We start from the raw sequence: 72089 nt of genomic DNA on the forward strand, positions 1-72089 counted from the left end.
AAATTTTCACAATCTACTCATCTGACAAAGGACTAACATCCAGAATCTACAAAGAACTCCAAAAAATTTACAAGGAAAAAAAAAATCAAAAAGTGAGTGAAGGATATGAACACATACTTCTCGAAAGAAGATACTTATGAAGCCAAAAGACACAAGAAAAAATGCTCACCATCACTGGCCATCAGAGAAATGCAAATCAAAACCACAATGAGATACCACCTCACACCAGTTAGAATGGTTATCATTAAAAAGCCAGGAAACAACAGGTGCTGGAGAGGATATGGAGAAATAGGAACAATTTTACACTGTTGGTGGGACTGTAATCGAATTCAACCATTGTGGAAGTCAGTGTGGGGATTCCTCAGGGATGTAGAACTAGAAATACCATTTGACCCAGCAATCCCATTACTGGGTACATACCCAAAGGATTATAAATCATGCTGCTATAAAGACATATGCACACGTATATTTATTGTGGCACTATTCACAATAGCAAAGACTTGGATCCAAGCTGAATGTCCAACAATGATAGACTGGATTAAGAAAATGTGGCACATATACATCATAGAATACTATGCAGCCATAAAAGATTATGAGTTCATATCGTTTGTAGGGACATGGTTGAAATTGGAAATCATCATTCTCAGTAAACTATCGCAAGGACAAAAAACCAAACTCTGCATGTTCTCACTCATAAGTGGTAATTGAACAACGAGAACACATGGACACAGGATGGGGAACATCAGACACTGGAGCGTGTTTTGGGGTAGGGGGCGTGGGGAGGGATAGCATTTGGAGATATACCTAATGTTAAATGATGAGTTAATGGGTGCAACACACCAGCATGGCACGTGTATACATATGTAACTGACCGGCATGTTGTGCCCATGTACCCTATAACTTAAAGTATAATAAAAGAAAATGCTTTTTGAGAATACTTACAAACTGTTTCATTTGCCATCCCTTTATATATTTTTATATATGCACATATGTGTGTGTGTGTGTGTGTGTGTATGTGTGTGTGTGTTTGTGTACGTATATGTATATATAAACATGAAAGGGAGGTTATAAGTACTTATGCACGTGATCACAGTAGGCTGCCTGCAAGCTGAGCAAAAAGGAGAGCAAGTCTGAGTCCCAAACCTGAAGAACTTGGAGTCCACTGTCCGAGAGAAAATGTATCCAGCATAGAAGAAAGACATATGCTTTGGAAGCTAGGCTCATCTCACTTTTTGACTTGTTTCTGTCTGTTTGATGTTTGCTAGAAGCTGATGAGATTGTGCCCACCAGATTAATGTAGATCTTCCCATTGACTCAAATGTTAATTTTTTGGGGGGAAACACCCAAGAAACGCTTCCAGGATTAATAATCTGTATCCCTCAATCCAATGAATTAGACACTCAGTATTAACCATCACAAATCCACCCCTTGTTAACTTGAATCGAAATGCATCTCCTGCTATAATACATAATCTTCAAATGCAGAACAAAAATGAGGTAATAATTACACCTAACATAATTCAATTATCCTCTTACAACCAGGAATGCAACAATCCCCAATCAAAACACTATTTCATGAAGTTTGCAATATGCAAATATTGACAAGAACTCAATAAATCTTATGTAGCATGATAAAGGAAAATAAAAAATATTTTCTGGGTACATGTGTATACATGCATAATTTTTTTTTTTTTTTTTTTTTTTTTTTTTTAGCAAAAGAAGGAGGAAACACTTAAGTCAATTAACGTCCTGATTTCTGCAGCTGGTCACGTGTTTATAGCAGGTATGGATGATTAAGTTCTTCTACTAGCCATTCTGTGTTCCTTTTGCCTTCAGCACGCTCCTCAGCAGGTTGCAGTTTTTATTGTTTTGTTGTTGTTTTTGTTGCTCTTTTTGTTGTTGTTACCCTGGTGAGTGACCAAAACCTTAATACCTGAAGGGTCTGATCCAACTGTAGCCCTGTCAGGATTGGGCTGTTGTAGTTTTCCACTGACATTAATCACACTTCATGGTAATTCTAAAACACATGTTAATGCATCTTCTGTATGTTATACCACACTCTTTCTTCCCTCCATCGTGGAGGAGTAGGCTGATTTCATCTTGATAGTTCAGGTCAATCAACCCAGTCAACACTGTAACTGCCTTTTTAGAATGTTGACATAAAGGGAGGAGGAGGCCCAAGTGTCCAGGTGGCAATCTTGACTTCCACTTTAATGTAATCATTATTGTTTCATCTGGTGGCAGCACATTTCCTCGGGAAGTTAAGACCTCTAGGCCAGCAGAACATAATATCATAAAAAACAGGAAACAAAAATGTTGCTAGTGAAACACCAGTAGTGATAGTGAGTGGCAACATTTCTACTTCCATCACTTGATTCCTGGACCAGTGAATTTTGGCCATGGAAGTAACAATACCATATATTGGATGCTGATTCAGAGAATACGTGGTCCTGTGGAGAACTTTGCAATAGCCCTGCAAAGTATTGTTACATAGTTGACATTGCAATTGTAACTTCAAAAGGCCACTTCAGAATCCTATTAATTTAGTTGTTTCAGAATAATGAGAAACAAGGTAAGACCAATAGATATAATGAGCAGGAGCCCATGGCCACATTTCTTTAGCTGTAAAGTTAGTGCACTGGTCAGAGGCAATGTTGTGTTGAATACCATAATGGTGAATAAGGCATTTTGTGAGACCATGAATGGTAGTCTTATCAGAAGTATTGCGTGAAGAGTGGGGAAACCCATATCCACAGTAAGTGGCTATTCCAGCGAGGACAAACTTCTGCCATTTCCTTGATGAAAGAGGTCCGATATAATTAATGTGTCACCATGTAGCTGGCTGATCACTCCAAGAAACTGGGCCATACTGAGGGCTCAGTTTTGGTCTCTGCTGCTGGCAAATTGGGCACTCAGCAGTGGCCATAGCCAGGTCAGCCTTTGTGAGTGGAAGTCCGTGTTTCTGAGCACATGTGTAACCTCAATTTCTGCCACCATGGCCACTTTGTTCATGGACCCATCAGGCAATGACAGGGGTGGCTGGGGAAAGAGACAGAGTGGTGTCCCCGGAACCAGTGTTTTTATCCACTTGATTATTAAACTCTCTATCCACTAAGGCCCCTTGTTGGCTAGAACTCACACGGAATACAAATATTTTGATGGCTTTTGACCACTCACAAAAGTCCGTCCACATACCTCCTCCCCAAACGTCTGTCTTTGTCATCAATGTTCTAATCATGCATCTACCAGGTGCCTGACACCCAGCCAAACCATTGGCTATGGACCATGAATCAGTATATAGTTGGGAATCTGGACATTTGGGCATTGACACAGGCTGAACGAAAGAAGGTTGCGTGGCTGCAGTGGAGAATGTGAGCATTTGAGCGACTTTCTCATACCTTAGTTGTGCCTCAGGACCTGCTCAGCCTGGGCACGTGTATACCACATCCATTTCATGATGAAATGCTGCTGTGCACAACCCACTTTAAGACTCGATGGGTCAGAAAGCACCAAGTTCATGACAAGCAGTGTAGTTCACATGGTGACTTGATGATCAACGTTCAAATATTCCACCAAAGTCCAGCAGTGGGCCAAGAGTTGTCTCTCCAAAGAATGCTAGTTATCTGCAGAAAATGGCAGGGCCTTTCTTCAAAATCCCAGATTCGTATTCTCTGATTCACCTGTGGGAACACTGCAAACTACTGTCACATCATTGGCATTGTAATTGTAACTTCAAAAAGCCATTTCACCGTTCTATTTATCCAGCTGCTTCAGGATAATGGGAAACATGGTAAGACAAGTAGATTTAATGAGCAGGACACTGCTGCCACAGTTCTTTAGCTGTGGGCTCCAAACAACATTCCTGTCTGCCATTGAAACTTCAAGCACCATTGACTCTCCTGGTTCATATGGCCCAAAGGGTAGAGGTGTTTGCAATGCAGCCTGAAGAAGTTGCAGAGTCCTTTCCTGTTTTGGATGCCCCTGAAAGCTGGCAGCCCTTGGGGTCACTAATAAGTGGGCTGGGGGACATATTCAAACGAAAAATGTGATGCTTCAAAAATCTGAAAAGGCCTAGTAGGTACTATGCCTCTTTCTTGGTTATAAGAGGGGCCTCACACAACAACTTGTTCTTCACCCTGGAAAAGATATTGTGACAAGCTTCCCGAGACTGGACCTCTAGGAACGTTATGGAGGTAGAAGGTCTCCGAATTTTAGTCATATTTATTTCACGTCCTCTGGTACATAAATGTCTCACCAATAATTCAAGTGTGCTTGCTACTTCTTGCTCACTCATCAAGTCAGCCTAATCTTATCAATGAGATGGACCATTGTGATATTTTACAGAAGTGGAAAGCAATCGAGGTCTCTCTGAATAAGATTATGACAGGAAGCCAGAGAGTTAATATATGCCTGAGCAAGGATAATAAATCAGTATTGCTGGCCTTGCCAGCTGAAGGCAAATTGCCTCTGGTGGTCCTTATAGACAGGAATAAAGAAAAGGGCACTGGCCAAGTGAATGGCTGTATACCATGTAACAGGAGATGTATTAATTTGCTCACACAATAAACCACGTCTAGTATATCAGCTGCAAGTTGATTCACAACTGTGTTAAGTTGCGATACTCCAATGTCATCATCCAAGGTCCACCTGTCTTTTGCACAGACCAAATGGGAGAGTTGAATTAGGCTGTGTTGGTAGTTACCAATCCAGCATCTCTGAAATTTTTGATGGTGGCACCCATCTCCATAATCTTTTCAGGGTTTTGATATCATTTCTTATTTACTATTTTTCTAGGTAGGGGAAGCTCCAGTGGCTTCCATTTTACCTTTCGTATTGTTGTAGCCCTCACCTTGCAAGTCATGGAAATGTGGGATTCTGCCAGCTGCTAAGTATATCCATGAGAGTTATGCAATTTAGCACTGGAAAAGTGACCAAAGGATGACTGCAGGGACTCACTGGGCACGCTGTAAATCTGACCTAATAAGCTAAAGCTCTATTAATTACCTGATCTCCCTGAGCTCCTACATTAACTGTAGGACCACAATAACATTTTGGGTCCCCTGGAACCCACATCAGCACAGAGCTAGTGGCCAGTAGTTTCTGCAAAGTCTGATTATTTCCCTTTCCCCAATACACAATTACCTTGGTAAAGCTTGGAGTTCTTGGGGAAAGATGGCGTAAAGATTCACTGCATAAATAGTCAGTTATGTTGTGGGTTTCTTGGTCAAGGGAACCCAGCCTCCACTTCATTCAATGGATTCTCAGTCTTTAAGCTGTCTCTAGCCTGGTAATTGATAGAGGGGCTGTATTTCTCTGTTTTCATCATCCAGAATTGTGTTTTGTCCTTTTGACTCAAAGATTTCTGTATGTATAACGTAAGTATGAATGCAGTAAGCGTTCCATCAGTTTGACTTCCATGAACACCGTGACTAATTAACCAATGAAAAGGCCCTACAGGAGTCGCATTATTTGACTGCCACTATCCCTTAGCTGTGCCCACATTGCCTTTGATGGTTGAGTGGTGCCACTTGACCCCTGTCACATCGGGGTCCAATTATTGTTAGTATTTAAATTTGGTAATTGAGTGACTGTGGTTTCCAGAGAACAGCAATTACAGGTCAATTGTGCCCACCAGATTAAGGGTGGATCTACCTTCTCCAGCCCACTGACCCTAGTGTTTATCTCTCTTAGGCAACACTCCCAAAGACACATGCCAAACTAATACTCTGTATCCCTCAATCCAGTTAAATTGACACTCAGTGTTAGCCATCACAGGCTCATGGCAGTAAATTTGCTGGTCCCCAGTGAGGCTCCATCTTCAAGCCAGTTACAGCCTGAAGTCTAGGTCCTAGGTCGATGGACAAGAATAGGAACCACCGGTTCTGTTTTGAAATGCACACATTGTGGCCAAATAATCCAATCAGCAAGCACTTTCTTTCCTTTGAAGCACATAATATTCCTGGACTCAGCTAGATTTGAGGACTATTCAAACTACCAGCTGTGGAGAGGAGCTACCTACCCAAGGGCCATCTCTCTCCTGAGAGCTTAAGAGATGTCAGGACTATCAGTGGTGGGCTGGAGCTACCCACCACAGTCTCTGCTGAAAGCTGGGTAGATAACGGGATGACCAGCTAGAGTGAGGAGCCACCCAATCGAGGGTCTTCTCTTTGCTGAAGGCTTAGCCAATCTTGGAACCACCAGGTGTGAAGTAGAACTACCCAACCCAGGGTCTTCTCTCTGTGGACAGCTTAATATCTCATAGTATGACCAGCTGGATGGTGAAGCTACCAAGTCCAGGGTTCCTTTCCTGCTGACAGCTGGACACTAATTCTTGACAGCTTGCCTGTAGAGATAAGCTGCCCACTCTAAAGCCATCTCTCTGCTGAGAGCTGGACCCTCATCTGAACATCCAGCCTGTGGAGAAGAACTACCCAATCAGGATCTCTTTCGAGTTCTGTCCCTCAGTAAATCTTATCTATAAATTTCTCACTCTCCATGTGTCCATCTACCTCATTCTTCCTGGATAAAGAAGAGTTATTTGAGAATCACTGAATGGCGGTGCTGAAAGAACTGTAACACAAACAGGGAAAAAAATGTCTCTTACTCATCACATTGTGAAAGACAAAAATAACAGGACAGCTGTTGCTCTTCAGGGTGCACAGACCTAGGGTATCTCAAAACCAGGGCTGTGACACCGTCTTTAGGGCTTTGCTGTTTCTGGCATCCTGAAACTTCTGGGCACCACTACATTCCCCAGTATCAGCTGTGGAAGCTGTTTGCAGTATTCCTGGTCCACCTGCTGCATCTCAGTGAGGTGGCACTTCTCTTGGCACCTAAATTTTCCTGCTTTGCAACAGCTGGCAGACCTGGCCGTGTATAGCGGCTGGACCCCACACTTGCCCAAACACCATTGCCACTCTACCTCACGTTTGCCCTTGGCAGGTGTTAAGTCCTGGGCCATAACACAAGCTGAGTGTAGCCTGTCAGGCAGAGTGGGTAGAGCAAGCTTAGCAGGCCTGAGAAAACTCAGGCAAAGGCACCACTGGCCACAGAGGTTTTCAATTGGCAAGGTGACCCTCCCAAAATCCCATGACAAAAGGAGCATAGCTAGCTGTGTTTAAATGCCTTTCTTCTATTGGACCTTGAAATACTTAAAATTCTGTCTCCTACAATTTGGAATGTTTAAACCTTATTTGAAAATCATTACATTTCAAAATCTTTTAGAAATTAAAGTTGAAAGATTGGTATTTCCACTGAACCACCCTATCCCTCTTACTTACACAGACATCTAGTCTCTGAGAATATACTTCTGTAATTCATGGCATTGGGCTTCAGGTCAGCACCTTCCACTGTATTATAAAGCTATCTAATGGAACAGAATTTCTGATTTTGACATTTTGTACTCATATAATTTCTTTATGTGAGGAGCTTCTGCTGTGCATTGTAGAATGATGAGCAGCATTTTGGGCCTCTTCCATTCAGTGCAATTGTAAACTCCTCTTTTTTTTTTTCCATGGAAGAAATACCCCAATATGTTTGTGTCTTGTGGAAGCAAAATTGACGACTATCTTTATCGTATAAGTTTATACCCATGAAAAAACTGATGGTAGTGAGCTAGTGCAGTCATAAGAATGTTTTTACATTGTTGTTTGGAATGTAAATCAGTACAGACAATGTGGAAAAATGTGTGGTGATTCACACTTTTAGTCTTTCAGAATGACAATACCACTGGACTCAGCTATTTCATTACTGGGTATACAGCCCCCGCAAAATAAGTCATTCTATTACAAGGATGCATGCATATGTATGTGTATTACAGCACTGTTCACAAAATCAATGTCATGGAATTAACCCAAATGCCCATGAGTGACAGACTGGATAAAGAAAGTGGGAAAACCACAGCTTCAGGACAAATAGCTAATTTATGAAGAGCTAAATACCTAGGTGATGGGATAATGGGTTCAGTGAACAACGGTGACACACGTTTACCTGTGAAATAAATCTGTATGTCCCGTGTATGTGTCATGAAACTTAATATAAATTTAAATTAAATTAAAATTAGAAGGCTTTCATTTTTGTAGCAGTTATAGTAACTTTGAAAACTGTGCCACATCTTATTTAAGATATTTTATAAATTAACTACAAATCAGTGTTTTGACAAACTGACAAACGTAAATAAGTAGTGTATTTCAATTCTTAGCTGATTGAAATTTTTTCTTTCATTTTGAGGATGGAATCTTACACAGTCTCTTCAGCTGGAGTGCAGTGGTGCAATCTTGGCATGCTGCAACCCTCTGCTTCCCAGCTTCAAGGGATTAATCTGCCTTAGCCTTTTGGTTAGCTGAGATTACACATGTGCACCAACACAGCTGATGGGGCTTCGCATGTTGGCCAGACTTTTCCCAAACTCCTGACGTCAAGTAATCTGCCTGCCTCATCATCTGAAAGTCCTGGGATTATAGGTGTGAGTCAGGATGTCTGGCTGTTGAATGAATTTCTAATTGAGAAACATATCCATCTTGCAAAACTTTATTTTCTGTATCATACTTTTATGAGTTTCTTCCTCTGTCTCATAAGTCAAGAAAAATAATATAATTTTAATGCATGCTCTTTTCATTAGAAATGAATGCATATCCGTTTATATGTAATTAAAAGAGTAAGTCTATTTAGAATGTCATTTTTCTGTTGTGTAAAACTCTCAGGTTTTAGAAATTTCTTTAACAATATAACTTTTGAAGCTAATTACATTTCTTGATATAAATGGTTGTTTTTTAAGGATCATTTTTTGGTAAGAACATTCAAAATTGTTTCAAGATACAATGAGATATTTAATGACATCAAATAAACTTAAAGGTATTTTGTTTGAGAAAACAGGTTTTTCTCAATTTAGGTTTTCTACAAATAATATTATGATTACTTTCTCATGCTAAAATTAATTTATGTTTTCATCTTCCCTGCATCAATAGTTCCCCTGCAATGTATAAGAAGTAAGAACTGCCAGCAGAACGGGCAGTTCCAGGATGTACGACACCCACTACCGTGTATCCTAGTTTGAGCTACTTGTCATGCCAGCTATTGACTGTGTAAAATATTCTAAAAAAGAGAGTAGGCTCTTTGACTGCAATATATGACACAGATAAAGCAATAACTAGTGAGTAGTTTAAATTATAAATCTGCTTTTATTCATTAATATTCACTTAGTATGGTTTAAAATGCTATATATATATATATATATATTTTTTTTTTTTTTTTTTGAGACGGAGTCTTGCTCTGTCACCCAGGCTGGAGTGATGGAGTGCAGTGGCGTGATCTCGGCTCACTGCGAGCTCCACCTCCCGGGTTCACGCCATTCTCCTGCCTCAGCCTCACCGAGTAGCTGTGATTACAGGTGCCCGCCACCGTGCCAGGCTAATTTTTTATATTTTTAGTAGAGATGGGGTTTCACCGTGGTCTCAATCTCCTGACCTCGTGATCTGCCCACCTCGGCCTCCCAAAGTGCTGGGATGACAAGGTTGAGCCACCGCACCCAGCCTATTTTTTTTTCATTTAGAAAAAGAAGTAACTCATTTTTTTGTTTTGTTTTTGGTCAACTAGCCCAACATTTTGTAGTCATCAGATATGTAAGTAGAAGTTTAGTGAGAGAATACAATTGTTTTGCAGAAGACGCCTTTCTGTAATGGTTTCCTATAGATGGTTTTGGTAACTTAACACATGAGTTGTTTTTATCATATGTGAAAAAATATGGAAATGTTACCTTAACAAGGGGCCAAACTTAATGCTATAAAATGTTATATTTAAAATGTGCGCACTGAAGTTGCTTAATGTTATTTTAGTTAAATTCTAAAAGAGGAATGGTTTTGAAAATCATGATATTAGAAGCAAACATTTGAGTGCATTTTATTACTTCTAAAGGTCCAAATAAGTTCCACAAAAAGGTTAGCGATGTTTAAACTTACACAGAACTGAAACACAAAGTGGGAGGTAATGTAAGCAAATTAACATATAGTGACATAAAACTTAGTGTAAGACATAAAACTAAGTCTTACATTAACAAACGTATTCAGTATAGGCTTTTAATTAGTAAATATGAGGTTACACATATATATATTTCCATGTGAGTATTTTTTTAGCACATCATAGGAGTTTCCAGCTAACTCACTGTTTAAAAGATCAGATCTTTATTTGCATTGTGAGATCTATGTAGAGGGAAAAATTTGCTTTTAATAAACACTTTTTTGTTAATTTATTTAATGTTTGTATTGACATAGTAAATATATATTTGCAAATGAGATTTTTATAAACAAACACTGCTGTCATTAAACACTTTAGTTAACCGTTTTACATAGTTAATATATATGTATATATTCACTATGTGGGATGACATGTACTAACAAGTATTGGATAACCGATATCCAATTTTATATTCCTTTTGCAGAGATTATCTCTGTGCCTGCGGTAAGCCATACATATAACTATTTATTTTTTTTTTTTACACAAATTAATATATACAATAGTCTATATTGTTAACTTTGTTTTGAACTTTGTCACCCATCTGTCAGTATATGAAGATCCATTTAATTTTGTCTGTAGCTACACAACTTTCAGTTCAATGTGCTCTAATTTATGCAGTCCACCTCTGAGATGGATTGACGTGTAAGTGGTATTCAGTTTTACACTAAATAAAGAAGAATTTGTACTTCCACCATAGCTTTAAACACACCATCTCATTGACTTCAACTCACAACAAAATTCTGAGTGTAGGCAAAGTGATTATCACTATTTGCTGAGGAAAGAAGCAGATATTTACATGAAGGTTATAGCTTTATGGGTCAGAACAATAACTTAAAGGAAGTGCTCAATTAAACCTGGGAAAGCTCTTATTTTTTTTTTTATGTAAAGTTTTAATGGCAATGAATTGAATAAAATCATTTTAAATACAAAAATTTTTAATGAGTAAACTCATAATGATCAAAGCTAAGCCTGTGTTTAACACACGAAAATTTAATACTACGCCATCTTCTATAACTCTTTCAAACAAAGCATTTTTCTTTTCTTATCTCAGCTTGTGAAACATTTACTGAGTGGGAATATCTGCCCCCATTGGACCCCACCCAACAAAAGGATTTGTGGAACTCAAAGATGCTGGTGCTACTTATCAAATACATTCTGTGATCCAGTAGCTATACCTGATCCCTGTCATCGGCAAGAGTATTTCTACCATTGAAAACACAGGTAGCATCATAGATGATGATTGTGGGGCTGGGAAATGTTGAAAACACAGGTAGCGTCATAGATGATGATTGTGGGGCTGGGAAATGAGGGTTTTCATCCTCCAGACTTCAGAATGGTTGGTCCATTGACAGCTTGGTGGTGTGCCCAGAAAAGCCCATAAACACTCAAAGCCGGATCGTGAAGGCAGTAGGGAGGAAGGCTGTACCCCATAAAGCCTCATAGGGGGATCTGCTCAAGACCATGGAAACCCACTTCTTGCATCAGCATGACCTGGATATGAGATATTAAGTTAAAGAAGATCATCTGGGAGCCTTACATTTTTAGTGCCTCATCGAATTTCAGATGTACTTAGGGCCTGTAATCCCTTTATTCTGGTCAGTTTCTTATACCTGGAATGCCTGTATTTTCCCAATGCTAGTACCCCCATTGTATCTAGGATGTAACTAACTTGCTTTAATTTTTGCAGGTTTATATGCAGGAAAAACTTGCTTTGTCTCAGATAAAATATCAGATTTTGGACTATTGAGTTAATGCTTGAATGAGTTAAGACATTGCAGTACTATTGGGAAAGCATGACTGGTTTTGAAATGTGAGGATTTGAGATTTTCGAGAGGCCAGGTTTGGAATGATATGATTTGACTGTGTCCTCATCGAGATTTTATCTTGCATTTTTACACGTGGTGGAGGGGGATGACATAGAGAGTAACCATATTATGGGGGCAGGTGTTTTTTTGTGCTGTTCTTGTGATAGTGAGTAAGTCTGATCAGATCTGATGGTTTTAAACATCAGCATTTCCCTGAACAAGCACTCTCTTTGCTTGCTGCCATCCATATAAGATGTGACTTGCTTCTCTTTGCTTTGCCAGATACATAAATCTCTAAGTTCATAAACCACTCTTCCTTTCATAAATTGCCCAGTCTAGCATATGTCTTTATAAGTGTATGAAAATGTACTAATATAGTACAAATGTCATATTGACTAATAAAGCTCTGAAACTTTAGTTTCACAGTCAAGTCAAGAAGTAAATAAAATGCAACTATACATAGGTCTCTGAAAATGTATATCAAACACTTTTTAGTTCAGTAACATTTTATTAACATCTTTTAATAAAAACAATGCAGAAAGAGTTGTGAAGTCAAGTTATTATAATGCACTCTATACTTTTATAATTTATACTAACTTAAGACTAAAGCCATTTTGCTTTTTTTAAGAGACAATTTTCTAGTGCTCCAGTAGGAGTGAATACAATGGTGCCATCGTCACTAACTGCAGCTTCTCACCCTTGGACTTATGTCATCCTGCTTCCTCAGCCTCCCAATTAGCTGCATCTAGAAGAAAAGGCCAGTAGGCTCAGCTAATTATTTAATTTATGTATTTATTTTAATTTTTTCTTAGAGTCAGAATCGTGCAGTGTTACTCAGGCTGGCCTCAAATTCTAGGCCTAAAGTGATCCACCCATCTTGGCCTCATTAAGTGCTAATATTACCAGTGTTAAGCCACCACATCTAATTTTTAAAAACTTTTTGTAAAGATGGTGCTTCAGGATTTTGCCAAACTCTGTTCCAAATTCCTGACCTCATCTGTCCTTTTTTCCTTGCCCTTCCAAATTATTGGAATTATCAATATGAGAAACAAAATCTGATGTAAAATATGATCCACTTTTTAAATTATAAGTAAAGATTTTGTTTAGAATAGACAAACTTAATACTGAATGGTAAAGTAGAATAAGCTGTGATACAGAGCCAATTTTTAAATAAAAAATGCATTTTTAGATGAGAGAATTTTATGTTTTCCAAGAATTCTCACACAATTACTGCAAAAATGTTTTTCATGTATTTCAAAATTGAAATAATAATTTTACTGTTAGGAAATATAGAGCAGTATAATAGGCAACAAAACTAATTATAATAGGATTATGAATGAAATCCAAAGCCATGTACCAGTCACTGGCAGGAACACCAATATTTTTTGGTGTAAAATTCTGTGGTAATGATGAATATAGAGGCAACTTGTATACTAATCATAGTAAATTCTTTTCCTTCATGCAGAAAATAATTCTACTGTTCAGAAAAATTCTATAGAGTCAAAAAATTTGTATTTTGTAGCTGTTAATAAAATATTTGTTAGTTAAGCTAAATCTTGGTGATTATCTCACCACTTCACTAACTCATATTTCAAACTGCTTGAGTAAAAAATAGTAATTAATATAATAAATAAATGGTCTTCCATGTCTCCATATATTAAAAACCAATATTCTAAGGTGAAGATATCTTAAATATTTTGCCTTGAAATAACTAAACCAAAAAGGCAACACATTCATATAAATTAGATCTAATGATTTCACAAAAAAAGGAACAAGGAGACTGAGGAAAAGGATTAAACAATTTTGATACCTTGTAAAAATTCCTACAAGCCAAACACAAATTACTTATCATAAGAAGCAAATCGGAATCGTTACACCGAGTACAGTTTAGGTTTTGAGAAATTTGTGTTTGCAGAATCTGTGGGTGTAAGAAGTCACTTATTTGTTGTAAATTAGAAAACATTACTGACGCAGACACTGATGCTTATGCGGCTCCATATAGCCACTACCATCTGACTGTTACTGTTCTGATGTTTTCTTTCATGCTATTAAGCATAATTTGGTGTGAGTAAATTGAAGATACACGATAAACAATAATAATAGCAGCTGATATTTATAGCGCTTAAAGAAAAGGTAATACCCTAAGAGACACACAGAAACAAATGAGTTTAATTCTCACAGTTTTTTTTTTTCTTTTCTTTTTTGTTTTCTTTTTTTTTTTTTTTTTTCGAGATAGGGTTTTACCCTCTTCCACTAGGCTGCAGTGCAATGACAGGATCTCTGCTCACTGTAACATGTGCCTCCCAGATTCAAGAAATTCACCTGTCTCAGCCTCCCCAGTAGCTAATTTTATGGGCATCTGCCATGACACCTGGCTAATTTTCACATTTTTGGTGGAGATGGGGTTTCACCCTTTTGACCAGGCCGGTCTCACTGTCTTATAAAAAAAAGTTAAGACCTGGCCGGGTGTGGTGGCCTGTAATCCCACGCCTGTAATCCCAACACATTGGGAAGCCAAGGTGGGGAGATCACAAAGTCAGGCGATCCAGACCTTCCTGGCTAACAAGGTGCAACCCCCGTCTTCTACTAAAAATACAAAAACAATAAGCCAGGAGTGGTGGCTGGTGCCTGTAGTCCCAGCTAGTCTGGTGACTGAGGCAGGAGAATGGCATGAACCTGGAAGGTGGAGTTGCAGTGAGCCTAGAACGAGCCACTGCACTCCAGCCTGGGTGACAGAGTGAGACTCTATCTCAAAAAAAATAAAAAAATAAAAAATTAAAAAATAAATAAATAAATAAATAGGTAGATAAATAAAAGTAAATAAAATAAAATAAAATACAACGTTAAGAACTATATATAGTTATTTTAAGAGGTTTGCATTAAGAGTGAGAGAAAGGGTGAAAAGAAATTGTTTCACTTCTCTGAGATGTGACTAGCAGGCAGTATGATGTTACAAATGAACCACAATCTAAATGACAGCTAAGTTCACAACAATGCAGACAGCTTGGAGGTGAGAAGTTATGAAGGTCAAGAAAGACATCCATGTTATTTAACTTACAACATTTTCAAAGATAGTTCTTCATTCCATCCCCCAGACAAGTTCCCATGAGATAAAATGGGCTGGTCAGGCTAAAGAATGAAATCTGTTTCTGAAACTACACGTGGTTGTTTTAGGTATCTGTAATAGAAAAAGAATAACGATTTCTTCGGTCAACTCTTCGATATTCAATCATTAAATTGCACTTTATCTTAGAGGACAGATGAAAAGAATCTGTGAGATCTTCTACATCCAAAATTATTCATTTAAAAAGAATCATTTTTCTTCAAGTCAGTCTCTATGTTTTGTCAATATTATTTTCCTTTACACCAGTTATCATCTTAACTACCTGTGTGATACCACTAAAACAGTAAAGAGAAACCAAAAGTTAATTTTGTGGATGAGCACAAACAACTCTAATTTCTTTTTTTTTTTTTTTTTCAAAACTGAAAAACACATGCACTTTATCCCATTTTACAACAATGTGGATTTGCCCCTTCCATTGGATATACTGTTCCAAAGAATCAAGAAGACTTTGATGACTGTTAATGTCCGCATTTCAAGTGTTAAAAGATTTTTCACATTTGTACCAAAAGATATTATTAAAGAAACAAATTATAAACATGTATTCTTTATGTTTTTGTTTGGTTTGGTTTGGTTTGGTTTTCCAATGAAGACAATAGAAAATTGTCTTTCACAAAACGATCCCTTGTGCCAATTGCTTGTAAACAATCACACAGAGATGCATGCACACATAAATTATTAGACTTTAGATTATCTAAATATATAAAATACATATAACATATATTTCTATCATATACATTATATATTTATATATCATATAGAATATAAATATATATGTGTATATAGGTGTATGTGTGTGTGTGTGTGTGTATATATATATGTATAGCTGGAGCTGAAAAGTTAAACAACTGTCACTAAAATTTACTACAGCCTGGCCCAGTGGCTCACACCTGCAATCTTAACACTTCGGTAGGCCAAGTCAGTTAGATCATGAGGTCAAGTGATGAAGATAATCCTGGCCAATATGGTGAAACCTTGTCTTTACTAAAAATACAAAAATTAGCAAGGTGTGGTGGCATGAACCTGTAGTCCCAGACACTTGAGGGGCTGAGGCAGGACAATTGTTTGAATTCAGGGGGCCGAGGTTGCAGTCAGCTGAGGTTGCTTCACTGAACTCCACCCTGGTGACAGAGCAAAACTCAATTAAAAAAAAAAATCTCTACAGAGATTTAAAAGGACACTTGAGCAAATTGAAGAATAAAATATCAGCAGATTTAAGAAAAAAGCAGTTGAAATTGTTAAGTCAAGAAGTGAGTAAATGAATAAATAAATAAATAAATAAATAAATAAATATCTGAGAAAACCACCTAGAAATCAGTGGGACACCATCAAGCAGTCCTCCTAAATGAGACTAAAACAGTAGTGGTCAAGAAGTTCACAAATTTGAGGAAATAAATAAACACCAAAGAAGTTCAACAAACTCCAATCAGCATAAACTCAAACATATTCAATCTTACTTGATAATTAACCTGTTGAAAACAAAAACAACTTGAAAGCAGCAAGAGAAGTGACTGGTCATGTAAAAAGAACCCTCATGAGTAATCAGTGGATTTCTTTTCTGAAAATTCGGAGGTCAGAAAGTAGTAGACTAATATATTCCAAATGCTGTAAGAAAAAAACCTTTTAAGAGAAAACTTGTGTTTACACTAAATGCCCATCAAAAGTGATAGAGATATTATAAAATTCCCACCTAAAAGCTGCAGTCTTTACCAGTAGACTACTCTTTAAGAAATGCTTTTGGAGTATTTTAGGATAAAATGAACAGACATGAAACAGCAGTGTGAATAAGTAAAGATTAAGGTGAAGATAAATATTTAAACAACATAAAAGTTAAAAAAAATCAATGTGCACCTCCACAATTGGTTTTCCACATAATTAAACCACTATTATATATTTTAAAAACTCACTAGCTTGTATTTTTGGCATACAGCACCTAAAGGCATAATTATGTTAACTCAATAAGTGAAATAGAAGGGGCCGTGCTGTAAAGGAGTAGTGGTTTTTTTATGGTTACGAGAGCAAACTAACATGAATGTAGAAGTGTTTCAACTTTAGAATGTTTAATATAATCATTAGAAGAGCCACAAAGGATAAGTACCAGGCAGGTAGAAGCTTTCTGCACTACACCAGCAAATTAAGAGTAGAGGATTCAGCTGCTCTTACCTGAGACTACATAGCTGGCCATCTTGGCACCCTAAAGGGATGCGTGCGCTGTCCAACCATGGAGTAAATGTAGAGAGCCTAATGGAAATAGCATAGTTGCTTCTTCACACAACACTTTCTACACCACAGGCCACAAAGTGAGACTCATCCGTACCCAAGGTCTGCTGAAGCACTAGAGGCAGAATGCAGTGACTATGTAGGGTCTCAACTGAAAGAAAGATGACACAGCAGCTGCTCCAATACCATCTCTTTCTTTCTAGCTTCCCAAAAGGATCAGGTTTAAAATATTGTTGACAAAGGACAAGACAAACATGGGAAGACAGTATTTCATTTATTGGAAAGGCTATGACAAACAGGATGATACATGGCAACCAGAACAGAACCTTGTAAATTGTAAGAAATATTATGACTTTAACAGAGGACAGAAAAACAGAGACAAAGGACACGGGACTGGGTTTGATGGCTGACACATATAATCACAGAACATTTGGAGATTGAGGCAGACAGATTATGCAGTCTTGAGTTCCAGACCAGCCTGAACAACATGGTGAAACCACATCTCTACTAAAAATACAAAAATTAGCTTAGCATGCTGGCATGCATCTGTAATCCCAGCTACTCAGGAGGCTGAGGCAGGAGAATCCATTGAATTCAGGAAGGGGAGATTGCAGTGAGCTATTGTGCCACTGAACTCCAGCATGAGTGAGAGAGTTGGACCCCATCTTAAAAAAAAAAAAAAAAAAAAAAAAGACAGGGACTGGAATGAGTAGAAGTTTTTCTAACACTGCCAGAAAAGGAAAGTCCATATCTACCTACACCAACTTTTCTAAGAACGTTTCTAAAATACTAATGACTCACAAACAATACAAATCCAAACACAGCCAGATGTATGCTGCTGGCCACAACGTTAGGATAAATGCAGCTTTACCTTTCTTTGACCAAAAAGATGAAGCTAGGAAGTTAACCCCTCAAGACACTTGCACTTCAGAGCCCATTTATCAGCAAGAACTCAGTGAGTGGCTTTCAGGAACTTGAGAAACTGGACTCTATTGTGTCACATCACCTGGACAGGGTGGTGCACAAATGGCAGCAGAGAAGCCCATCAGAGATTTATCAGGTTCCAGTGCAAAAGAGGCTGGAAGAAAGGATAGGCCCCAGATACACCCACTAATGTCTCTGTTGTCTGGCTCCATTACCACTTCCATGGTTATAGGCTCAGCTAACAAGGAAGGTACATTGGTATTAACGAATCCATTAACAGCCAATGGAACAAAAAACCTTCATATAGCTGTTTGAAGAGTGAGAGATGGGAAAAGAAGGATGAATGATGATTGAACAAAACAGCCTTTTATCAAAAGGATGTACTTTACCCTATGGTTAACAGAAAATGCCAGCAGATTCAGAGACATTGTTGTGAGGAAAGAGAGTGTCATTACCCAGAAATTATCATCAACTAAATTGACAGAGACTACCTCACTAATTACAGAGGGAATGAAAGAAATCGAGAATGCCCTGAATAGGGCTGCTGTGGATGACAGCAAATTTGTGCTCCCTGCTCAGTGCAGCTGGCAATGTCCTTTGTTGTGGTCTTGATTTTGTGTGCATTTAAGAAATGACAGAAAGAGAGCAAGCATTGAAATGGTGGACACCACAAAGACCTGGCACGCAGTTTTATTCAGTTTAAGAAACCTATTTTTGCATCAGGCAATAGCGCAGTAATTTGACTAGGTGCATCCATATTGCCTCTTTCTGATTTGCTTTGGGACTAACAGACAGGCTTGACTTGAAACCTCTTTTACAACATTTGGACAGAGTTCATTCGCTTGTTCTACCATTACCTTTCCCAAGATGATGGGTGAAGCATCAGCCAGTGAAATGTGGTTTGGTGGGAGAAAGCTGACAGCACTGGACTCATGTGCCAAGGGCCTGGTCTCTTATGTGTCTTGGACTGAAACTTTCACTCGAGAGGTTGTGATCCAAATTAAAGAGCTTTCCTCTTGTAATCCAGTTGTTCTGGAGAAATGTAAGGGTTTTGTTGGCTGTAAAATTAAAATGATATTGGAACAGGTGAAGGAGAGTATGTGAAATGCTGAAAAAAATTCTGGGGCTCAGCACAAGGGATAGAATCCATGGTCAAATGTGTACAAAGAAAAATTGATGAGTTCTAATAGTCAGTCTGCTCAGAACACAAGAACTGAGCTAAGCAGAATACATCGTTAGCTGCAAGATGCCCTAATCCATGTCCATAGCCTAAAACAATTTCACCCATAGATAAGGCTTGAAAGGAGACTGAAAATATCCAAGGTACTTATTTAATATTACCAATTCACTTCAAGAACTGTAACTGTAAGATAAATGATGAAACAGCTTTTTTGTCCAAATGTCATTACTTTATGCACAAGCCCAAATATAACAGCAGGTAGGTGAGCATTAGACCGCTCGTGCAAGCTCAATGTTTTTTTTTCTTTTTCTGAGACAGAATCTCACCTGTCACCCAAGCTAGAATGCAGTGGCATGGTCTCCGCTATCTGCAACCTCCGACTCTCGGGTTCACACCATTCTCTTTCCTTAGATTCCCGAGTAGCTGGGACAACCGGCGCTTGCCACCATGCCTGGCTTTTTTTTTTTTCTATTCTCAGCAGAGACGACATTTCAACATGTTAGCTAAAATGATCTCGATCTCCTGACCTCGTGATTCACCTGCCTCGGCCCCCCAATGTGCTGGGATTACAGGTGTTGCCACCGCACCTGGAAGAGCTCTAATTTTATCTACTCCTACTACTATATAAAAGGCCAGAATTTTTTTTGTAAGATTTGGATGACTGAAAGTCTGTAATAGTGTTTTTTATTATTCTTTTATTTTAAGTATCCTAGAATGCAGAGTCTAATGGTGTATGAGGCAGTTTCTGCTGCCCTCCCCTAAACAGAGACACGAAAACAACTGAGATGATGATTTGAATTCACCAAGTCACAGATATCTCAGAGACACAAAATTCTAAACTGAGCATATGGTTAGAATTTTTGCTGAGATATCAATTGATTTGTATTTTGTTTTTTGCATAAGGCTCTAGAACTTATACTGTTAACATGAATAAACCGCTACCTCTTTAAAGTAAACCTTGAGCAGGATTAGTCCATCATGGAATCATTTAGGTAGAAATATCTAAGTTTTAATGGTCATAAAGTGTGCTTTTTAGATTAACTTAGATTATATTCTATTTAATGAGCTAAAATTCTGGACATGATTAAATGCAGAAACTTCCTTCAAAACAAAGGAAAAACACGTACATATTCTTAGACTTTTAAAATTATTAATGTCTGGTTTTATGTGCACAAAATTTTCTAGGATACTCTATAAGTTCAGATTTCCAGAAGCTCTCTGAAGCCTGTCATTTTGGGTTGTTATGCAGGCTCCATTACATGGGCATGATTGAATAACCTACTGGTCCTTGATGATCACAGTGACTTTTGTGGTAGGATCTATAGACTCTGCCTTTCCCAGCCAAAAACCTCAGTGGACGGTAGCACCTTTGCCAAAATTTCTCTTGGGCCTGCTGGGCTAAATTTGCCACTCATTTTGGCAGGTTGCACTCATCTCAAACTATGTGCTCAGATTCTCTTTTTACTATGGGTGAGACAGGCCCAGGACAGAGAGAGAAGCCAGAGTGAGTGATTGTTGTGTCCAGCCACTTCACACAGCTGAGTATGTTGGCTATGATAAGGTGAGAAAGCCCAGGTGATGCCAGCTCCCTCCAAGCCTTGGGCTGAATCAGCATAGTAGAAGCCTTTTTTCCCTCACCACTCAGAAATAAATTGGCTTCCAGAAGCTTAAACATGCCAGAAACTACAAAGCCCCCAAAATGGCATCACAGCCCTGGCCTTGAAAAGGTTTAAGTCTGGGCTCCTTTAAGGACTGAACCTCTTCTATCCTTTTTTATTTTTTAAATCCCAGTAATCAAAAATGTGACAAGTGAGGGTTTGTGTGTTTCAGACCCACTTTTGTTACTAATCTTATTAGTGTTGCCCTTAAGTGGGTTCTGTGTTCTTCTCCCATGCCTAGGAAGGATAAGGCTTGTGGTCAACTGGAGAATAATTGAGGTAAATAGAAGCTTTATTGAGTGAAGGTACAGCTCTCAGGAGACAGAAAGGAGGTAACTCCATTTCACAAACAGGACATACCTGCAACCACGCAACACTCAGTTAAGAGAAGACCTAGAGTGACCAAGTGCAGTTGGCTGACAGGTTGCTACAATATCTCTGAAGCCATTGGTGGAGAGGAGATTCAGAGTGGGTAGTCTCTATGTGCAGGAAGGTTGTTGAGATGTGTCCTCAGCTTTAAGTTGAGAGAAGACAAATCTGTCTGCCAACGTGCAATACCAATAAGTGTACAACTCTCAGCGAGGAGAAGCTACTCAGGAGGCTGATGCAGGAGAATCACTTGAACATGGGAGGTGGAGGTTGAAGTGAGCTGGGTTCACACCACTGCACTTCGGGCTCATTACAGAGTGAGATTCCATCTCAAAAGTAATAATAATTATTATTTTAACTAGTTTAGAGGAAAACATAAATGTCCTGATGGAGCTAAAAAACACAGGGCAAGAACTTTGCACAGCATACCCAAGGATCAATAGCTGAATTGATGAAGCAGAAGGTAGGATATCACAGATTGAAGATAAACTTAATGAAACAAAGCATGAAGACAAGATTAGAGAAAAAAGAATGAAAAGGAAGAAACAAAGCCTCCCAGAAATATGGGATTATGTGAGAAGCCCAAACCTGTGATGATTTGTATACCCAAAAGTAATGAGGACAATTGAACCAACTTGAAAAACAAACTTCAGGATGTTATGCAGAAGAACTTCTGCAACCTACAAAGACAGTCCAATGTACAAATTCAGGAAATATAGACAACATCACTGAGATACTCCATGAGAAGACAGCCTCAAAGACACACAACTGGCAGATTCTCCAAGGTAGAAAAAAAGGAAAAAAAAATGTTTAGAGCAGCCAGAGAGAAAGATCAGGTTACCTACATAGGGAAGCCCATTAGATTAACAGAAGTTATTTCTGCAGAAACCCTACAAGCCACAAGAGAGAGGCGGCAAATATTCACTGATTTTAAAGGAAATAATTTTTGAACCAGAATTTTATATCCATCCAAACTAAGCTTTATGACCAAAGGAGAAATAAAATAATTTTCAGAGAAGGAAATGTAGAAACATTTTGCCAACCCCATGAATGCCTTACAAGAGCTCCTAAAGGAAACACTAAATATGGAACGGGACATCTGGTACCAGCTACTGCAAAAAATAACAAATATAAAGTCCAACAACACTGAAGAAACTGCATCAAGGATATGCAAAATAACCAGCCAGCATCACCATGCAAGGATCAAATTGACACATAACAATAATAACCTTAAATATAATTAAAGTAAGTGTGCTTTATTCAGGAGACATATCTGATGTGCAAAGGCAGACAGGCTCAAAATAAAACGATGGAAGAATATTTGTTTTTCTTTTTTAAATTGTACTTTACGTTTTACGGCACATGTGCAAAACGTGCAGGTTTGTTACATATGTATACATGTGACCTGTTTGTATGCTGCACCCAGTAACTCGTCATTTACATTAGGTATGTCTGCTAATGCTATCCCTCCCCCCACCCTACAACAGGCCCCAGTATGTGATGTTGCCCTTCCTGTGTCCATGTGTTCTCATTGTTCAATTCCCACCTATGAGTGAGAACATTCAGTGTTTGTTTTTTTGTCCTTGAGATAGTTTGCTGAGAATGATGGTTTACAGCTTCATCTATGTCCCTACAAAGGACATGAACTCACCCTTTTTTATGGCTGCATAGCATTCCATGGTATATATGTGCCACATTTTCTTAATCCAATCTATCTTTGTTGGACGTTTGTGTTGGTTGCAAGTCTTGGCGATTGCAACTGCTGCCACAATAAACGTACATGTGAATGTGTGTTTATAGCAGCATGATTTATAATCCTTTGGGTATATACCCAGTAATGGGATGGCTGGGTCAAATGGTATTTTTAGTTCTAGATCCCTGAGGAATCACCACAGTGACATCCACAATGGTTGAACTGGTTTACAGTCCCACCAACAGTTTAAATGTGTGCCTATTTCTCCATATCTTCTCCAGCACCTGTTTTTTCCTGAATTTTTAATGATCACCATTCTAGCAGGTGTGAGATGGTATCTCATTGTGGTTCTCATTTGCATTTCTCTTTTGGCCAGTGATGATGAGCATTTTTTCATGTGTCTTTTGGCTGCATAAATGTCTTCTTTTGAGAAATGTCTGTTCATATCCTTCGCCCACATTTTTGATGGTGTTGTTTGTTTTTTTCTTGTAAATTTGTTGGAGTTCTTTGTAGATTCTGGGTATTAGCCCTTTGTCAGATGAGTAGGTTGGAAAAACTTTCTCCCATTCTGCAGGTTGCTTGTTCACTCTGATGTTAGATTCTTTTGCTGTGCCGAAGCTCTTTGGTTGCTTTTTCACTCTTGAATTTCAGAGCCTGTTATTTGTCTGTTCAGAGATTCAACTTCTTCCTGGTTTAGTCTTGGAAGGATATATGTGTTGAGGAATTTATCCATTTCTTCTAGATTTTCTACTTTATTTGTGTAGAGGTGTTTATCATATTCTCTGATGGTAGTTTGTGTTTCTGTGGGATCGGTGGTGATATCCCTTTTGTCATTTTTTATTGCGTCTATTTGATTCTTCCCTTTTCTTCTTCAATAGTCTTGCTAGCAGTCTATCAATTTTGTTGATCTTTTCAAAACACCAGCTCCTGGAATCCTTGATATTTTGAAGGGGTTTTTGTGTCTCTATTTCCTTCAGTTCTGCTCTGATCTCAATTATTTCTTGCCTTCTGCTGGCTTTTGAATGTGTTTGGTCTTGCTTCTCTAGTTCTTTTAATTGTCATGTCAGGTTGTCAAATTTGGATCTTTCCTGCTTTCTCCTGTGGGCATTTAGTGCTATAAATTTCCCTGTACACACTGCTTTGAACCTGTCCCAGAGATTTGGGTATATGGTATCTTTGTGCTCATTGGTTTCAAGGAACATCTTTATTTCTGCCTTCATTTCTTTATGTATCCAGTAGTCATTCAGGAGCAGGTTGTTCAGTTTCCATGTAGTTGAGCAGTTTTGAGTGAGTTTCTTAATCCTGAATTCTAGTGTGATTGCACTGCGGCCTCAGAGACAGTTTGTTGTAATTTCTGTTCTTTTACATTTGCTGAGCAGTGCTTCACTTCCAACTATGTGGTCAATTTTGGAATAGACGTGGTGTGATGCTGAAAAGAACGTATATTCTTTTGATTTGGGGTGGAGAGTTCTGTAGATATTTATTAGGTCTGCTTGGTGCAGAGCTGAGTTCAATTCCTGGATGTCCTTGAGAACTTTCTGTCTCGTTGATCTGTCTAATGTTGACAGTGGGGTGTTAAAATCTCCCATTATTATTGTGTGGGAGTCTAAGTCTCTTTGTAGGTCTCTAAAGACTTGCTTTATGAATCTGTGTACTCCTGTATTGAGTACATATATATTTAGGATAGTTAGCTCTTCTTGTTGATTTGATCCCTTTACCATTATGTAATGGCCTTGTCTCTTTTGATCTTTGCTGGTTTAAAGTCTGTTTTATCGGAGACTAGGATTGCAACCCCTGCCTTTTTTGTCTTCCATTTGCTTGGTAGATCTTCCTCCATCCCTTTATTCTGAGCCTATACGTGTCTCTGCACATGAGATGGGTTTCCAGAATAGAGCACACTGATGGGTCTTGACTCTTTATCCAATTTGTCCATCTGTGTCTTTTAATTGGAGCATTTAGCCCATCTACCTTTAAAGTTCATATTGTTATGTGTGAATTTGATCCTGTCATTATGATGTTAGCTGGTTATTTTGCTCATTAGTTGATGCAGTTTCTTCCTAGCCTTGATGGTCTTCACAATTTGGCATGCCTTTGCAGGCTAGCTGTTTTTCCTTTCCATGTTTAGCACTTCCTTCAGGAGCTCTTTTAGAGCAGGCCTGGTGATGACAAAGTCTCTCAGCATTTGTTTGTCTGTAAAGGATTTTATTTGTCCTTCAATTATGAAGCTTAGTTTGGCTGGATATGAAATTCTTGGTTGAAAATTCTTTTCTTTAATAATATTGAATATTGGCCCTCACTCTCTTCTGGCTTGTAGAGTTTCTCCAAGATGTCCGCTGTTAGTCTGATGCACTTCCCTTTGTGGGAGACCCAATCTTCTCTCTGGCTAAACTTAACATTTTTTACTTCATTTCACCTTTGGTGAATCTGACAGTTACGTGTCTTGGAGTTGCTCTTCTCGAGGTGTATTTTTGTGGTATTCTCTGTATTTCCTGAATTTGAATGTTGGACTGCCTTGCTAGATTTGAGAAGTTCTCCTGGAAAATAGTTCCAGTCTCCCCATCACTTTCAGGTACACCAATCAGATGTAGATTTGGTCTTCTCACATAGTCCCATATATTTTGGAGGCTTTGTTCATTTCTTTTTATTCTTTTTTCTCTAAACTTCCCTTCTCACTTAATTCCATTAATTTGATCTTCCATCACTGAAACCCTATCTTCCAGTTGATCAAATTGGCTACTGGGGCTTGTGCATTCATCATGTAGTTCTCATGCCATGGTTGTCAGCTCCATCAGGTCCTTTAAGGACTTCTCTGCATTGGTTATTCTAGTTAGCCATTTATCTATATTTTTTCAAGGTTTTTAACTTCTTTGCCGTGGTTTCAAACTTCCTCCTTTAGCTCGGACTAGTTTGATCATCTGAAGCCTTCTTCTCTCAAGTCGTCAGAGTCATTCTCCATCCAGCTTTGTTCCATTGCTGATGAGGAGCTGTGTTCCTTGGAGGAGGAGAGGTGCTCTGATTTTTAGAGTTTCCAGCTTTTCTGCTGTTTTTTCCCAATCTTTGTGGTTTTATCTAAATTTGGTCTTTGATGATGGTGACGTACAGTTGGGGTTTTGGTATAGATGTCCTTTCTGTTTGTTAGTTTTCCTTCTAACAGTCAGGATCCTCAGCTGCAGGTCTGTTGGAGTTTGCTGGAGGTCCACTCCAGACTGTTTCCCTGGGTATCAGCAGTGGAGGCTGCAGAACAGCAGATATTGGTGAACAGTAAATGTTGCTGCCTGATCGTTCCTCTGAAAGTTTTGACTCAGAGGAGTACCCAGCCATGTGAGGTGTCAGTCTGCACTTACGGGGTTTGCTTCCCAGTTAGGCTATGTGGGTTCAGGGACCCACAGTTAGGCTATGCGGGCTTCAGGGCCCACTTGAGGAGGCTGTCTGTCATTCTCAGATCTCAAGCTGCATGCTGGGAGAACCATCATTCTCTTCAAAGCTGTCAGACAGGGACATTTCAGTCTGCATTGGTTTCTTCTGCCTTTTGTTTGGCTATGCCCTACCCCCAGAGGTGGAGTCTACAGAGGCAGGCACGCCTCCTTGAGCTGCAGTGGGCTCCACCCAGTTCGAGCTTCCTGGCCACTTTCTTTACTTACTGAAGCCTCAGCAATGATGGGCGCCCCTCCCCCAGCCTCGCTGTTGCCTTGCAGTTTGATCTCAGACTGCTGTGCTAGCAATGAGAGAGGCTCCATGGATGTAGGCCCTCCAAGCCAGGTGCGTAATATAATCTCCTGGTGTGCCATTTGTTAAGACCATTGGAAATGTGTGGTATTAGTGTGGGAGTGACCTGATTTTCCAGGTGCCATCTGTCACCCTTTTCTTTGAATAGGAAAGGGAATTCTCTGACCCCTTGTGCTCCCTGGGTGAGGCGATGCCTCTCTATGCTTTGGCTCATGCTCAGTGCACTGCACCCACTGTTCTGCACCCACTGTCTGACACACCCCAGTGAGATGAATTTGGTACCTGAGTTGGAAATGCAGAAATCCCCTCTCTTCCCTGTGGCTCACGCTGGGAGCTGTAGACTGGAGCTGTTCCTATTCAGACATCTTGGCTTCACCCCCCTTCTCTAACTTTTGACAGAAAAGTGTTTGGAATCAGAGTTTTTATCTAATTTTTCAGATCCTACAGTGTCACCTAGTAAGATAGGATTTTTCTCTGTGTAGAGCCTTGTCAGCCTTTTGCCCAAAATGTCCAGTTTCTAACTTTCTCTTCCTCCCATGTCCCACTAATAATTATAAGACTCTGTGTCCCATCTGTAAGCAGAGAATCTCCACTTTCAACTGTCAACAAGATGCTGCTCTTGAGAGACAAATTCCAACCTCATTGCTGAAGTTTTTATAAAAGAAGGAAAGGAATGGAATCTTTTTTTTTTTATTTTTGAGGCAACTGTTCTGCATCCAGCTACATTGCTATCTAAATAAGAAGAGAATGTTAAATTTCCAAGTCAATTCGTCTTATTTATGATGATGTCAATGTTTTGCTAGGACCATAGTAAGGGAAGCCAGGGATAATATAAAGACTCAAACTCTACTAAAGACTCTTGCTGCAATCTAACTACTGCATAATCTCTCTTTGGCTTCCGACATACCTGGAAGTTTTTGGGTTGAATGGGCCTAGGAGACAAACCAGGTATTTTAAATATATATATATATATATATATATATATATATACACACACAGATATATATATATATAAAATTTTATATATCTATAAGGAATTAGGAATTATATGTTACACAAACCTATACACACTTACACACATATATGTGTATACAAATATGTATGTAAACTATGTACGTGTGTGTGTATATATATACACACATTTATAGACAGAGCATGCATATATACATATATATACACACTCATATATATGTGTGTATACGTGTGTGTATATATACACATGTGTTATATATACACAGACATATGTGTGGGTATGTGTATACGTATATACGTACATACACAGATACCATCTATATACACATACCAGAGTGTATAGGTATACATCCATAAACCCTAGGTATTACATATGTGCGTATTACATATGTGCATATTACATACATATATATACACACATACATATGTGTGTGTATGTGTATATGTATATATATACATATATATACACATATATACATATACATATCTATGAACACAAGTGTAAAGCTTCAGCAAAATTTTAGTATCTAAAAACAGACCGTTTTGCTAGCAAATTGCTGCAAGATTTGAGAGCTATTAATGCACAGATTAAATCAATGGGTGCATTACAGCAAGGTCTGCCATTCCTGGCAGCCCTTCCAAGTAATTGACCTCCCATAGTAGTAGATCTTAAGGATTATTTCCTTACTATACCCTTACATGAGAAGGATAAGCAAACTTTTACCCTAAAGCATGCTCACCGGTCCTACGCTATTTCAGCGTTTTGTAGGACAGTCCTTAAAGACGCCTGGTAATATATTTCCTACTGCCTACCTCATTCATTATATAGATGAAATCCTTTTGGCTGCTCCAATGGAAGAGTTATTACCCCAATTGTTGAGAGAAGCAAAACAGGGGGAGATCTCAAAATAGTTCAAGAAAATGGAGAAACAACGTCCTTATACCAATACATAGGCATTATTGTTATTGAAACAAATGTTCGACCTCAGAAAGTAGTCCTCCGTATGGACAGATTACAAACCTTCAATGATTTCCAAGAACTTTTAGGAGATATAAATCGGCTGTGCCCAATCCTAGGTATTGCTACTCATCAACTGAAACACTCAGACACTCCATGGAAATTCTTCATTAGGGGCAATGGGCTTAGGAGATAAACCAGCTGCTCCAGCAACTTACTAAGGAAACAGAAGCTGAGTTACAGCTTGTGGAGCTGATTTGTCAGCAATCACAGCTTGTGGAGCTGATTTGTCAGCAATCACATGCCTCCCAGCTACAGCCACAAAAGCCCTTGTTTCCCTTTATTCTTTCTACCCCCCATTCTCAAACAGGACTTTTAGGCCAGATCATAGAAAAATATGTAATTGTAATAGAATGGCTTTTTTTGAAATTCAATCAGAGAGTAAAGTCTCTACAAGTTTATCTTTCTTTAACTACTCAATGTAAAACAAGGGGTAGGGATAGATCAAAATTGCTTAATAGATATCATCCAGACAAAATTACTGTTCTCCTTTTAGAGTCAGTCTAAAAGCATGAGGAGAAATATTGGATTCCCAACAACAGGCTGCAGCGTGGTAAATGTTGACTGTGTGGCAAATTGTTCTTTCAGATTGTGTAGCAATAATACATACACATTGTCCATCAGACAAAATTTTGCAATTTTAAAAGTTCAACCTTTCATCTTCCCCGTGATTATTCATCACAAGCTCATTTCTGTCAGCCAGACCTACTTACTGATGGCTCTTACAAATGTCGCAAAGCTACTTATGGTAGTAACCATGCTCAAACAACAAAAAAACCCAGAGTTTCAGCTCAACGCTCAGAACTAATGGCAGTTATTCAGGCTTTAGAGCTCTCAGCTTCATCTCTTATTAACACTCTCTGAGATTCAGCCTATGTTGTAAATGTAGCCGGTCATATTGGGACTGCCACTATTAAAAGTACCCTAGAACCAGAGCTGTTTAACTTGTTTTGAAGACTTCAACAAGCTGTTTGCTCTTGTGCTGCTTTTTATATTTCTCATATTTGCTCTCCCACACAACTCCTTACAGCATTTCTAGGTAATAATAGAGCCAATAAACTGATTTTTCCTGCACTTCAACAAGCTCAACCTTCTCATGTATTACTGCATCAAAACTCTGCCTTTACTCATATGTTTCATTTGCCTAACAGCCAGGCTGCAGCCTATGCAAGCCTGTCCTCCTTGTCAGCATGTCACTGGAGTCACACCCATAGAAGGCTGTAACCCATGAGACTTAGCTTCAAATGAAATCTGACAGATGGATCTTACTCACAAAGCTGCCATTGGCAAGTTCTCCTTTGTTCGTGTGACTCCAGACACTTATTCTCATATGCAGCATGCTATACGCAAAGCAGGTGAGACAGCTGGTTATGTATAATGATGTTGTCTGTCATCATTTGCTTGTATGGGGGGTCCCTAAACAATTAAAAACTGACAATGGACACGCTTATGTTAGTCACGCTTTTTAAATTTTTTACAGCTATGGTCAATCACTCATAAAACAGGAATTCCTTACAACCCCCAAGGACAAGGAATTATAGAGCGGGCAAATCAAACATCACAAGGTGTGCTGAAAAAGACAGAAAGGGGAAACAAGAGATCAGTTACCCCCTCAAACAAAATACATTTACTTTTACTTTAATTTTTTTTTTACTTATTTACTTTAAATTTTTTGACTCCTGGCACAGATAGTAAGACTACGGCAGAACGACACTGGTAAATATTATAGGGAAAAAGGAAAGTATACCCAAAAATATTATGAAAATCCCCCTAAGGACGATGGAAAGTCTCAGTAGATTTACTGATGTAAGGACGAGGGCATGCTTGTGTTTTTACAGGAGGTGGATCATCTATGTGGGTGCCTTCAATATGTTTGTGACCATGTAAAGGGAGACTGGAGAGAGCCATGGATCCCAACTATGGATCCGACTCTTTCATTACAAGCCATGAGTCAGTTGAAATTGCTGGAGCGCCAGGGTCAGGCAAACACACCTGACCTCACGTTTATGGCCACGCTACCTGTAACATCCTGTGCAGTAGGTTTTCCTTGTGAAGAGACAAACGCATATTGGGCATATATTCCCAATCCCCCAGTATTATCAACTGTAATTTGGAGTGACATTCCCCCTGACATCTATCGTGATCAGGAAGCACGGGTACCAGCACCCCTAACACCCCATGACAAAGAGTAACTAGACTCTCAGAACAATGATTATCAATTATGCGGCTCCATTGGAGGGACTTCCTTTATGTGTCACCCAGGGTACATCACTCAACTGCAGTGGCCTTGCAAATTAATCCCAAGAATGGCTGAGTTACCATGGAAAAAATGATGTACCTATTAGGCCTTAGCTCTGTTAACATTACTGGTGTAGCTACTAATCACTCCCAGCCCCATCCCCCAAATTGTATTAATTATACAGAATGAGCTCCCTTTGATAATTCTTACCCCCCTCTTTGAACCCAGTGTCTTGGCCCCCAACTAGACAACAGTACATGCTAATGGGAGACATTATTTTCTGGATCCCTGTGGACATTTAGATGGGAGAGATGAGAATCCGACCTCGTGGCATAAACTTTGCTGACACTGGTCAGCATCTCTTCACTATATTGCACTGGGATTCAATCCCAATCTGCAGCAAGTTTCACTTGGCCTGAAACAGGCTTTAGCCCACCTTTGCCTCAATGGCATTACCAAGGAAAGAGAGGTCCAATTCAGGATTCGATAGGGAAGGCAGCACTCTATGAATGGCAGCATTTGTGTCAGAACACTGTCTAATTATAGTAATTCTGCTGAACACAGTTTTAATCTTACCCTTGTAGAAAACATTACCACTCAATTACAATTTGTGTTTTTAAACTTATGTTTTTCTGGCAGCAAAAAGACCAACTCCAGGTAAATGATGCCCAATTGACTTGTGATTCCTGCCAACTGTTTTATTCCCTTAATCATAGCACAGTACAAACATACAGCATAACCACCCTAGTAATTCTAGGTCACAATCCTGGATTATGGATTCCCGTAAATCTATCTGAGCCTTGGGTGGCCACCTCTCATTTCCATTTTGTAAACTTTTTTTCTTACTCAGCTTATTCTTTGTGCTTGTAGAGCTTAAGGCATGAAAATTTTTGTAATTCTCCTTAGGTAAATTAATAACTTCTGTTGTGGTGTCCTTAGTAGCAATGTGCAGCTCCATTCAAACAGCTCAACATGTAGAAAATTGGATGTGTACAGCTGACCACGCATGGATGTTTAAAAATAAAACTAACACTGAGATACACACGGAATTAGCAATGTTAAAGACTACAGTTCTGTGGCTAGGAAACCAAGAACAAACTTGTAGTTGTGGCAGCAATTGCATTGTCATTTTAAGCATACTCATATTTGTGTAATCAATTTGGAATAAAACCAAAGGGAATAGCCATGGAAACTTGATTTACAAAGTAAAATTCTTAACTTGAATAAGCATACTCAAGTATTTCAGCCATCTCTGAGAACTCGGGCATAATTCCTGCAAGGTTTAGAGAACCTTAACCTTTGGTCCCCCTCCAAACATCACCTCAATGTCTTTTTTGTGATTATCAGAGTAATGTTATTATGTCTCTGTTTTATGTTCATTGTCTGTAAAAGCAGCTGGACTACGAAACAGAAGTTGAGAGCTGCACAGCCTGCAATTATCTTTACTCAATTAATGCAAAAACAAACAGGAGAAGACGTTGGAGGCCAAAAGAATGAGGGTTGTGACCAACTCAGTAATGACTGGAGGGTCTATGAACAGAGAGGGAACTGTTCTCATGAAAGCAGCATGTTGGCAACCTGACACACCATGTCTGGTGCCAGAAGGAATGCTGAGGGCAGTCATGCCCCAAGCATAGTATTTCTTGTGGTAATATATAGGAACATCTGAAGCCTGTAGTATAAAGAAAGCAATTATGTGACGTTGTGATAAATCAAGAAGCTGACCAACAATTACCTTTCCTCCCTGTTGATTCTGCCTAATAAATATCAAGGCCTGTAGAAGCACAGGGACTTTGGTGACTAGAATAAATGAGCCCCCTGTCCCCTCTTTTAAAACAGATCTTTTTTGTCTTTGTCTACATTTCTACATTGAACCCCCTTCGTTTCATCCCATAGTAACTGACTGCCACGCTGTCTCTAATAAAAATAGAAAAAAATAGAAAAAGAAAAGAAAAAGGTGAACTTGTTGGCAGGCACATGTAATCCAAGCTACTCAGGAAACTGAGGCAGAAGAATCCCTTCAACATAATAGACAAAAGTTGCAGTGGGCCAAACTCACTCCTTTGCACACCAGACTGGGTGACAAGGTGTGACTCCATCTCAAAAAAAGCAAAAGAACAAAACAAAACAAAACAAAACTATGTCTGATTAAGAGAACCCCCCCCCCAAAAAAAAAGCTACACACTGAGAAAAATTTAGGAAACACATCTGAAAAGTGACTTTTATGCAAAACATACAAAGAAATAAGATGACCCAATTAATAAGTAGAGGCCTGAATAGATACATCACGAAAAAAGACATGGAAATGGAAAACCTGGCACACAAAATGCTCCTTGCTGAGCCTCTGTTACTGCTTCTGAAGGTTGAGGCTCCAAGCCATTTCCTGAGGAGCAGCAGTGGCTGCCAGAGTGGCAGTGGCTCCAAAGATCATCCCCAACTATGCCAGCTCTACCCTTCCTCCAGATTCCAAGGATTTCCCAGCCATTGAACATGCTCAACAGGAAAGAGCCAGAAGCTGGATATTTTATTTCACAACTTTTCTTAAAATTCTGGATGCCAACAAGTATCCTTTGGTTGGAAGTTTTATATTTATCCTAACAATCTTGAGGCACTGACAAGTATAAGGAAAGATGATTTTCGACCTACATTTGATTCCATAAAGAACTAAAAGAATTGGTGTGGCCAGGCATGGTGGTTCACACTGGTAATCCCAGCAGTTTGGGAGGCTGAGCCAGGTGGATTTCCTTAGGTCAGGTGTCTGAGATCATCCTGGTCAACATGGTGAAACAAGCTCTCTACTAAAAATGTAAAAAATTAGCCAGTAGTGGTGGCTGGGTCCATAAACCCTGATCCTCAGGAAACTAAGACAAGAGAATTTCATGAACCCGGGAAGCTGAGGTTACCAAAGCCGAGATCATGTCATTGCACCCCAGCCATTTGAACAGACCAAGACTCCATCTCAAAACAAACAAAAAAGCAATACAGAACAAAACAAAAGAAAACAAAAAGGATTCAATTACATTTTTAGGCACTTATTTTAGAATGCTTGGTACAATGCATTATTATTTTGGTATTCTCAAGACAGAAAACACAGTAACAGTAGTAAGTAAAAGCCAAATAGCAAGTCATTACAAATTCATGGGATTAATTTCATCTGTCATTCCTTCTGGATTTTATTTAAAATGTGTAATTCTGAAATAATTACTTGTGATATGTAAATGCAAAAAGAAACAGCAGTTAGTGAACCATTATTAAATGAATCTCAGTCTTCAAATTTGATTCTGATGCAGTGGAATGTTTTGTGAAAGATGAAAAACTAACAGACCAAACACATGTGATTTCAAATTTTGGCCTACTTTTGTAGAAGCAGATTTAAGAGCCAAAACCTTCATAGTTCTAATTTTTATCAGTGATTCAGCATTGCAAGATATGTAGTGAAGCTGACATCAGAGCTTTTTTTCAATTCCAACAGAAACTAGTTTGTACTCTGGACATTCGTGTTTCTCCCTTGTAATCCATAAAGAAATCACTTGATTGAAAGGGACTTTTACACAGGGAAAAATCATGCTCATACACCACATTGTCTTATTACCTACAGTTCACTATTTTATTGTAGTCACCAGAAGATTAGAAAAAATAGCAGATAAATGACTATGTGCACTAGAATAATTTTATCATTTTTTACTAAGTACAGCTGGCAGTACATTTTTAAAAATTTGTTTTCTGTAGCACAACACATGTATGCTTTTTGGCAGCAATCATAGATTAATGAACAAACAATAACAACAAAATCATGCTCAACAATACCTGCCATTCGGGGAAGGCAAATTAAAATAAAAGTGAGAGCGCTAAACAGCTATATTATGTCTAAATTTCTTTTTAAATATAATCAAAACTGCAACAGAAAATCTCATCCGTTGTTGAGCTGAAGGAATGCATAATTGTACAGCAACTTTAACATATGGTTGTTTTCTTCTGCCACAGTTTGGCAGTTTTTTCCAAAGGTAAACATGGTCTCATCATATAGGCTAACAATTGCACACTTAGGTATCTAGACAACTGATTTGGAAACTCACATCTAAACAACAACCACATGCGTTTGTGTATAGCTGCTCTCTTGACAGTGGCCAAATATTTTAAGGAATCAGGATGCCCTTCAATATTAAACAAGCCGGGTAAATTCATAAAATGAAATACTATTCATCAAAAGAAAAGGAGTGATTTATGAAGTCATGCAAAGCCATGGATGAATCAGGCATAAATAAAGCTAAGTGATAAGAGCCACTCTGAAGAGATGACATATTGTATGATTTCATTTCTATTATATTACAGAGAAGAAATATTTCTAGAGACAGTAAGCAGACTTGTAAATTACAGTTGCTTTTAGTGGGCAGGTAGTGAGTTGAAAAGGAGAATGCAATGATGGAAAGAAGCACAAATGGGCCAGTTGAGAAGGGACTCATTCTGCTTGATGAGATCATGCTGAGTGTGTGGAAGAGCCAGGAGTCTGTATACTTGTGTGAATAAATAAATAGTCTTCTACTCATGATAGGAGAGGAACGTCTTCTTTTATCACACGTGCAACTAATTTAGGACAATTTCTGAGGAAGCTTTTGTTGTAAGTGGAAAAACATACATAAACAAATGTACCACTTCAAACATTTTTGAGTGTATAATTTGGAAGCATTAACTGTGCTCAAATTGTGCAACCATCACCACCATTTCACAATGTACAAGGGTTCCAATTTCTCCACATACTCTCAAACTTTTCTTCAAAAAAAAAGAAAAATTCCAATGGTGATAAAGCAGTAATCTCATTGTGGTTTAGATATTCATGTATTAAGTGGTTAGCGATTTTGAACATCTTTTCATGTGCTTATTGGCTATGGATTTGTAAATGATTTCTTGGCTATATCACTGAATGAACACAAAACATAAGAAAAAATAGATCAGTTGAGCTTCGTCAAAACTAAACAGTTTCGTGCATTAAAGGTCACTGTCAGTATAGTGGAAAGAAAACCAATAGCATGGGAGAAAATATTTGCAAGTCATATATGGCAAATATTCAAATCAACCACTTGGATCTCTTCCAAATGCACTCTTCATTTTTTCTTACTCTAAAACATTTTAAATAAGCATCCACTTTTTCTGTGAAACCTTTCTCAGTCTCCTTTGCTACTTTGTTCCCCTCAGTCGAATTCTTTCTTCTGAGGAGGCAAGATTTGACGTTACTGCAGACCGTGATATATTTGATGCCAGTAACTCAGATAAGTTCCACTGGTAACAGGTCGAGGAGCTGCTGGACAGGGTGGCAGGAGTTCATGTCTAGTGTGTGGCTGCCCTGGCTGCAGGCAGTTCTGGACTGTGGAGGGACCAGAACCCCATGCTACAAACACTCTGTGGAAAGAGAGCTCACATTGCTGAGGGAATGCTGAGGAAGAAATTTTGTCTTTTTAGTGAGGTCAAATTCCTTCACATAATATACAATTAACTGTTGCTTAATGAATTCCTTAGTGATCCTTAGTATGTGCATATGTGTGTGCAACTACCGCATCTTAGTTCCAATTATTCCTAATTACTTTCATTATTCCAAAAGGAAATACCCTATTTATTAAGAAGCTCGTACCCAATATCTCCTCTTCCTGACACCAGCAACCAATAATCTGCATTTTGTCTCTGTGGATTTACCTATTTTAATATTTATATAAATAAAATCAGACACTATGTGACTTTTGCGTTCAGCTTCTTGAGCCAAAATTTACATTTCTTCACATTGCAGCGTTAGAGTTGTAATACTTTTCACAGCTGAATAGTATGCCGCTGTATGGACATACTACATTTTGTTTCTTATTTTCTGTTGGTGGACATTTATTTGGTGTGTTTGCAGATTTTAGTTATTGTGAATGCTGCTATGAACATATGTATACATGTTTTTGTTTGAATGCTTCTTTTACACTTTTTGTGTATGTAGCTTGGAGTTGATTTTGGGGGTTGTATGGTAATTTTATATTTAGCTTTTGCAGAACCACCAAACTATTTTCCTCGGCAGCTGCAGCATTTTTCTTTCACATATTCCCACTTCCATTTCAACAATTGTTAGTTTTTTTTTTTTTTTTGCAATTATAATGGGTGTGAAGAGGTATCTTACTGTAGTTTTGACTTGCATTTCCCCTAGTTTAAAATGTGCAGGGGGCGTAAGTGTTGGAGGAGAAAGAGGTAGGCTGAGAACAGCCATGTGGAGAGGATAGGCAAGTTCCAGGGGAGACAGTGGCTGTGGCAAATCTGCCCGGTCTCAGCTCCAGCAGTGAATGGAAAGCGAGCCCGTGATTGTAGTGTGGATTTTCTCACAATCTAGATGTTTCAGCAAGGAGAGTGTGTGATTCGGGGTACTGTGCCCCATCTTCTCCTAGGTCCCCTATAATTCAGTCCTCACTAGGCCCTTGCCTGGAGCCAACCTGGTCTCTGCTCCCAGACAAAGGAGACCCTCATGCCCTGGGAACCTGATTCTGGTGGCCACTAATGGACACAGGCCTGGAGGGAGGAGCACAGCCCATATGTGCTACAACAAAGACTGTAAAGTACAGAACTGGACACTACATTTAGCCCAGTCACCCCAGGCCACATGAACCAGGCTCACCACTCATGGGCCTCAGCCTCCCTCTTTGAGAAATGAACTGCCACAACCATCAATCTCAACAGCTTTTCCATGATTCAATAGGAAAAGCAACTTGGAATTCTGCTGATTTTAAATGCTGCTGTCATTCCAGGTCTCACACAACCCTAGCGCCAGAGACTGAAGTCAGAGTCTGCAGGTTGCCTTCTCCTGCTGCTGTGGGAGAGTGTGTCAACTCAATCTCCACTTGTGGCTGGTACACAGAGTGCTTGACCACCAACATTTAATTATTTCCACTTTTACCTCTAAGTTTTAACAAAGTGTGTCTGTGGTGTAAGCCGTCACTAACTTCCCTTCCTTTGGACCTTCCAGAGACTACCTCAAAACACCTCCCACTCTCAAACACAAGCCACTGTGGATTTGGTTAGCTCTGTGTTGACGTTTAGAAAAGCTGTGGCCTCAGAAGGCAACTTCCTCTGGCTCCAAATCTACGAGGCTGTACAATGAGCATTAAGATGGTCCTGAGCTTAGACCCACAAAAGTTCTGGGTGCAAGGCTCAGTCCTCCCTTCTGCAAAAAAGAGTGATGACCTAATACACTAGCCAGCTGCCCCATGCCTTCTGTAACCCTAAACTTTGACATAACATTAACCATAACCCTAAGCCAAAAGGACAAAGCTGGAGGCATCACACTACCTGATGTCAAACTATACTACAAGGCTACAGTAACCAAAACAGCATGGTACTGGTACCAAAACAGAGATATAGATCAATGGAACAGAACAGAGTCATCAGAAATAATGCCACAAATCTACAACTATCTGGCATTTGACAAACCTTACAAAAACAAGAAATGGGGAAAGGATTCCCTATTTAATAAATGGTGCTGGGAAAATTGGCTAGCCATATGTAGAAAGCTAAAATTGGATCCCTTCCTTACACCTTATACAAAAATCAATTCAAGATGGATTAAAGACTTAAATGTTAGACCTAAAACCATAAAAACCCTAGAAGAAAACCCAGGCATTACCATTCAGCACATAGGCATGGGCAAGGACTTCATGTCTAAAACACCAAAAGCAATGGCAACAAAAGCCAAAATTGACAAATGGGATCTAATTAAACTAAAGAGTTTCTGCACAGCAAAGGAAACTACCATCAGAGTGAACAGGCAACCTACAAAATGGGAGAAAATTTTCACAACCTACTCATCTGACAAAGGGCTAATATCCAGAATCTACAATGAACTTCAACAAATCTACAAGAAAAAAACAAACAACCCCATCAAAAAGTGGGCGAAGTACATGAACAGACACTTCTCAAAAGAAGACATTTATGCAGCCAAAAAACACATGAAAAAATGCTCACCATCACTGGCCATCAGAGAAATGCAAATCAAACCACAATGAGATACCATCTCACACCAGTTAGAATGGCAATCATTGAAAAGTGAGGAAACAACAGGTGCTGGAGAGGATGTGGAGAAATAGGAACACTTTTCCACTGTTGGTGGGACTGTAAACTAGTTCAACCATTGTGGAAGTCAGTGTGGCGATTCCTCAGGGATCTAGAACTAGAAATTCCATTCGACCCAGCCATCCCATTACTGGGTATATACCCAAAGGACTATAAATCATGCTGCTATAAAGACACATGCACACGTATGTTCATTGTGGCATTATTCACAATAGAAAAGACTTGGAACCAACCCAAATATCCAACAATGATAGACTGGATTAAGAAAATGTGGCACATATACACCATGGAATATTATGCAGCCATAAAAAATGATGAGTTCATGTCCTTTGTAGGGACATGGATGAAATTGGAAATCATCATTCACAGTAAACTATCTTAAGAACAAAAAACCAAACACCACATATTCTCACTCATAGGTGGGAATTGAACAATGAGAACACATGGACACAGGAAGGGGAACATCACACTTTGGGGAGTGTTGTGGGGTGGGGGGAGGGGGGAAGGATAGCATTGGGAGATATACCTAATGCTAGATGACGAGTTAGTGGGTGCAGCGCACCAGCATGGCACATGTATACATATGTAACTTACTTTCTCATTGCGCACATGTACCATAAAACCTAAAGTATAATAATAATAAAATAAAATAAAATAAAATATAAAAAAAGAAAAAATAAAGAATATATATTCTGCAAAAAAAAAAAACTCAAATACTGATTTGACGTCAATAAATCTAATGTCACATAATAAAGAAAAAGAAAAAATGAAGGTACTATTACATGTGTATACATACGCAAACTTTTTTTTAACAAAAAGAGAAAGTCTTTAGAACAATTAAAATCCTCATTTCTGCAGCTGGTCACCTGGCTGTATCTGGTGTTGATGTGTACCTTGTACCAAAATTTATGTGTTGCTTTTGCATTCAACAAGCAGCTCAGCTGAGATCCCTTAATCCCCTTTCTTCCTTCCTTCCTTCCTTCTTTTCTTTCTTCCTTCCCTCCTCCCTCTCTCTCTTTTCTTCTTTCTTGCTTTCTTGCTTTCTTCCTTTCTTTTCTGTTGGAGTAACCCAAACCTTAATTCCTGAAGGTTCTGGATCATTCACAGTCCTGCCAAAATTAGGCTGTCATAATTTTCCATTGACCTTAATCTCACAGCATTTAAATACTATCAGGCATCCTAATGGATCTCCCGTGTTCCATGTATATTCTTCTGTACCTCTGTTGTAAAATAGTAGACTGATTTTATCTTGCTAATTCAAGTCAATCACCACGGCCAACACTGTCCCTCCTTTAGCCTGTTGACTGAAAGGTAGGAGTAGCCCAAAATGCCAAGGGGGCAATCTTCACTGTCAGTTTAATGGAATTGTCATTCTGTCTCCTGGTGGCAGAATTTCTCCCTCTGGAACTAAGACCTGTAAGCCCGCAGAACATAATGTAAAGGAAACAGAAAGCAAACATTTTGCTAGTGGATCACTAGGGGTGATGGTGAGCGGGGACATTTTCACTTCCACCTGTTGATTTCTGTACCCATTAATTCTGGCTATGGGAAAAGCACTCTATGTTCAACACAGTTTCAGAACATACATTACCTTCTGGAGAACTTTGCCCCAGGTTGGCAAAGTCTTGCCCATAGTTGTTATCGTAACTGTAACTTTAAAAGGCCATTTCACCATTCAATTAATCCAGCTGCCCTAGAATGATGGGAAACATGGTAAGACCAGTGAATTCCATATGCAGGAGCCCACTGTCACACTTCTTTAGCCATAAGGGGAGTGTCTTTGTCAGAAGGAATGCTGTGTGGAACGCTATGTTGGTGGATGAGGTATTTAGTGTGTCCACAGTTGGTAGTCTTGGCAGAAGCATTGGATGCAGAATAGCCAAATGCATATCCAGTATAAGCACCCTGAGAAATGGTGCCATGTGGAAGGATCAGTGTTGGACTCTGTTGCTTGCAAATTGGGCGCTCAATAGTGGCCATAGCCAGGTTAGCTTTGGTGAGTAAATATCCATTTTGCTCAACCCGTGCAAAATCTCCATCCCTGCAATCATGACCACTTTGTTTATGGGCCCTCTGGGTGATTACAGCAGAAGCACAGGAGAGAGGTTGAGTGGTTTCCACAGGATGGTTTATTCTATCCATTTGCTTACAAAATTTTTCCTCTTCTGAGGTCCCTGTTGTTGAATATTCACATAAAATATAATTATCCTCACAGTTTTTGACCACTCAGGGAGCCTCATCTAATAACTCTCCCTCAAATTACATTGCCGCCTATTTACTGATAATGCTTCTTCCAAGTTCCTGATCATCCAGCCAAAACATTGGTTATGGCCCATGAACCCTTATATAACCACACATCTGGCTATCTCTCCTTGGCCTTCTGTCTGCTGGGAAGAGGTCCCTTCACCACTGTTCTTCGTGGATATCCCAGGAAAATGCTGTACTGCTGCAGCTGTTCATTTTTGGGTGGTGGCTTCATATATTGTGCAGAACCATCTGGAGCCAGGCCATAGTCTTCTCCTATTCTGTCAACTGATCATAGGGAACTATCCATGACACCATCAGTGCAGGTTGGAGGGAAGAAGGCATGGTGGCAAGACAGGAGACCATGAGCATTTGAGCCACTTATGCATGTAACTTACTTGTGCCTTCAGCACTGGCTTGAGACTGGGCACGTACATACCACTACCATTTGATGATGAAATTCTGCTATGGACAACCCACTTTATGACTAGAAGGATCAGAAAACACCCAGTTCATGATAGGCATTTCAGTTCACTTGGAGATTTCATGACTTATAGACAAGCATTCAGTTTCCACCAAACCCAGTAACAGGCCAAGAGCTGTCTCTCAATAGGAGGGTGGTTATCTGTAGAAGATTGCAGGGCCTTATTTCAAAATCCTGGAGACCTGTTCTGTGATTCACCTCTGAGATCCTGTCATTAGGCTCCAAACAGCACCGGTATGTACCATTGACACCACCATCACCATTATATCTTCTGGGTCATATGGCCAAAGTGGAAGAAAAGCTAGCCTGAATCTTCTACAGAGCTTTCTCCTGTTGCAGACACTACTCACAACTGGCAGCCTTTTAAGTCACTCAGTAAATGGGGGAGAGTAACAACCTCACATAAGGAATATGTTTTCTCCAATATCCAAAGAAACCCGCTACATGTTGTCCCCCATTTTTTTGTTTGTATGAGGGGCCAAATCCAGTGAATTGTTCTTTACCTTAGAAGGAATATGTCAACAGGTCTTACCCCACTGGACCCATAGAAATTTTACTGAGGTAGAAGTTCCCTGAATTTTAGTCAGATTTATTTCCTATAATATGGTGTGAACATGCCTCACTAATAAGTCCAGTTTGTTTGCTACTTCTCGCTCACTGGATCAAATCAGTATAATGTCATCAGTGTCACAGACAAGTGTGATATCTTGCAGCAGCCAAAAAAATCAAGGTCTCTCTGAATAAGATTAAGACACAAAGGTAGAGAGTTGGTATACCCCTGAGGTAGGAGAATAAAGGTGTATTGCTGGCATTGTCGTTTGAAGGCAAATTGCCTCTGGTGGGTCTTATGGACAGGAATGAAGGAAAAGGCATTTGCCCAGGCAATGGCTGCATACCAGATGCCAGGAGATATATTTATTTGCTCAAGCAATAAAACCACATTTGGTACAGCAGCTGCCATTTGAGTCACCACATGGTTAAGCTTACAAAAATCTCCTGTCATTCTCCAAGATCCACTTGTGTTCTTCACAGGTTAAATGGGAGAGGTGCACTTAGATGTGCTGGTAATGACCAATTCTGTGTCTTTCAGGCCCTTAATGGTGGTACTAATCTTCACAATCTCTCCGGGGTTGTGATACTGTTTTTGATTTACTATATTTCCAGGTAGAGGCAGCTCAAATGGCTTCCATTTGCCTTTTCCCATTTTAGTAGTCCTCACCCTACAGGTCAGGAAGTAAATGTAGGGTTCTACCAGCAGCTAAGTGTGTCTATGTCAATAATGCCTTCTGGCACTGGGAAAATAACCTTAAGATGAGTCTAGGTACACACTAGACACACTGTAAGTCTGACTGAAGCTAAAACTTTATTAATTGACTGACCTTCATGAGGTTCTAATTTAACTGTAAAATGACAATGATGTTGTGTGTCTCCTGGATTCAGTTTCAGCTCAGATCCAGGGTCCAGTAGCTCGAAAATTCTGATCATTTCCCTTTCTTCAATGCACAGTTACCCTGACAAAAGTCCGGAAGTTACTTAAGGAACGATGGGAGAAAGATTCACTGCAGAAATTGTTGGTAATGGAGGGGGGGGTCTTTCCTCAAGGGGACTCAGCCTCCCCTTCATTCAAGGGGTTCTGTGTCTCTAAATTGGCTCTGGTATGGGAATAACTTCAGAAGCTGTGGTTTTGTTTTTATAATTTAGAATAGTTCTTCATCTATTTGACACCAAAGTTTCTGTTTCTATAACTTAAGTAGGAACACAGTAGGCTTTCTATCAATTTCACTCCCAGGGACATCTTGATTAATTAGCCAGTGCCAGGGCTCTACAGGGGTCAGATTCTTCTGATTGCTGCTTCGTGACAGCTGTCCATTATGGTACCTACACCCACCTTGCCTTTGACGGTAAAGTGTTGACACTTAGTTCCTGCCACCTTGGGTTTCAATTATCCCTAGCGTATTTAAATTTTATAATTAGTGGCTGCAGTTCCCACCCTTAGATCTGACACACAGAGAAGAGTAATTACAGAGCTTTTCAAAGACGCAGGTGCTGCTCTACTTCTCAAGGCATTGATCAAGGGTATATCTTCTAGACTCTCTCAGCTACGATGAGTAGGTCTAAAGTGAACTAATCCACTAAACCATTCCAATCTCCAAAGGCCTTTGGATTTCATCCTTTACATTAAACCAATGGAGGGTAGACATTTACAGAGCTCAGTCACAGAAGGCCATCTTTGAATCCATATTTTAGCTAACCAAGCAGATAAACTGTTAGAAATTTTTAGCTCCCTGTGATGCATCTTTAATTGCAGAGTCCCTACTAATTCAGCCCTCGTCAATAAATTTAGCCGAATACAACCCTGTGTTCCTTCTGCTATTATCCCATACACGTAACATCCATTCGCTTCTGTGTTCTCTAGCCTGCTGTTCATATATGTTATAGAACTCAAACAGTTGTCTTTCAGTTTACCACACCTTCTCATGGGTTGCACTCTCAATATCACCTCAAAGAGCCTGCCAGTACTTTAGTTTAGTTACAAACTTAGAACCAAACAGAGATGTTGGGGGTGGCCTCTGAAAAGAATCAACATTATCATACATGTCAGCTGACTCAGGGGAGGCCATCACTGTGGCCTCAGCCAGCACATGATTTATCTCTACAGGTAGAGGTGGAAAGACAGAAGGCAGCATGTGCCTCTTTCTTCCGGGATGCAGAACAATAATTGGAGATCAGCTAAATATCAGGGCTGAGTGACCTGTAATACAACTATGGATAAAACATGCCACCTTGCTTATTGTATTGTGGAACACAAAAATAAGAAGACAGCTGTGGCCCTTCAGGGTGCACAGACCTAGAGGCTCTCAGTGCCATGACTGTGACACCCTCTTAGGGGCTTTGCATTTTCTGCCATCTCCAAGCTTCTGGGCTCCACTACGTTTGCCAATATCACCTGCGGATGCTGCCTGCAGTATGCCTGGCCCAGTTGCTACTTCTCAGTGAGATGGAACTCCTGTTGGCACTTGAAATTTCTTGCTTTGACACAGCTGGCATGCCTGGATGAGTTTAGTGGTTGGAGCCCAGGTTTGCTCACACAAGAATCGCCACACCGCCGTGATTGCCTTTAGCAGGCAATAAATTCTGGCTCTTAATGCCAGCTGAGTGCAGTCTTTCAGGCAGGGTTGGTAGAACACATGTAGCAGGACTGGGAAAAACTCCAGCAAAGGCACCACTGGCCACAGTGGTTTTCGTCTGGCAAAGTGACTCCCCTAAAATTTTGTAACAAAAGAAGCATAGCTAATTGAGTTTAAATGCCTTACTTCTCTTAAATCCTGAGACACTGATAATTCAGTGTCCATACCCTGAATATTTTCATATTTTTATCTTTATTTGGAAAGTATTATATTTCAACATTATTTAGAAATAAAATTTGAATATTTGGTATTCGTGTTGAACCACCTGAATCCGAAGAATATATTTGCATGGAATCAGCTGATTCTCACAAATAAATTTCTGAAATATAGGCATTGGGCTTCAGATTAGCATTCTTATAGCAGATTATGAAGCTTGCCAATGGAACACAAATTCTAATGCCCGGATTTTGACATTACGTACTCATATACTTTTTTTTTTTTTTTTTTTTTTTTTTTTGTGGAGGCACTTTTGCTGTGTATTGTAAGAGGATGAGCAGCACTTCTGACCTTTTCCACTAAGTACAATGGTAACATCCTTTTTCTGTGGTTGAAATGTCTAAATATCTTAGTGTCTTCTGGAAGCTAAATTGTTGACACTGACTATTCTAAATAGTTATGAAGAATGAATAAAAAAACACTTTTAACAATTTTGCAGAGGCTGTGCAGGGTGGTTCACAGCTGTAATCCCAGCACTTTGGGAGGTCAAATTGGGTGAATCACGCTAGCTCAGGAGTTCGAGACCAGTCTGGCCAACATGGTGTAACCCTGCCTCTACTAAAAATACAATAAGTAAATTAACAAATAAAATTAGCAGATAAGCTGGGCATGGTGACAGTCACCTGTAATCCCAGCTACTTGGGAGGTTGAGGCAGGAGAATCGATTGAACCCAGGAGGTGAGAATGAACTGAGATCATGCCATTGCACTCCAGCCTGGATCAAAATAGTGAAACTCTGTGTTAAAAAAAATATATATATATATAAAATAAAAAAAAACTAATATGCAAATTTTTATGAGATCTTATTTTTATCTAACTTTCTGCTGTTCTAATATCCTGTCACTTATGCAGTGAACCAGCATGTCCTGCATGTACCCTGGAACTTAATATAAAACAAAATTAAATAAAACTAGAAAGGTTTCTTTTCTTATAAGTGGCGTTATAGTAACTGAAATGTGTGCCACACTTTATTTAAGACATTTTCTAATTACAAATCAGAGTTGTGACAAACTGCATTGAAAAGTAAGTAAGCAGTATATCTCAATTCTTAGTTGATTGAATTTATTTTCTTTTATTTTTAGAACGGAATCCACACTGTCTCTTTCGATAGAGTGCAGTGGTGCAATCTTAGCTCACTGCAGCACCCTGCCTCCCAAGTTCAAGTGTTTATTCTTCCTCAGCTTCTTGAATAGCTGAGATTAGAAGTGTGCACCAAAATACTCAAAGGGTTTTCACCATATTGGCCACGCTTGTCCCAAACTCCTAGCTTCAAGTACTCTGCCTGTTTTGGCCTCTAGAGGTGCTGGAATTACAGGCATGAGCCACCAAGCCTTGCCAGCTGGCCCTCGACTAAATTTCCAATTGAGAAAAAAAAAAAAAAAAAAAAAAAGCATTGATCTTACAAACCTTATTTTTTATATCATATTTTTGATGAGTTTCTTTTTATGTCTCATAATTCAAAAAGATAATTTAAGTGCATTGCTTTTTATAGGAAATGAATTCATTTCCATTAGTAGATAATTAAAAGAGTAGGTTTATTTAGAAAGTCATTTTTCTATGGTGAAGGGTTCTCGCATCTTAGAAATTGCTTTACACATCTCATTTGGAAAACTCATTGCATGTATTGATTACATTTGTGTTTTTCTTTCCTTTGGATTTTCTTTTGTAAGAGTATTCTAAATTGTTTCAAGATACAGTAATATGTTTAGTTATGTCAAATAAACTTAAAAGGTATTTTCTTTGAAAGACAACTTTTTCTTAAGCTATGTTTTCTACTAATACTGTGTGATTACCTTTTGTACATTACTAGGAATTAATTGATGTTTAAATCTTCCCAGCATCAAAGGTTCACCTGAAATATTTAAGAAATAAGGAACTGCTAGCAGAGCAGGCTCTTCTAGTCCACAGTTCACCCACTACCATCAACCCTGGTTTTGAGCTACCTGCAGCACAAGATTGGCTGGCTAAAAAAAAATCTCAAAAAGATACCAGTCTGTTGGATGGAAATATATTACACAGACAAAGAAATAAGCAGTGAGTAATTAAAATCATAAAGAGGTTTTTATCTTTAATAACAGTTTTGTTTGAAATTCTATATTTACACTTAGAAAATATTAACTCATGGCTTTTGTTTTGCTTTGTTTCTAATCAACTAGCTTAATATTTTGTAGCCATCAGGTATATAATTAAAACCATTTATATCAGAGAATTTTTTTTTTAAATAAGATGAATTTCTTAAATGTTCTCACATATGGTATTGGTAATTTACCTCAGTGGGATTGAATTAATCATATACGAAAAAATAGTAAGACCTTTGAGTAAGAAGAAACCAAATTTAATAGTACAAAAAGTTTATATTTAAAACGTATTCATTAAAAAAGATTTTTTTAACCCAAACTTTGAAGTTGCTTAATGTTGTTTTAGTTAAATTCCAAGAGAGGTATTATTTTAAAATCATAATGTGAAAAGAGATCATCTGAGTACATGTTATTACTTGTAAATGTCCACATCAATTGAACAAAATGGATAGCAATGTTGAGATCTTACACAGAACTGAAACTCATAGCAAGAGGTAATGTAAGTAAATTGAAAAACAATAGGCCGGACGCGGTGGCTCACGCCTGTAATCCCAGCACTTTGGGAGGCCAAGGAGGGTGGATCACAAGGTCAGCAGATCCAGACCATCCTGGTTAACAGGGTGAAACCAGTCTCTACCACAAATAGAAAAAATTAGACGGGGGTGCTGGTGGGCGTCTGTAGTTCCAACTACATGGGAGGCTGCGGCAGGAGAATGGCATGAGCCCAAGAGTCGAAGCTTGCAATGAGCCGAGATCACACCACTGCACTCCAGTCTAGACAACAGAGCGAGACTCCATCTCAAAAAAATTTAGTTCATTTCAAGGGAAACCAGAGGATTACAAATATAATTAGCAACAGTATTCTGTACAGATATTTAATTGAAAATGTGAAATTATATAAATTTATTTGTTTCTCTCTTTGAGTATATTTTTTCGCACACTGCAGGAGTTTCTAGCTAAACTCACTGTTTAAAAGGACAGATATTTATTTGTCCTGTAGGATCTATGTAAAGAGGAGAGTTTCCTTTCTAAAAACACATATTTTTGTTAATTTATTTAACTATTGTATTGGCAGAGTAAATATATATTTTAAGAAAAGGTTTTTTAAGCAAACACTGCTGTTTGCTTAAAGTTATGAAACATTAAGTCAATCTTTTCTTGCCTTGTGGTTAATATATATTTCCAAATATATAAGATGGCATGCAATAAAAATTATTAACTTGCCACGAATATTGTATTTCTGGTCCAGAGATATTTTTTGAAGTATATGCACTTCTTCCTACACAAAGCTATTTCTTCCTCCTCTTCTTCTTTTGCTTCTTCTTCTTCTTCTCATTCTTCTCTTCTTCTCCTCCTCCTCTTTTTTTAACAGATATGAGAATATAAAATATATAATATAGTTGTTTGTTTTTACTTAGTGACACACCTGTCAATACATGAATATCTTTATTTCTGTTCTGTAGCTACATAACTTGGCATTCAATGTGCTCTAACTTATGCAGTCCACACCAAAGACGCTTTGCTGTGTAAGTTGTGTTCAGTTTTATAAGATTGAGAAGCATTTCTAATTCTCACAGGGACTTTAAATACACCACCTAATTGACTTTATCTCACAATAAAATGAATATAAAGTAATCATCACTATGTAATGAGGGAAAAAGCAGATATTTATGTGAAGATTGTAGTTTTTAGGTTTGAGAACAATAACTTGTATAAAGTGCTCAGTTTAAACTGAGAAAACTCTAATGTCCTATTTATATAAATTTCTGATAACAGTGTATTGAATACACTTATTTTAAGTACAAAAGTTTTTCAATCAGTAAACACATAATGATTAAAGTTAAGTCTGTGTTAGCACATGGAAGATTAATACTGTACCATCTTATATGACTCTTTCAAATAAACTGTTACAGAAGCAATGCCATTAAAAATGCAGAATTAAGATATCTCTTGTTAATGGTGCGTATATTGGATCACGTTGCTGACGATGTACAAATTTAAAGTACCATTTGAAAATTGCTGTGTTAGCCTGATAAAATGAATCTCCCAGCCTGATTAGAAGAACTATTGACAGAATCATCATTTTTGTAGCATAAGTATAGTATTTCTTCTCTCAAGTTGTGAAACACTCCGTTAGTAGGAATATCTGCCCCCAATTGGACTCTGCCCACAAAAATAACACGTAGGACTCAAAGAGGCTGGTGTGACTAGTCACATAAAATGTGTGATGTAGCAGCTATACATAATGTTAGTGGTTAGAAACAATATTTCTACAATTGGAAACACGTGGTGATGTAGACAATGATTGTTCAAAGATGAGTAAAAAAGGTGTGAGTTAAATTTTAATTATTTATTTGTTTATAATATTCTGACACCAGGTACTGTTTTTCTTCCTGAGATTACTGTAGTTTCATGAGATTTTGTCAGGATTACATTTTGACAATATGGCTAGAATGTCTGAGATACTATGAATAGCATATTTTTCGTGCTCACTATCTAATAACTTGAAATTTTACTTGACAATTTTTATTATTTTTTGTGTTTTATTATTTTTTGTGTTTTCAAAGCATAATTGAGATAATCATATTTATATGATATGGTAAATGCAATTCATAATTTTAAGAATAAAAAATATTTATTTTAATAAGTATATTCTCATCTTGTATTTAAAGTATGCTATTTAATTTTTTAACTTTAATTTTATCTGTGTGATATAAGTTGTGTTTATTTTTAGGGTTTTATGTATATTTTTCTCAAATGAGGTATTCTTCCGCTTAAGTAAAATATAGTTTTTCAGATAATGCTGCATGGACCTGTTATCAACATTATTTCACAATTACAATAAGGCTACTAAAGGTATAAAAGCACCTGGTTGAAAATAAAAAGTATTTATTTGAAAATAAGGCAGCAAAAATTTAGGCTTTAGTGACAGATCACATATTTACGATGTACCTATTAAGTAAGTGAATATAGAAAACCTGAAGTTTGGAAATGTTTACACTCAAACTGTTTATCATTACTTTACTTTTTTACATAGATATTGATAGAAACAAAAGAAAAAAATAGAATATTTTGACTGTAATAAACAGTTCCAAAATTTCTACATTTCTTTTCCTCAGTGGTCAGAAATAACTTGGCCTTCAAATAACATCTTAGCACTTAATGTTTATGGAGATTACAAAACATACATTTGTCTCTGCCTTTCTAGATATGACAGATCACACTATGCAGGCATTACAACTTGGGTAGCATTCCTCTTAGTAGGATCTCCTTCTGGGATGTCCACTCTTGCTTGGTTAAGAGCTACTACCGGACAGAAAGATAGAATTTCGGTCCAGATCTTCTAGCTGTTTTTTTCCCTAGGTTTTGAATTGAAAACAGAGATGGCAAATTGTACTGGTGAGAAGTGAATGAAGTAGACAGAATATAAAATTCAAATTAAGTCCCCACCATTGTGCTTAGTTGCTTGTGCTTTATGTTGTCTCAGCCCTTCACTGTTGCATGCCTGTCTGCCTAATTACTTTTCTTATGTGATGAACTTCATCAAGACACAAAGCAGATAATTTGTATTTCTGTGTCAGAAACCTCAGATGCATACCAAAGCATAGAGAAACATGTTGCATATGTGTAAAACAGCTGTATTTTGCTTTTTAGCTACAAGGAAATTATGAACTTTGGAGCGTCTATGTATGTTCTGGATCCTTCCACAATTACTTTCAATGGCCATATTTATTGATTTGTAATAATTCTCAAAACATCACATAAATTACATCATGTAAATGTCAAAAATGCATGATACTCACAAGAAGACACTGAATTCTAGGAGGAAAAAGTACTTAGTTCTCATAAGTTATGTATGGCAGAGCACTGGTTTCTTTCCAATCCTGTCTACTTGAGAAGATTGTAGCCTATTTTATTACCTGTGAGGTATGTTATTATTCTATTATTTCTATTGATAACTTTTCTGTATACTCTTTATGATGGTCCACCTGTGATACAAACACTAATGCTAAACATTAAAAACAATAAGTTCTTTGAAAATACTACAAAAATTTGCATATCATTTCATTAACTCAGTTTTGGTATATATTTTATTCAACTACTTTAATAATACTTTTAAAGATATGGCCTTTTGGCCTCCAGAATAAGGCTCATCCTCACGATGATGTATTTAGTTATTATCATAAATGCGAAGACAAATTTGCATTAAACAAGACAGAAGATAGAAAAGAGTACAATATTGGTGTACTAAGACAACTTCAGGTCAATCTTTTGATGTAGCTGCTTTCTGACTACAATTCTACATAACCAAAAGTTTTTGGAAACTGTTCAGGTAAATTATGGGTGAGTTATCATTTAATTTTGATGAAGTCAATTCTACACAAACTAAAATTTTTAAATATATCTTAAAATCCATAATGTATTTGATGTTAAATATCTAAACAAAAGTAATATTATAGCTGTCTTTCTTGGTCATTTCTGCTAGTATTATCCCAATAGAAAAAGACTAAAATTGTCACAGCACAGACAGGCCATGTATTCTTTCATCTCTTAAGATATAATTAAGTTCCTATTATCATAAGATTTAAACTATATATATAAACTAAACATTAAAATGTAGTCATTTCCTTGATTTAACAGTTCTGTAATGAAGCAAATCTTAAGTACATAATTTTATCTCTATAAGTGTTTGAATGCATCTGTAAAGTTTTTCCTTCAAAAGTTGACCATAATGCTGTCATCACACATAATAAAAATCATTTTATAAACTTGAGCGACATGGCAAAACCCTGTCACCACAAAAAATGCAAAAATTATTCAGGTATGGTGGTTTGAGCCTGTAGTATCAGCTACTTGGGAAGGTAAAATGTCATTTCATTCACTGACTTTTGGTATATGCTTAAAGTTCCTTCATTACTCTTTTCAAATTAGATTAGTTCATCAATGACATCTTTTAGTTTCTAGAGAAATGTTTATCCATGAGATTATGTATCTCAAAGATCAACATTACTCATCATCAAATAAACATTTTTTCTTATCAAATAAACATTTTTTTCTTATCAAATGAACATTTTCATCACTGACAAGAAAGTACCCCTTTCTAGCCCTGCAAGAAAATATATATATGATATACTTATATATACATATATAATGTATAACTTTATATAATATATATTTGTATGTGTATGTGTATTTGTACATGTATGCATGTGTGTGTGTATATATATATATTTACAAATATACATATATATTTGCAAGCTTGTGCCAGGCACTTTCCTTCACATTTGTAGTTTTAACATTTCAGGAAGCCAAGACAGCCAGATTACTTGAATTCAGGAGCTCAAATGCAGCCTGAGTAACGTGGTGCTATCGCATCTCTATTAAGATGCAAAAAGGGACATAGATGAGTGTAACTGTCTGCACCTGTAGTCCCTGCTACCTGGGACAGTGAGGTGAAAACATCTCCTGAGCTGTTATTGTGTTGCTGCACTCCAACCTGTGCAATGAAGAGAATTGCTGCCCCTTGCCACCCTTACACACACACAAAGCTTAATAACACCTTGATTTTATTTCCTTTATTTTATCAAGGTCTTATTTGTGGCACGCATGACAATGAAACACTGTCACACAACTTTTTACTGTATAGTGTAGCTCTTTCTAATTTCTAAAACAAGCTGCAGCCTCTCATGGGAGTTTATGGTTTATTGTTCTTTCAAGAAGGTACTTCTTAGCTATCTCAGAGCTAGAAAGAAAAAGGGATCTTCTGATTTCTGGGCTTCCTTCTCTTCACTCACAGCAGCTCCCTTCTCTGTATCAGCATTATCACTTAGATTGATTTTAAATGTCTGCAGTGCACATGTAATGCACTGGCTCCCCATTGTATCTCTCAGTATGAGGTTCTAGATTCCATAGCTAAACTGTAATCTTAGCATTCTAAGTGTAATTAGCATATGTCATTCTTATTTACCTATTTCCATTCTATAGCCTCATGTGTGACCAACACTCCTTTTTTCTTGCATCAACAAGTTATTTTCATTTGTTCAATCTACACAAAGCATTTTTTTTCTGAAATCAAACCAACATTTCTGTTCTTTTCATTCAAATTACAATAACACTACGAGTTTCTGTCTTCAAAATTTTCACTCAATAATTTATGTGTGCATGCATCTCTGTGTGATTGTTTACAAACAATTGGCACAAGGGATCAGTTTTGTGAAAGACAATTTTCTATTGTCTTCATTGGAAAACCAAACCAAACCAAACCAAACAAAAACATAAAGAATACATGTTTATAATTTGTTTCTTTAATAATATCTTTTGGTACAAATGTGAAAAATCTTTTAACACTTGAAATGCGGACATTAACAGTCATCAAAGTCTTCTTGATTCTTTGGAACAGTATATCCAATGGAAGGGGCAAATCCACATTGTTGTAGAATGGGATAAAGTGCATGTGTTTTTCAGTTTTGAAAAAAAAAAAAAAAAGAAATTAGAGTTGTTTGTGCTCATCCACAAAATTAACTTTTGGTTTCTCTTTACTGTTTTAGTGGTATCACACAGGTAGTTAAGATGATAACTGGTGTAAAGGAAAATAATATTGACAAAACATAGAGACTGACTTGAAGAAAAATGATTCTTTTTAAATGAATAATTTTGGATGTAGAAGATCTCACAGATTCTTTTCATCTGTCCTCTAAGATAAAGTGCAATTTAATGATTGAATATCGAAGAGTTGACCGAAGAAATCGTTATTCTTTTTCTATTACAGATACCTAAAACAACCACGTGTAGTTTCAGAAACAGATTTCATTCTTTAGCCTGACCAGCCCATTTTATCTCATGGGAACTTGTCTGGGGGATGGAATGAAGAACTATCTTTGAAAATGTTGTAAGTTAAATAACATGGATGTCTTTCTTGACCTTCATAACTTCTCACCTCCAAGCTGTCTGCATTGTTGTGAACTTAGCTGTCATTTAGATTGTGGTTCATTTGTAACATCATACTGCCTGCTAGTCACATCTCAGAGAAGTGAAACAATTTCTTTTCACCCTTTCTCTCACTCTTAATGCAAACCTCTTAAAATAACTATATATAGTTCTTAACGTTGTATTTTATTTTATTTTATTTACTTTTATTTATCTACCTATTTATTTATTTATTTATTTTTTAATTTTTTATTTTTTTATTTTTTTTGAGATAGAGTCTCACTCTGTCACCCAGGCTGGAGTGCAGTGGCTCGTTCTAGGCTCACTGCAACTCCACCTTCCAGGTTCATGCCATTCTCCTGCCTCAGTCACCAGACTAGCTGGGACTACAGGCACCAGCCACCACTCCTGGCTTATTGTTTTTGTATTTTTAGTAGAAGACGGGGGTTGCACCTTGTTAGCCAGGAAGGTCTGGATCGCCTGACTTTGTGATCTCCCCACCTTGGCTTCCCAATGTGTTGGGATTACAGGCGTGGGATTACAGGCCACCACACCCGGCCAGGTCTTAACTTTTTTTTATAAGACAGTGAGACCGGCCTGGTCAAAAGGGTGAAACCCCATCTCCACCAAAAATGTGAAAATTAGCCAGGTGTCATGGCAGATGCCCATAAAATTAGCTACTGGGGAGGCTGAGACAGGTGAATTTCTTGAATCTGGGAGGCACATGTTACAGTGAGCAGAGATCCTGTCATTGCACTGCAGCCTAGTGGAAGAGGGTAAAACCCTATCTCGAAAAAAAAAAAAAAAAAAGAAAACAAAAAAGAAAAGAAAAAAAAAAACTGTGAGAATTAAACTCATTTGTTTCTGTGTGTCTCTTAGGGTATTACCTTTTCTTTAAGCGCTATAAATATCAGCTGCTATTATTATTGTTTATCGTGTATCTTCAATTTACTCACACCAAATTATGCTTAATAGCATGAAAGAAAACATCAGAACAGTAACAGTCAGATGGTAGTGGCTATATGGAGCCGCATAAGCATCAGTGTCTGCGTCAGTAATGTTTTCTAATTTACAACAAATAAGTGACTTCTTACACCCACAGATTCTGCAAACACAAATTTCTCAAAACCTAAACTGTACTCGGTGTAACGATTCCGATTTGCTTCTTATGATAAGTAATTTGTGTTTGGCTTGTAGGAATTTTTACAAGGTATCAAAATTGTTTAATCCTTTTCCTCAGTCTCCTTGTTCCTTTTTTTGTGAAATCATTAGATCTAATTTATATGAATGTGTTGCCTTTTTGGTTTAGTTATTTCAAGGCAAAATATTTAAGATATCTTCACCTTAGAATATTGGTTTTTAATATATGGAGACATGGAAGACCATTTATTTATTATATTAATTACTATTTTTTACTCAAGCAGTTTGAAATATGAGTTAGTGAAGTGGTGAGATAATCACCAAGATTTAGCTTAACTAACAAATATTTTATTAACAGCTACAAAATACAAATTTTTTGACTCTATAGAATTTTTCTGAACAGTAGAATTATTTTCTGCATGAAGGAAAAGAATTTACTATGATTAGTATACAAGTTGCCTCTATATTCATCATTACCACAGAATTTTACACCAAAAAATATTGGTGTTCCTGCCAGTGACTGGTACATGGCTTTGGATTTCATTCATAATCCTATTATAATTAGTTTTGTTGCCTATTATACTGCTCTATATTTCCTAACAGTAAAATTATTATTTCAATTTTGAAATACATGAAAAACATTTTTGCAGTAATTGTGTGAGAATTCTTGGAAAACATAAAATTCTCTCATCTAAAAATGCATTTTTTATTTAAAAATTGGCTCTGTATCACAGCTTATTCTACTTTACCATTCAGTATTAAGTTTGTCTATTCTAAACAAAATCTTTACTTATAATTTAAAAAGTGGATCATATTTTACATCAGATTTTGTTTCTCATATTGATAATTCCAATAATTTGGAAGGGCAAGGAAAAAAGGACAGATGAGGTCAGGAATTTGGAACAGAGTTTGGCAAAATCCTGAAGCACCATCTTTACAAAAAGTTTTTAAAAATTAGATGTGGTGGCTTAACACTGGTAATATTAGCACTTAATGAGGCCAAGATGGGTGGATCACTTTAGGCCTAGAATTTGAGGCCAGCCTGAGTAACACTGCACGATTCTGACTCTAAGAAAAAATTAAAATAAATACATAAATTAAATAATTAGCTGAGCCTACTGGCCTTTTCTTCTAGATGCAGCTAATTGGGAGGCTGAGGAAGCAGGATGACATAAGTCCAAGGGTGAGAAGCTGCAGTTAGTGACGATGGCACCATTGTATTCACTCCTACTGGAGCACTAGAAAATTGTCTCTTAAAAAAAGCAAAATGGCTTTAGTCTTAAGTTAGTATAAATTATAAAAGTATAGAGTGCATTATAATAACTTGACTTCACAACTCTTTCTGCATTGTTTTTATTAAAAGATGTTAATAAAATGTTACTGAACTAAAAAGTGTTTGATATACATTTTCAGAGACCTATGTATAGTTGCATTTTATTTACTTCTTGACTTGACTGTGAAACTAAAGTTTCAGAGCTTTATTAGTCAATATGACATTTGTACTATATTAGTACATTTTCATACACTTATAAAGACATATGCTAGACTGGGCAATTTATGAAAGGAAGAGTGGTTTATGAACTTAGAGATTTATGTATCTGGCAAAGCAAAGAGAAGCAAGTCACATCTTATATGGATGGCAGCAAGCAAAGAGAGTGCTTGTTCAGGGAAATGCTGATGTTTAAAACCATCAGATCTGATCAGACTTACTCACTATCACAAGAACAGCACAAAAAAACACCTGCCCCCATAATATGGTTACTCTCTATGTCATCCCCCTCCACCACGTGTAAAAATGCAAGATAAAATCTCGATGAGGACACAGTCAAATCATATCATTCCAAACCTGGCCTCTCGAAAATCTCAAATCCTCACATTTCAAAACCAGTCATGCTTTCCCAATAGTACTGCAATGTCTTAACTCATTCAAGCATTAACTCAATAGTCCAAAATCTGATATTTTATCTGAGACAAAGCAAGTTTTTCCTGCATATAAACCTGCAAAAATTAAAGCAAGTTAGTTACATCCTAGATACAATGGGGGTACTAGCATTGGGAAAATACAGGCATTCCAGGTATAAGAAACTGACCAGAATAAAGGGATTACAGGCCCTAAGTACATCTGAAATTCGATGAGGCACTAAAAATGTAAGGCTCCCAGATGATCTTCTTTAACTTAATATCTCATATCCAGGTCATGCTGATGCAAGAAGTGGGTTTCCATGGTCTTGAGCAGATCCCCCTATGAGGCTTTATGGGGTACAGCCTTCCTCCCTACTGCCTTCACGATCCGGCTTTGAGTGTTTATGGGCTTTTCTGGGCACACCACCAAGCTGTCAATGGACCAACCATTCTGAAGTCTGGAGGATGAAAACCCTCATTTCCCAGCCCCACAATCATCATCTATGACGCTACCTGTGTTTTCAACATTTCCCAGCCCCACAATCATCATCTATGATGCTACCTGTGTTTTCAATGGTAGAAATACTCTTGCCGATGACAGGGATCAGGTATAGCTACTGGATCACAGAATGTATTTGATAAGTAGCACCAGCATCTTTGAGTTCCACAAATCCTTTTGTTGGGTGGGGTCCAATGGGGGCAGATATTCCCACTCAGTAAATGTTTCACAAGCTGAGATAAGAAAAGAAAAATGCTTTGTTTGAAAGAGTTATAGAAGATGGCGTAGTATTAAATTTTCGTGTGTTAAACACAGGCTTAGCTTTGATCATTATGAGTTTACTCATTAAAAATTTTTGTATTTAAAATGATTTTATTCAATTCATTGCCATTAAAACTTTACATAAAAAAAAAAATAAGAGCTTTCCCAGGTTTAATTGAGCACTTCCTTTAAGTTATTGTTCTGACCCATAAAGCTATAACCTTCATGTAAATATCTGCTTCTTTCCTCAGCAAATAGTGATAATCACTTTGCCTACACTCAGAATTTTGTTGTGAGTTGAAGTCAATGAGATGGTGTGTTTAAAGCTATGGTGGAAGTACAAATTCTTCTTTATTTAGTGTAAAACTGAATACCACTTACACGTCAATCCATCTCAGAGGTGGACTGCATAAATTAGAGCACATTGAACTGAAAGTTGTGTAGCTACAGACAAAATTAAATGGATCTTCATATACTGACAGATGGGTGACAAAGTTCAAAACAAAGTTAACAATATAGACTATTGTATATATTAATTTGTGTAAAAAAAAAAAATAAATAGTTATATGTATGGCTTACCGCAGGCACAGAGATAATCTCTGCAAAAGGAATATAAAATTGGATATCGGTTATCCAATACTTGTTAGTACATGTCATCCCACATAGTGAATATATACATATATATTAACTATGTAAAACGGTTAACTAAAGTGTTTAATGACAGCAGTGTTTGTTTATAAAAATCTCATTTGCAAATATATATTTACTATGTCAATACAAACATTAAATAAATTAACAAAAAAGTGTTTATTAAAAGCAAATTTTTCCCTCTACATAGATCTCACAATGCAAATAAAGATCTGATCTTTTAAACAGTGAGTTAGCTGGAAACTCCTATGATGTGCTAAAAAAATACTCACATGGAAATATATATATGTGTAACCTCATATTTACTAATTAAAAGCCTATACTGAATACGTTTGTTAATGTAAGACTTAGTTTTATGTCTTACACTAAGTTTTATGTCACTATATGTTAATTTGCTTACATTACCTCCCACTTTGTGTTTCAGTTCTGTGTAAGTTTAAACATCGCTAACCTTTTTGTGGAACTTATTTGGACCTTTAGAAGTAATAAAATGCACTCAAATGTTTGCTTCTAATATCATGATTTTCAAAACCATTCCTCTTTTAGAATTTAACTAAAATAACATTAAGCAACTTCAGTGCGCACATTTTAAATATAACATTTTATAGCATTAAGTTTGGCCCCTTGTTAAGGTAACATTTCCATATTTTTTCACATATGATAAAAACAACTCATGTGTTAAGTTACCAAAACCATCTATAGGAAACCATTACAGAAAGGCGTCTTCTGCAAAACAATTGTATTCTCTCACTAAACTTCTACTTACATATCTGATGACTACAAAATGTTGGGCTAGTTGACCAAAAACAAAACAAAAAAATGAGTTACTTCTTTTTCTAAATGAAAAAAAAATAGGCTGGGTGCGGTGGCTCAACCTTGTCATCCCAGCACTTTGGGAGGCCGAGGTGGGCAGATCACGAGGTCAGGAGATTGAGACCACGGTGAAACCCCATCTCTACTAAAAATATAAAAAATTAGCCTGGCACGGTGGCGGGCACCTGTAATCACAGCTACTCGGTGAGGCTGAGGCAGGAGAATGGCGTGAACCCGGGAGGTGGAGCTCGCAGTGAGCCGAGATCACGCCACTGCACTCCATCACTCCAGCCTGGGTGACAGAGCAAGACTCCGTCTCAAAAAAAAAAAAAAAAAATATATATATATATATATATAGCATTTTAAACCATACTAAGTGAATATTAATGAATAAAAGCAGATTTATAATTTAAACTACTCACTAGTTATTGCTTTATCTGTGTCATATATTGCAGTCAAAGAGCCTACTCTCTTTTTTAGAATATTTTACACAGTCAATAGCTGGCATGACAAGTAGCTCAAACTAGGATACACGGTAGTGGGTGTCGTACATCCTGGAACTGCCCGTTCTGCTGGCAGTTCTTACTTCTTATACATTGCAGGGGAACTATTGATGCAGGGAAGATGAAAACATAAATTAATTTTAGCATGAGAAAGTAATCATAATATTATTTGTAGAAAACCTAAATTGAGAAAAACCTGTTTTCTCAAACAAAATACCTTTAAGTTTATTTGATGTCATTAAATATCTCATTGTATCTTGAAACAATTTTGAATGTTCTTACCAAAAAATGATCCTTAAAAAACAACCATTTATATCAAGAAATGTAATTAGCTTCAAAAGTTATATTGTTAAAGAAATTTCTAAAACCTGAGAGTTTTACACAACAGAAAAATGACATTCTAAATAGACTTACTCTTTTAATTACATATAAACGGATATGCATTCATTTCTAATGAAAAGAGCATGCATTAAAATTATATTATTTTTCTTGACTTATGAGACAGAGGAAGAAACTCATAAAAGTATGATACAGAAAATAAAGTTTTGCAAGATGGATATGTTTCTCAATTAGAAATTCATTCAACAGCCAGACATCCTGACTCACACCTATAATCCCAGGACTTTCAGATGATGAGGCAGGCAGATTACTTGACGTCAGGAGTTTGGGAAAAGTCTGGCCAACATGCGAAGCCCCATCAGCTGTGTTGGTGCACATGTGTAATCTCAGCTAACCAAAAGGCTAAGGCAGATTAATCCCTTGAAGCTGGGAAGCAGAGGGTTGCAGCATGCCAAGATTGCACCACTGCACTCCAGCTGAAGAGACTGTGTAAGATTCCATCCTCAAAATGAAAGAAAAAATTTCAATCAGCTAAGAATTGAAATACACTACTTATTTACGTTTGTCAGTTTGTCAAAACACTGATTTGTAGTTAATTTATAAAATATCTTAAATAAGATGTGGCACAGTTTTCAAAGTTACTATAACTGCTACAAAAATGAAAGCCTTCTAATTTTAATTTAATTTAAATTTATATTAAGTTTCATGACACATACATGGGACATACAGATTTATTTCACAGGTAAACGTGTGTCACCGTTGTTCACTGAACCCATTATCCCATCACCTAGGTATTTAGCTCTTCATAAATTAGCTATTTGTCCTGAAGCTGTGGTTTTCCCACTTTCTTTATCCAGTCTGTCACTCATGGGCATTTGGGTTAATTCCATGACATTGATTTTGTGAACAGTGCTGTAATACACATACATATGCATGCATCCTTGTAATAGAATGACTTATTTTGCGGGGGCTGTATACCCAGTAATGAAATAGCTGAGTCCAGTGGTATTGTCATTCTGAAAGACTAAAAGTGTGAATCACCACACATTTTTCCACATTGTCTGTACTGATTTACATTCCAAACAACAATGTAAAAACATTCTTATGACTGCACTAGCTCACTACCATCAGTTTTTTCATGGGTATAAACTTATACGATAAAGATAGTCGTCAATTTTGCTTCCACAAGACACAAACATATTGGGGTATTTCTTCCATGGAAAAAAAAAAAGAGGAGTTTACAATTGCACTGAATGGAAGAGGCCCAAAATGCTGCTCATCATTCTACAATGCACAGCAGAAGCTCCTCACATAAAGAAATTATATGAGTACAAAATGTCAAAATCAGAAATTCTGTTCCATTAGATAGCTTTATAATACAGTGGAAGGTGCTGACCTGAAGCCCAATGCCATGAATTACAGAAGTATATTCTCAGAGACTAGATGTCTGTGTAAGTAAGAGGGATAGGGTGGTTCAGTGGAAATACCAATCTTTCAACTTTAATTTCTAAAAGATTTTGAAATGTAATGATTTTCAAATAAGGTTTAAACATTCCAAATTGTAGGAGACAGAATTTTAAGTATTTCAAGGTCCAATAGAAGAAAGGCATTTAAACACAGCTAGCTATGCTCCTTTTGTCATGGGATTTTGGGAGGGTCACCTTGCCAATTGAAAACCTCTGTGGCCAGTGGTGCCTTTGCCTGAGTTTTCTCAGGCCTGCTAAGCTTGCTCTACCCACTCTGCCTGACAGGCTACACTCAGCTTGTGTTATGGCCCAGGACTTAACACCTGCCAAGGGCAAACGTGAGGTAGAGTGGCAATGGTGTTTGGGCAAGTGTGGGGTCCAGCCGCTATACACGGCCAGGTCTGCCAGCTGTTGCAAAGCAGGAAAATTTAGGTGCCAAGAGAAGTGCCACCTCACTGAGATGCAGCAGGTGGACCAGGAATACTGCAAACAGCTTCCACAGCTGATACTGGGGAATGTAGTGGTGCCCAGAAGTTTCAGGATGCCAGAAACAGCAAAGCCCTAAAGACGGTGTCACAGCCCTGGTTTTGAGATACCCTAGGTCTGTGCACCCTGAAGAGCAACAGCTGTCCTGTTATTTTTGTCTTTCACAATGTGATGAGTAAGAGACATTTTTTTCCCTGTTTGTGTTACAGTTCTTTCAGCACCGCCATTCAGTGATTCTCAAATAACTCTTCTTTATCCAGGAAGAATGAGGTAGATGGACACATGGAGAGTGAGAAATTTATAGATAAGATTTACTGAGGGACAGAACTCGAAAGAGATCCTGATTGGGTAGTTCTTCTCCACAGGCTGGATGTTCAGATGAGGGTCCAGCTCTCAGCAGAGAGATGGCTTTAGAGTGGGCAGCTTATCTCTACAGGCAAGCTGTCAAGAATTAGTGTCCAGCTGTCAGCAGGAAAGGAACCCTGGACTTGGTAGCTTCACCATCCAGCTGGTCATACTATGAGATATTAAGCTGTCCACAGAGAGAAGACCCTGGGTTGGGTAGTTCTACTTCACACCTGGTGGTTCCAAGATTGGCTAAGCCTTCAGCAAAGAGAAGACCCTCGATTGGGTGGCTCCTCACTCTAGCTGGTCATCCCGTTATCTACCCAGCTTTCAGCAGAGACTGTGGTGGGTAGCTCCAGCCCACCACTGATAGTCCTGACATCTCTTAAGCTCTCAGGAGAGAGATGGCCCTTGGGTAGGTAGCTCCTCTCCACAGCTGGTAGTTTGAATAGTCCTCAAATCTAGCTGAGTCCAGGAATATTATGTGCTTCAAAGGAAAGAAAGTGCTTGCTGATTGGATTATTTGGCCACAATGTGTGCATTTCAAAACAGAACCGGTGGTTCCTATTCTTGTCCATCGACCTAGGACCTAGACTTCAGGCTGTAACTGGCTTGAAGATGGAGCCTCACTGGGGACCAGCAAATTTACTGCCATGAGCCTGTGATGGCTAACACTGAGTGTCAATTTAACTGGATTGAGGGATACAGAGTATTAGTTTGGCATGTGTCTTTGGGAGTGTTGCCTAAGAGAGATAAACACTAGGGTCAGTGGGCTGGAGAAGGTAGATCCACCCTTAATCTGGTGGGCACAATTGACCTGTAATTGCTGTTCTCTGGAAACCACAGTCACTCAATTACCAAATTTAAATACTAACAATAATTGGACCCCGATGTGACAGGGGTCAAGTGGCACCACTCAACCATCAAAGGCAATGTGGGCACAGCTAAGGGATAGTGGCAGTCAAATAATGCGACTCCTGTAGGGCCTTTTCATTGGTTAATTAGTCACGGTGTTCATGGAAGTCAAACTGATGGAACGCTTACTGCATTCATACTTACGTTATACATACAGAAATCTTTGAGTCAAAAGGACAAAACACAATTCTGGATGATGAAAACAGAGAAATACAGCCCCTCTATCAATTACCAGGCTAGAGACAGCTTAAAGACTGAGAATCCATTGAATGAAGTGGAGGCTGGGTTCCCTTGACCAAGAAACCCACAACATAACTGACTATTTATGCAGTGAATCTTTACGCCATCTTTCCCCAAGAACTCCAAGCTTTACCAAGGTAATTGTGTATTGGGGAAAGGGAAATAATCAGACTTTGCAGAAACTACTGGCCACTAGCTCTGTGCTGATGTGGGTTCCAGGGGACCCAAAATGTTATTGTGGTCCTACAGTTAAAGTAGGAGCTCAGGGAGATCAGGTAATTAATAGAGCTTTAGCTTATTAGGTCAGATTTACAGCGTGCCCAGTGAGTCCCTGCAGTCATCCTTTGGTCACTTTTCCAGTGCTAAATTGCATAACTCTCATGGATATACTTAGCAGCTGGCAGAATCCCACATTTCCATGACTTGCAAGGTGAGGGCTACAACAATACGAAAGGTAAAATGGAAGCCACTGGAGCTTCCCCTACCTAGAAAAATAGTAAATAAGAAATGATATCAAAACCCTGAAAAGATTATGGAGATGGGTGCCACCATCAAAAATTTCAGAGATGCTGGATTGGTAACTACCAACACAGCCTAATTCAACTCTCCCATTTGGTCTGTGCAAAAGACAGGTGGACCTTGGATGATGACATTGGAGTATCACAACTTAACACAGTTGTGAATCAACTTGCAGCTGATATACTAGACGTGGTTTATTGTGTGAGCAAATTAATACATCTCCTGTTACATGGTATACAGCCATTCACTTGGCCAGTGCCCTTTTCTTTATTCCTGTCTATAAGGACCACCAGAGGCAATTTGCCTTCAGCTGGCAAGGCCAGCAATACTGATTTATTATCCTTGCTCAGGCATATATTAACTCTCTGGCTTCCTGTCATAATCTTATTCAGAGAGACCTCGATTGCTTTCCACTTCTGTAAAATATCACAATGGTCCATCTCATTGATAAGATTAGGCTGACTTGATGAGTGAGCAAGAAGTAGCAAGCACACTTGAATTATTGGTGAGACATTTATGTACCAGAGGACGTGAAATAAATATGACTAAAATTCGGAGACCTTCTACCTCCATAACGTTCCTAGAGGTCCAGTCTCGGGAAGCTTGTCACAATATCTTTTCCAGGGTGAAGAACAAGTTGTTGTGTGAGGCCCCTCTTATAACCAAGAAAGAGGCATAGTACCTACTACGCCTTTTCAGATTTTTGAAGCATCACATTTTTCGTTTGAATATGTCCCCCAGCCCACTTATTAGTGACCCCAAGGGCTGCCAGCTTTCAGGGCATCCAAAACAGGAAAGGACTCTGCAACTTCTTCAGGCTGCGTTGCAAACACCTCTACCCTTTGGGCCATATGAACCAGGAGAGTCAATGGTGCTTGAAGTTTCAATGGCAGACAGGAATGTTGTTTGGAGCCCACAGCTAAAGAACTGTGGCAGCAGTGTCCTGCTCATTAAATCTACTTGTCTTACCATGTTTCCCATTATCCTGAAGCAGCTGGATAAATAGAACGGTGAAATGGCTTTTTGAAGTTACAATTACAATGCCAATGATGTGACAGTAGTTTGCAGTGTTCCCACAGGTGAATCAGAGAATACGCCTCTGGGATTTTGAAGCAAGGCCCTGCCATTTTCTGCAGATAACTAGCATTCTTTGGAGAGACAGCTCTTGGCCCACTGCTGGACTTTGGTGGAATATTTGAACGTTGGTCATCAAGTCACCATGTGAACTACACTGCTTGTCATGAACTTGGTGCTTTCTGACCCATCGAGTCTTAAAGTGGGTTGTGCACAGCAGCATTTCATCATGAAATGGATGTGGTATACATGTGCCCAGGCTGAGCAGGTCCTGAGGCACAACTAAGGTATGAGAAAGTCGCTCAAATGCTCACATTCTCCACTGCAGCCACGCAACCTTCTTTTGTTCAGCCTGTGTCAATGCCCAAATGTCTAGATTCCCAACTATATACTGATTCATGGTCCATAGCCAATGGTTTGGCTGGGTGTCAGGCACCTGGTAGATGCATGATTAGAACATTGATGACAAAGACAGACGTTTGGGGAGGAGGTATGTGGACGGACTTTTGTGAGTGGTCAAAAGCCATCAAAATATTTGTATTCCGTGTGAGTTCTAGCCAACAAGGGGCCTTAGTGGATAGAGAGTTTAATAATCAAGTGGATAAAAACACTGGTTCCGGGGACACCACTCTGACTCTTTCCCCAGCCACCCCTGTCATTGCCTGATGGGTCCATGAACAAAGTGGCCATGGTGGCAGAAATTGAGGTTACACATGTGCTCAGAAACACGGACTTCCACTCACAAAGGCTGACCTGGCTATGGCCACTGCTGAGTGCCCAATTTGCCAGCAGCAGAGACCAAAACTGAGCCCTCAGTATGGCCCAGTTTCTTGGGGTGATCAGCCAGCTACATGGTGACACATTAATTATATCGGACCTCTTTCATCAAGGAAATGGCAGAAGTTTGTCCTCGCTGGAATAGCCACTTACTGTGGATATGAGTTTCCCCACTCTTCACGCAATACTTCTGATAAGACTACCATTCATGGTCTCACAAAATGCCTTATTCACCATTATGGTATTCAACACAACATTGCCTCTGACCAGTGCACTAACTTTACAGCTAAAGAAATGTGGCCATGGGCTCCTGCTCATTATATCTATTGGTCTTACCTTGTTTCTCATTATTCTGAAACAACTAAATTAATAGGATTCTGAAGTGGCCTTTTGAAGTTACAATTGCAATGTCAACTATGTAACAATACTTTGCAGGGCTATTGCAAAGTTCTCCACAGGACCACGTATTCTCTGAATCAGCATCCAATATATGGTATTGTTACTTCCATGGCCAAAATTCACTGGTCCAGGAATCAAGTGATGGAAGTAGAAATGTTGCCACTCACTATCACTACTGGTGTTTCACTAGCAACATTTTTGTTTCCTGTTTTTTATGATATTATGTTCTGCTGGCCTAGAGGTCTTAACTTCCCGAGGAAAAGTGCTGCCACCAGATGAAACAATAATGATTACATTAAAGTGGAAGTCAAGATTGCCACCTGGACACTTGGGCCTCCTCCTCCCTTTATGTCAACATTCTAAAAAGGCAGTTACAGTGTTGACTGGGTTGAATGACCTGAACTATCAAGATGAAATCAGCCTACTCCTCCACGATGGAGGGAAGAAAGAGTGTGGTATAACATACAGAAGATGCATTAACATGTGTTTTAGAATTACCATGAAGTGTGATTAATGTCAGTGGAAAACTACAACAGCCCAATCCTGACAGGGCTACAGTTGGATCAGACCCTTCAGGTATTAAGGTTTTGGTCACTCACCAGGGTAACAACAACAAAAAGAGCAACAAAAACAACAACAAAACAATAAAAACCGCAACCTGCTGAGGAGCGTGCTGAAGGCAAAAGGAACACAGAATGGCTAGTAGAAGAACTTAATCATCCATACCTGCTATAAACACGTGACCAGCTGCAGAAATCAGGACGTTAATTGACTTAAGTGTTTCCTCCTTCTTTTGCTAAAAAAAAAAAAAAAAAAAAAAAAAAAAAAAAAAAAAAAATTATGCATGTATACACATGTACCCAGAAAATATTTTTTATTTTCCTTTATCATGCTACATAAGATTTATTGAGTTCTTGTCAATATTTGCATATTGCAAACTTCATGAAATAGTGTTTTGATTGGGGATTGTTGCATTCCTGGTTGTAAGAGGATAATTGAATTATGTTAGGTGTAATTATTACCTCATTTTTGTTCTGCATTTGAAGATTATGTATTATAGCAGGAGATGCATTTCGATTCAAGTTAACAAGGGGTGGATTTGTGATGGTTAATACTGAGTGTCTAATTCATTGGATTGAGGGATACAGATTATTAATCCTGGAAGCGTTTCTTGGGTGTTTCCCCCCAAAAAATTAACATTTGAGTCAATGGGAAGATCTACATTAATCTGGTGGGCACAATCTCATCAGCTTCTAGCAAACATCAAACAGACAGAAACAAGTCAAAAAGTGAGATGAGCCTAGCTTCCAAAGCATATGTCTTTCTTCTATGCTGGATACATTTTCTCTCGGACAGTGGACTCCAAGTTCTTCAGGTTTGGGACTCAGACTTGCTCTCCTTTTTGCTCAGCTTGCAGGCAGCCTACTGTGATCACGTGCATAAGTACTTATAACCTCCCTTTCATGTTTATGTATACATATACGTACACAAACACACACACACATACACACACACACACACACACATATATGCATATATAAAAATATATAAAGGATGGCAAATGAAACAGTTTGTAAGTATTCTCAAAAAGCATTTTCTTTTATTATACTTTAAGTTATAGGGTACATGGGCACAACGTGCCGGTCAGTTACATATGTATACACGTGCCATGCTGGTGTGTTGCACCCATTAACTCATCATTTAACATTAGGTATATCTCCAAATGCTATCCCTCCCCACGCCCCCTACCCCAAAACACGCTCCAGTGTCTGATGTTCCCCATCCTGTGTCCATGTGTTCTCGTTGTTCAATTCCCACTTATGAGTGAGAACATGCAGAGTTTGGTTTTTTGTCCTTGCGATAGTTTACTGAGAATGATGATTTCCAATTTCAACCATGTCCCTACAAACGATATGAACTCATAATCTTTTATGGCTGCATAGTATTCTATGATGTATATGTGCCACATTTTCTTAATCCAGTCTATCATTGTTGGACATTCAGCTTGGATCCAAGTCTTTGCTATTGTGAATAGTGCCACAATAAATATACGTGTGCATGTGTCTTTATAGCAGCATGATTTATAATCCTTTGGGTATGTACCCAGTAATGGGATTGCTGGGTCAAATGGTATTTCTAGTTCTACATCCCTGAGGAATCCCCACACTGACTTCCACAATGGTTGAATTCGATTACAGTCCCACCAACAGTGTAAAATTGTTCCTATTTCTCCATATCCTCTCCAGCACCTGTTGTTTCCTGGCTTTTTAATGATAACCATTCTAACTGGTGTGAGATGGTATCTCATTGTGGTTTTGATTTGCATTTCTCTGATGGCCAGTGATGGTGAGCATTTTTTCTTGTGTCTTTTGGCTTCATAAGTATCTTCTTTCGAGAAGTATGTGTTCATATCCTTCACTCACTTTTTGATTTTTTTTTTCCTTGTAAATTTTTTGGAGTTCTTTGTAGATTCTGGATGTTAGTCCTTTGTCAGATGAGTAGATTGTGAAAATTTTCTCCCATTCTGTAGGTTGCCTGTTCACTCTGATGGTAGTTTCTCTTGCTGTGCAGAGGCTCTTTAGTTTAATTAGATCCCATTTGCCAATTTTGGCTTTTGTTGCCATTGCTTTTCATGTTATAGCCACGAAACGCTTGCACATGCCTATAACCTGAATGGTATAGTCCAGGTTTTCCTCCAGGGTTTTTGTGGCTTAAGGTCTAATATTTAAGTCTTTAATCCATCTTGAATTAATTTTTGTATAAGGTGTAAGGAATTCATCCAGTTACAGCTTTCTACATGTGGCTAGCCAATTATCCCAGCACCATTTATTAAATAGGGAATCGTTTCCCCATTTCTTATTTTTGTCAGGTTTGTCACAGATCAGATGGTTGTAGATATGCAGCATTATTTCTGGGGCTCTGTTCTGTTCCATTGATCTACATCTCTGTTTTGGTACCAGTACCATGCTGTTTTGGTTACTGTAGCCTTGTAGTATAGTTTGAAGTCAGGAGTGTGACGTCTCCAGCTTTGTTCTTTTGGCCTAGGATTGTCTTGGCAATGAAGGCTCTTTCTGGGTTCCATGTGAACTTTAAAATAGTTTTTTTTTTTTTTTCCAATTCTGTGAGGAAAGTCATTGGTAGTTTGATTGGAGTGGCATTGAATCTATAAATTACCTTGGGCTGTATGGCCATTTTCATGATATTGATTCTTTCTACACAGGAGCATGGAATGTTCTTCCATTTGTGTGTATCGTCTTTTATTTCATTGAGCAGTGGTTTGCAGTTCCCCTAGGAGATGTGATCCACATCCCTTGTAAATTGGATTCCTAGGTATCTTATTCTCTTATTTTATTTTATTTTGTATTATTACACTTTAACTTTTAGGTACATGTGCACAATTTGAAGGTTTGTTACATATGTATCCATGTGCCATGTTGGTGTGCTGCACCCATTAACTCGTCATTTAGCATTAGGTATATTTCCTAATGCTATGTCTCCCCGCTCCACCTTCCCCACACCCCACAGCAGTCCCCAGAGTGTGACGTTCCCCTTCCTGTGTCCATGTGTTATCATTGTTCAATTCCCACCTATGAGTGAGAACATGTGGTGTTTGGTTGTTTGTCCTTGTGATAGTGTACTGAGAATGATGATTTCCAGTTTCATCCATGTCCTACAAAGCACAAGAACTCATCATTATTTCTGCCTGCAAGATATTCCATGGTGTATATGTGCCACATTTTCTTAATCCAGTCTATCATTGTTGGACATTTTGGTTGGTTCCAAGTCTTCGCTATTGTGAATAGTGCCGCAATAAACATACGTGTGCATGTGCCTTTATAGCAGCATAATTTACTGTCCTTTGGTTATATACTCAGTAATGGGATGGCTGGGTCAAATGGTATTTCTAGTTCTAGATCCCTGAGGAATCCCCACACTGACTTCCACAATGGTTGGACTAGTTTACAGTCCCACCAACAGTGTAAAAGTGGTCCTATTTCTCCACATCCTCTCCAGCACCTGCTGTTTCCTGACTTTTTAATGATTGCCATTCTAACTGGTGTGAGATGGTATCTCATTGTGGTTTTGATTTGAATTTCTCTGATGGTCGGTGATGGTATGTTTTCATTTATTTTTTCGCTGTATAAATGTCTTCTTTTGAGAAGTGTCTGTTCAAGTCCTTTGCACAAATTTAATGGGGTTATTTGTTTTTTTCTTCTAAATTTGTTTGAGTGCTTTGTAGATTCTGGATATTAGCCCTTTGTCAGAACAATAGATGGTGAAAATTTTCTCCCATTTTGTAGGTTGCCTGTTTATTCTGATGGTAGTTTGTTTTGCTGTGCAGAAGCTCTTTAGTTAAATTAGATCCCAATTGTCAATTTTGGCTTTTGTTGCCTTTGCTTTTGGTGTTTTAGACATGAAGTCCTTGTTCATGACTGTGTCCTGAATGGTGTTGCCTAGGTTTTTTTCTAGGGTTTTTATGGTTTTAGGTCTAACATGTAAGTCTTTAATCCATCTTGAATTAATTTTTGTGTAAGGTGTAATGAAAGGATCCAGTTTCAGCTTTCTACATATGGCTAGCCAGTTTTCCCAGCACTCCATTTATTAAATTGGGGATCCTTTCCCCATTGCTTGTTTTTCTCAGGTTTGTCAAAGATCAGATAGTTGTAGATATGTGGCATTATTTCTGATGGCTCTGTTCTGTTCCATTGATCTATATCTCTGTTTTGGTACCAGTACCATGCTCTTTTGGTTACTGTAGCCTTTTAGTATAGTTTGAAGTTAGGTAGCATGATGCCTCCAGCTTTGTTCTTTTGGCTTAGGATTGACGTGGTGATTCGGGCTCCTTTTTGGTTCCATATGAACTTTAAAGTAGTTTTTTCCAGTTCTGTGAAGAAAGTCATTGGTAGCTTGATGGGGATGACATTGAGTCTGTAAATTACCTTGGACAGCATGGCCATTGCCACGATATTGATTCTTCCAACCCATGAGCATGGAAAGATCTTCCATTTGTTTGTATCCTCTTTTATTTCATTGAGCAGTTGCTTGTAGTTCTCCTTTAAGAGGTCCTTGACATCCCTTGTAAGTTGGATTCCTCGTCATTTTATTCTGTTTGAAGCAATTGTGAGTGGGACGTCACTCATGATTTGGCTCTCTGTTTGTCTGTTATTGGTATATAAGAATGCTTGTGATTTTTGTTCACTGATTTTGTATCCTGAGACTTTGCTGAACTTGCTTATCAGCTTGAGGAGATTTTGGCTGAGACAATGAGGTTTTCTGGATATACAATCATGTCATCTGTAAACAGGGACAATTTGACTTCCTCTTTTCCTAATTGAATACCCTTTATTTCCTTCTCCTGCCTAATTGCCCTGACCAGAACTTCCAAAACTCTGTTGAATAGGAGTGGTGAGAGAGGGCATCTCTCTCTCGTGCCAGTTTTCAAAGGGAATGCTTCCAGTTTTTGCCCATTCAGTATGATATTGGCTGTGGGTTTGTCATAGATAGCTCTTATTATTTTGAGATGAGTCCAATCAATACCTAATTTATTGACAGATTGTAGCATGAATCATTGTTGAATATTGTCAAAGGTCTTTTCTGCATCT

The sequence above is a fragment of the Pongo pygmaeus genome, chromosome Y (genome assembly GCF_028885625.2).
Source record: "Pongo pygmaeus isolate AG05252 chromosome Y, NHGRI_mPonPyg2-v2.0_pri, whole genome shotgun sequence".
NCBI lineage: Eukaryota > Metazoa > Chordata > Mammalia > Primates > Hominidae > Pongo > Pongo pygmaeus.